The following is a 72089-nucleotide window of genomic DNA, read 5'->3' as shown; positions in this document are numbered from 1 at the left end:
TACAGCAGGGGTGTAAGGGAGGAACTTTGAAACATCTCAAAAGTATGCTTTGAGCTTATTTTTCATCTCACAGTTGATACACAACAAAAATTTAAAATATAATAGAACTCATCAGAGTTTTCTCACGATTTTTGTAATTGCTTATGCCAATCATGCTTAAACATCTTATCGCCATTTTGAGAATTTTTAATAGTGCAAAGTCATTAAGTTTTGTCCCATGGCCTAGACACAAATGCATTACTGTTATGACCCTAGGGTTTGGCTAGGGTTTAGATGGAAAATTGAGAAGAATTCGGGAGACAACAAGAATAGAAGTGGAATAGAGAGGAAGGGAGAGAAGAGCACAAAGATGCGAGAGAGAAATCTTAGAGAGAACTGAAGAGAGAGAAGCATTCAATCAATTATTACTTAATATCCTCCAAAAGAGCCTCTCGGGTAGCTTATATAGCTACTCTCATTGTTAGTGCTTTCAGTTATCATTTGTAACTGAAAGTATTATAACTTCTCATCTAAAACAGAAATGTAACTAAATGAATACAAGAAAAAATACAAATCAGTAATTGCCGCATGCTTAATGACCGTTGTATCCTAGGGTCATGACAATTACAAACTTCAAAGTCCTTGGAGCAATGCTTTTAATACCATAGCACTCTACTATCAGCAGGCAGATCACCAATTATCTCCCTCAAAATTCTATAAACAGTAGTTTCCAGAGGAAAAGTTGATTCTTATCCAATTATATTATACTAGGAAGTTTAATGTTAGATCAAGTATTTTTACTTTTCAGCTATTCTTTTTTTTTTTTTTTTTTTTGGGGGGGGGGGGGGGTTCAGGGAAGAACCTAGTCAGTGTGATCATCTCCCATTTTCTTCCCTTAACAATAAATCTTATAAGCAATAAAAGGCAGATCATAGTCAAATCTCTCTTTTCCTTTTTCTTTTTAATCTTGTTTCTGTTACAATGTGAAGGAGCATGTTGCAAGTTCTCATTCATATTGAACATTGCATTGATTTTCAAGTTCTCATTCATATTGAAAATTAATCCTGAGATAATATTCATGTTGAACATTGCATTGATTTTCTTTGCAGAATTACAAAATTTAGTTCAGTAGAGTGCACCAGATCAACAAAGGCACTTTTGCCAGCTATACTTTTCAAACTAAATTCCATTTCCATTCTTACTATGACCTAGCTTCTCACAATGCCCTATATTAAACTTTTTTCCTCCTCAATTCTTCATTTTATCTTTGGTGAGTCTCTATGTGCAGTTAGGAAAAAGAAAAAGATCGAAAGCAAGGTATTGTATTGCTCTTGTGCCAAAAGGCAACTGCTTGCAATCTATAATTAGTAATCTTTCAATAAAGGCGCCAAACCATATGGTAGTTGAGAAAGGAACATAGGAAAAGACTCTAGCAAGTATTTCTCTGTAAGAAACCGTTCTAAACATGAAGAACCACACCTGACTTGAATTCTTGGTTGGCATTTTGGGGGCTTAAAATACTAAGCTTGTAAGCACTATGCAAACTGGGGCCATCTTCTTCTTTCTTTTGTTCTTCTTGGTGGGTGTGGAGGGGGTTGTTAACGTGCAAGCGATCCAGTAATGAATTATTATTACTTTTCACAGCATTTGTCAACTGTGTGTGTATTTAATGCAAGGAAATCCTAAAGATCAAATGGGTCAGGATTCACAAGGAACCAGAATCTTCACCCAAGCAGGAAGTAAAAATTGCAACCAAGACTAAATTAAAACTACCCACCTCCAAAAGCCTCCCCGATACACTGGAGTCCCATGCACACACCAAACAAAGGTGTGGTAGGTCCAAGTTCCAATACAGTTTGCAACGATATTCCAGAATCTTGGGGTGCACCTATAACAAAGAACAACCATGTTCATTATGAATTGATTGTCATCAAAGATTAAACACACTGGTTGTCTTTACCTGGTCCAGGGGATATAAGCACTCCTCTTGGGTTTTTTCTATAAAAATGATAAAGAGAACACAGATTATGCACATAATCAATAATGTACACTGTACAGAATAACCAACAAGGGAAATGTGATAGCAGCACATGCAAAAATCAGTAAACAAGCATTTCAAACATGAGTCTTACTTCTTCAGCTCATCGACAGTAAGCTCGTCATTTCGGTAAACCTCAAAGTTACAACCAAGCTCTCCCATATACTTCAAAACCACAAAAATAATGTGTTAGTATAATGTTATATGCATCAATAATCAACATCCACACCCCCACCCCCAAAGAAGGGAAAAAAACAAAAAAGTAATTGATAACAAACAATTTCCTGGAAAATCTTCTTTGTGCTACCATATTTCTTTGCAAACCTTGCTCCCTTAATCAAAAAGATTCAAAGAGAAGGGAAATGCAACCCAACCTGTTGGCACATCCCAATTCAGTTCTTATGATTTGAGAAAAATCAAGCTAGAAGGCTAGATCATGATAGATTGATATTGCTGGATTGGATAACCAAATCCACATTTCATACTTATGACCATTGTTAATAAAACCGAACCAATCATTTGACTGGCTAGGGAACTGGTTTACTCGTTGAATCACTAGTTCAAAAATTGAAATATAACATCCAATAACGTCATTGCTCAGGTTATATAAATGAATAATTGACAACTATTAACATTTAAAAAATTACAATAACATAAATTAATTAATCACCAATTAAATGTTCAAATTTTGTAATAACAAACTAATTAAAACACAAGGGTAACTAAGTTTTTTGAATCTCATCATCACAATACATACAAATAAAATTTGATATAAACTACTGGTGACAAGGGCAGGCATTTAGCAAGAAAGACACTCAGGATTTGAAGCAAATATTTGGCACTTACATTGAGGATTTTAAGGAAGGAGTTGGGCAGTTTCAATGTTCAATTTTTGCTTCCTCCCCCTGTGGGGATTCTTTTCACAAAAAGTAATTTGCCCCTCTATTAAAGAAAAGCAATCTTTAAAAAATTGTGGTTTATTTTGTAATTTTTGGATGAAAATTAACTCCGGTTGGTATATTTGCTTTTACCAATTAACAAAAAACCAGCCATTTTTTAATGATTTTGACTTGTTTATACACAGAACAGAAGCATCTTGATGACCTGTTCAAGGTGCAACCAGCCAATCGAGTCTGATTTTAGTAACTATGCGTATGACCCAATTTTTAAGCTTTTTTTGGGGGGGTTAGTTCTGATCAAACAGGGTAAATAAATATTGTGACAGTAGATGTGTAGACGTTGACTTTGTTGATCAATGGGCAGTAAAATCATAATTTTTTTTTACCTCAAGCTAATAAATGTAATCAATAGATGTTTAAGCAGTATCTTAAATTATTAAAAATTGGAATAACTAATTAAATGTTCAAACTTTTTAGCTCAAGGTAATATTTTTATTGATCAATGGGCATTTAAATTATTAAATAGTTTGGCTCCAGCCAACTAGATGGGATCTCTTACACCCTGTTCTCTTTCTTGTTTTCAAGCCGTTTTCAGTTTTTCAAAACAGTGAAAACGTATTTACTTTCATATTTTCAAACATTTTTGAAAATAAGGAAAAAATTTGTAAAGAAAACTCAAAAATACAAAATGACGTTTTGACTTATTTCATCACAAACACGCTCAAAATTTCCAAAATGCTGAAACTCTATAGATAAAAAGAACGTGTTTTCAGCAATCTCAAAATAGACACTCAAAACAAAAAACTGAAAATAAATTTAAAACTCGAAACTGAACACAAAAATACAAAAATAACAGCCCCTTAGTCTTTCTTGGGTGGCATGACAAAATTCAAAAATTAATTAACCATATTAGACAAGTGCTTACTAATTGCTTATTCGGATGGGGGTACTGAGGGGGAGGGAAAGGGAGGCTCTTTCCTTGTTTGGGAGAGAGTTTCATAATGAAACCAAAGGGAAGGGAACAATGGCAACCTTACAGTTGCTACCAATGTTTTACGGGCTAAATGGTAAAATCAATAAAATATTTGTTAATACTTTCCCTTCTCAAATATAAGTCTAACCCCTTGAAGGGTAAAAATAATAAAAATGAAGTAAGGGGATGGCAAGGGACCCTACCCACCCCTCCCATTAAGAACTCCACCCCAAACAGATTTTTTTTTTTAAATACTAAAAATTTAAAAGCTTGTTTAAAAAATATTACGGCTTTCAAACTATTACAATAATGCTATTCTTTCAAGTCAGCATCCGCGTTGGATCAATGCCAGTGTGGGCATTTTAGCCACATGATACTCACTCTAGGGAGGAACAAATTCCAAAGTAAGTCGCTCCACCCAAAAGCAAGTAACTCCTGGCCATTTTAGCCACATGAAACTCACTCCTAGGAGTAGCGAGTAGCTAAGCTTAGCAACTCGCCCCTCTTAGAGCAAGTAACTCAGGATACACTACAACCATACAATGAGGGGGTTGACTTGGAAGAATTTGCAGCATTTTTATAAATAATTTGAAGGCTGTAGTAATTTTTTAAATAAGTTACTATATTTTAGTATTTAAAAAATTTAAAGGAAAGAGTTTTCCATCCCCATCCAAGAAATGGGTTAGGATTTGTATAACTTTAGAATTTAGATTTTAGATTTTATGTATGATACGCCTTATCTAGATTTTATCTTTTATTTACAGATCTGTTTACAGGTTTGAGTTATCTTTTAGTTTTAGCCTATAAATAGACTTAGGATGTAGTCAGAAAAACTTCTTCTCTAATTCTTCCCTAAATAGCCTATAAGTAGTTTTAGCCTATAACGTCTTCTCCTTTTCTTTTATTTTCTTCCCTAATTCTTCTATTCTCCTTCAAGCTTCTGAAATTTTATTGGCAGTCCCGACAATATATGCCCTTCTTATAAAGCCAAATGAAGTAGTTTACCCAAGCAAGCAAAATAAATCTTCTTGACACTTGAAGTATACTAACACGTGCAAAATAACATGTTAATTCAAGGAAACGCAATATCCACTAGTAATTACTGTGCTTTCCTTCCGTAATACCATATGCTCTCCTTCTCAAAATTATTATCACGCAAGAATTTATCTTTGGTTCAGTTCTTTCCGGAACAAGGGGAGAAATATTTTAGTAATCGGGGCAAACAAAGTTTGCTAAACTTAAAATATGCATAGAACACGTACGACTTCCCTCGATAATAATTTAAATAAAAACAGACCAAAAACAAGTACAAAAGACAATGAGTTTGGCGGAGCATAAACTAAGCCCTTAATTATAATTCTGAGACCAATTCTATATCCAATATACTCTGAAGCAGAAATCGAATCCATAAAATCATTTGGTTGTTCTCCAAGTCGACGCGTAAAATTATGTTTTGAGTAAAGATTTGTTAAGAAAATGAAGGCAAAACGAATTTAAGTATACCTATATTATAGAAAATCGAACCAAAACATGACCTATTATCCATTCATTCAGCTCAATCTTAGTCCCGTCTCTTTTACTTCCACAATCTAAACTTCCGTATCTTTTCAAGCACTCTCTCAGAAACAACCAAATAGGCAAACTGAAGTGAAAACGAGGCAAACCTGGCACAGATTGTAGGTGAAGCTATCGTAATTGTCGATAACCACAATCGGACTCGTCACCTTCTCCTCGGTCACGGCGGCAGAGGACGCCGCGGTGTTGTCAGACACGGCCAGGGGCATTCTCCTAACTCCAGCACTCAGCAAACACGAGACATGGCTGCAAGATGGCTTGTGTGAGGGAAAATAGACTCTGGAGAGGACATGATTCACCGAGAGATTTGCTAGGGTTTTAATCCCCGGCGGCGAGAGTTTCCGCTGCAAGAGCGCCGACTGGGATACGCTTCCGGCGTTCATGATTCCGGCTTGCCGAATCGATTTGGAGATCGGGGGGGGAGGTTGGGGTATTTATACGAGTGGAATTGCGGGAAGCATGGAGAGTTCCGTGCGCCGCTCTGCACCAAATCGATTTCTGATTCATGCACATGAAGTCCGGCCCCTTGTAAGGATTCCCCTTTTTTTTTCACGTTTGATTTTGGTTGGGTGGGGACCTTTTTTTTCCTATTTTGGCAAGGATAAAAGCAAAATCACGTGTTTTTGTCAAGAATTTAAATTTTTAATTTGTATTAAAATACCGTAAATAATTTTGATCAGCTTAATTTATACAATAATTTATCTAATATAACATATCATTAATTTACTAACACATAAAGAAAGTCCAGCACAACATGAGAGTGCAAAACTTGTGAATCAAAGGCCGACCATGACAATATTCATAGCCATTCAGTAATTAAATATTTTTATTAAGTTGTTAATGTTAGTATAGTCAAATTATTTATTTAATTTTATTTACAAATAATTAGTTCCAAACACAATAATTATAATTAAATTTTAATTTTTTCTCTGTTCATGACTTGGCTTAATTTGAGTTTACATAAATTTAAAATTTAATTAAATTATAACCATGTAAATAGTTTATAGTTTAGAGTTATCAATCGTTAAATAAATAACATGAAACGAATCAAATTTATGAAATTGTTATATTATACGCATCGATCAATATAATGTTTGTCCGATGTGGGGTCTTCTCCTCCCCCAACTCTCTGCATACTTGCATTAATAAAACTCGATACAAGTACGAAAATATTTTTTATCAAATTTAATTAAAATATAATAATATCAAGTTTCATTCCAATTTTAAATCTTAGACAATTATATATATAAGATGAATACAAACTCAAAACTTGTAATGCACCAAAGTAATAAAATTTATAAAGTTAGTTTTTGGGATAAACTATAAAATATTTACATACTAAATTCAAGCGAAAATGTTAGAAAGCCTGACGAATGTACCGAAATGGAGCAAAAAGTCGATTTTACCCCATGCCCTGCTTTCTCCCTCCCTCCTATGGATTCCCCCCCTCACTCTGGTGCGTCTGCCCTACCATGGCCGTCACCTCTCTACCATGGTTGTCTTGCCTCGCCCTTGCTGACAGTCGCTGCATCGACTGTCAGCGAGGCAAGACGGCCATGGCAGAGAGACGAGGCAAGGCGATAGCAGCGAGGCGCGATGACGAAGCGAGACAGTGGCCATGGAAAGGGAGACGCACCAAAAAAGGGGGGCAGTGGCCCATTTTGCAAGTTTGTAAAATGGGCAGAGGCAAAATCGTCTTTTTTACCCTTTTTTGTGAGCCGCTTGGTAGGCTCGGCCCTATAGAACGACTCAAATTCAAGAAGCATAATCTAGCAATAGTAGTTTAGACTAAAGATTGGGTTCCACAATAAAGAGTGGGTCCAACTTAAATTTAATTAAAGAGTGGGTCCAACTTAAATTTAATTGGGTTTTAACTTTTAAAGCCGAATGCAGATTAAATTAAATTAGTTTTATTATCTTAATTCGGATCAATTCCCAAGACTAAGAATCTGATTATAAATTCAAAATTATTTTCAAAAAATTACAGTTTCATCTATTTTTCTAAAAATAAAAAAAATTAATAAACTACAAAAACATTTGTATTGAAAGATGGAAAGAGAGAACACAACGAACAACTTGATCCATTGTTTATTCCATGTTGCACATGTAGCTTCACGTTTCATAATAGACTTTCTTGCCCTCACTTGCACTTCTTTCCTTATCACACGTATCACGTGAGGTGGACGTAATTTAGGTTGAAATTATATAACGTTTTGCTGAATAACAAGAGAATATTAAATATTTATATACTTTAAAATATAATAATGATCACATTATTTAAAAATAAACTTTTTAATCTAATAATACTTCAATTGAATTTGTGTCTATGGAAGCTGAAAATGAGCTTATTTATTTATTAAGTAATGTTAGGAAATGTTAAGAATTATGATTGGTGACAATCATGTGTCGTATTTTTATTAAAATAGATGTTAAGTAGAGTAGACAATAATAGATGATTTTTTTATTTTTATTTAATAAAAAATATCATATAATATTATAATTAATTAATATTATTTTTATTTATTTATTATTAAAGCACGTCACGTTGATCATGCTGCCACGTTGCCCTGCCGCATTGGGCTCCCATTATTTATTGGGCCTCCCTCTTTTTTCGAGTTTTAGTTTTTTGCTTATGTAATAATAATAATTATTATTATATTTAAGTTCTGTTTATCAACAAATTTTAATTTGCTATAAATTAACAATTTAGTGGCTCACTTTGAAATTTATCCCAAATAGCAAGGGACCCACCCATATTCTTATCCTCCTTTTAACTTTATAATATTGAATTCTATAATAATCATATCGTCGGGCCCAATCTCGATCTTTTCTTTAGGCCTAATCTCAACCCTTTTTTTAAACTCAATCTCGACTATCTTCTTAGACCCAATCTTAGTCCTCCCTCTGGATCCAGCCTTGGCTCAGTGCCAGCCTGCCATGGCATCATTGCGACTCTCACTAAGTATTTATGCGGCCGCCTCAAATTATGTCTTCATTAATGGTGGATCACATCCACATTAATGAGAATCATGTCACCACCATGCTACTACTTGAGAATCTCCATCAGTGCCGAATAGTCAGTCCCATCACCTGCAAACGCACGACGTATGCATGCAGGAGTACATCTCATATTCCTATATCAACCAGCTCTCTTCAAAGTCAAGGTATATTATGACCTCTGACCTACTGATACACTGTTTTTCCTTACACTCTTACTCACTCGAGCGCCAGAGTGATTACAGGTGCCAGTTACCCCTCAGACGGACCCGTTGCGGAGCCCGCACCCTACCGTTGCAATCACGCATCCGATCATCATCTTTTGGTCAGGAAGGAACATTTGGCGCCCATTGTGGGGCTCAGTAAAACTTACCTACCCCATAATTTCACTAGAACCTTTCAAACCGACCTCCCATTGCCATACCATGGTGCGAACTAGAAGCACTCCCACAAGAGCTGAATAACGCTAATCATTCCCCGCAAAACTCAGATGTCATAGAAGTTCTTATTCAGACGATCCAGCAGCTCCAGAATCAAGTCACTGAATTAACACGAAACTAGCAGCACGACCAACCCAACGAGCAGGTCGAATGTAATGCAGAAGGAAGTCATCACCAATACCACCAAGCTACCCACACCCTTATTCCCTCACCTTCCGCACCCTTATACTCCCGCATTCACCCATTTTTCAAGTTTATCATGGTCGTCCCTTTACCCGACGACTTCTGCCTCCTTTACACCTCGGAACCTTACGACGGCACCACCGACCCGCAGGATCATCTCACCACATTTGACGCCACCATGCTGATAAGTGGAGGCTCGGATCTGATCATGTACCGATCCTTTCCTAGCATCTTGAGAAAGTAGGCCATGTTGTGGTTCTTATTCTTGGAGCCGAACTCTATCCATAACTTCTCCGAGCTAGCCACTCACTTTTTCACTCATTTCTCCATTAGCTGAGCCCATCACCGAACCTCGGCCAATCTTATAAACCTGAAACAGGTCGAGCATGAACCACTGCGGGCATTCATGAATAGGTTCTTTCAAGAAGCCCTCCAAATCAAGGATCTCAACCCCATGCTATCTTTACACGCCATTATGGCTGGATTAAGAGCAAGTCCCTTCGCCAATTAACTGGTCCGAAAGCCTCCTGCCACCCTATCCGATCTCAGAAAGCACGCGGCATGGTACATCAACATGGAAGAAGCCTCGGCTACCTGGCATAAAGAAGCTGAGCTACAAGTACAGCCTCACCCAACCCCCTAAATGGGACCCCCTAATAGGCATCAACAAAGCCACATGAGGGACCCCTACCGAAACTAAGAAAATTTGGATCACAACAAAGGCCAGAAGGAACCACCCCGGGCCCTCGAGCCACCCCGGTTGCACTACAACGCATACACCCCCCTCACAACAATGCTAGGATCATTCTCCTTCCAGATATCAGCAAGCAACGGTCCCCTCATGGCAACACCGACACTAGTAAGCAGTGTGATTACTACCGTATGTTTGGATATACGATCGAAGAATGCGCCGCCCTAAAGGACCAAATAGAGTGGTTGGATAGAAAGGGTTATCTCTATTAATACGTTTACAGGCCAAACTGAAGGCGATCCCCGCAGGGAAACCCAGAAAGGCAAAGGAGCTGCAACCCTCAGAGGTGGCACCAAGCAGGCAACAAGTAAAACACCAGACCGTCCTCGGGAAACCCAGTAGCCGAGGTCATTGACACCATTTTCGGAGGCTTCGTAGGCGCAGGAAAATCAAGCTCGGCGAGGAAATGACACCTCTGGGCAGTAATGTCAACAGACAACATCGGTTGGAAATTAAAAAGAATTCCCCACCATTCCGTAATCTCTTTTACTGAGAAGGATTTCAAAGGTATCAACAAAAACCTTGATGATCCATGGTAATCTCGGTTGTCATTGCGAATTTCTTGGTAAAGAAGGTTCTCGTGGACCAGGGCAACTCAGTTGACCTATTATGATTGCCAACCCTAAAGAAGATGGGAATCCCCAAAAGGGAGATAAGACCATTTGACGGAAACCTGATTAGTTTTTCAGGAGAATAGGTAAGCATCAGGGGCTATGTCGACTTACTAACTTCATTCGGGACAACTCATCTCGTCAAACACAATCAGCATCCGATATCTAGTCGTTGACTGTTGAACACCATGCAACATGTTGCTCGGCCGCCCCTCTCTAAACAAATTAGGCGCAGTAGTATCTACTCCCTATCTAGCCATGAAGTTCCCAGTGACAAACACTAAGGTTGGATCCATTCATGCCAATCAGAGAAGGCTCAACAATGCTACCACGACAATCTTATGATTTGAAACCCTGAGCTTGGCAAGGATAATAAGGGAAGCAACGCTCCCGGGAACAACAATCAAGTTGCAAGAACAAGTAGCCAAGCCCCACCCCCAGGGGACACATAGAGTTAGAGAAACAAAACTAACCAGCAAATGACCAATGTCAACCCGAAATAGAACCCTACATTGAAGGATCGAACCCTCGCCTAGAGAAAACCGTCTATGGCAAAAATATTGCACTGGATCAGTATTAGCGGCAGAACACATCGCTTAAATGAATCCGAGAGGAAGCCTTTTACCAGGCCAAGAGACGTGGGGAAGCAAAGACGCACCGCAACTAAGCAGCCATCCTTCTAGGGAGTCACTGTTACGATATTCCTTACTAAATAAAGACGGTTGCTTCCACTTATTACTTATCATAGCTTCACAAATAGCAGAACACGAACTTTCCTTAGGCACTCCTCAATAAACCTCGGCATAATCCCATTTTTGCCCGTCACCCTGAGACCACCTCAGCTCAGATAACCCCAGCCATGCCTGACTAATTAAATACAAGAACAAGTCATCTGCAACCTCGACCCACCTAGTGCATACACCAAACAAAAACAAATGTTCGAACGAGCCACTGCCGAAGTGAACCGAAATAACAAGGTATGCCAAAACTCCACATTTTACTAAGCAAATTCAAATACAGGTACAACACAGGCATGCAGGACCTCGAGCCAGACTAGGTCTTCCTTTAAACAGTGCTCGGGGACCCAGACTGGCATGGTCAGTCCGCCTTGCGCGGACCTTAGGCACAATCACGTCATTACTCTAGGCACCTCGAGCCTGTCTCAGCCTTATCAAGCCACGCCTTATATCAGATAAGTGCACAGGACCTCGAGCCAGACTCGATCCTCCTTTAAACTGTGCTCGGGACCCAGACCGACATGGTCAGTCCACTCCGCGCAGACCTTGAGCACAACCCTGTCCCAAAGTTGTGCCTTGTAACACACAGGCACGCTAGACCTTGAGCTTGCCTCGGTCTGACCCCAAAGTCATGCCTTGTAACAAACAGGCTCATCGAACCTCAAGCCTGCACCAGTCCGATCCCATAATACTTTACATTAGGACACAAAATAAGGTACCTAGAAGACACTTACATTTCATTACAAAAAATCTACCTTTAATTACAGGTTTCACATCTATAATATTTTTTACATTACGCTCGCCTATCACGCTACAACCACTATACAGCACGAACGCCTGAGAACACAACTTGAGTAAAGTATGACCAAGCAACAGTCGTTGTAAGGCGCGCTCCTCCTATGATCATCGGTAGCTGTTTCCCCCATGAGTCGCCAGAGAAGAATGGAACCCTTTTGTATCGCCTGATAATGCCGACATTAATGACCCAAGAACTCGGATGCCAAAACACGATACTTCCACCAGAGGTGAACTATGAGAAAGCCATATCACCCATTCTAGACACGACATGTCTCACCCATCCTAGTATTGCTCTCGTCCCAACACATTCAACCACAAACCTCTCGGCCCCTACAGTACCACTTAGGAAGTTGCCACCCACATGGTCACCAACAGAAGCACCCCTACCAGATGAAAAACCCTCACCACGAAACACTGACCACATTTCCTTAATCTCCCAGAGATAGGACGCAAACGAGCAAGGATAGCATGGAAAGAAACTGAGAACTTTCCTTTCCCCCATTTTTATAAGTGCAATCACCCAACGGTTAGAAGATCCTCATCGTCCCCTAAAAAATTAAATACGGCCAGGCTCCGAAAAATCAAGCCATCAACACAGTCATATCCCTGCCTAGAGAAAACGAAAGGCCACCCCACCATGACCAATCAACGCCTTCCACGTGCTAGTAGAAACACCCGAGGGACGAGACGTTTCGCCAAAGTAACACGTTTGGTGCAGCCGTACCTATAACCTCGAATCTTGTTCTACGCGCCCTACCAAACTCTAGAGCTTACGCTATGAAAAACTTTTTTCCAAATTCCAAGATCGGACACCAATCGTAGCATTTAACTCAGAAGCCACTATGTCAACACCTAAGGACTCCGGCTTGGCTAGGAGAATGCATGACACACTAGAAAGGAAACAAAAGAAATGTCTTATGAAAGGAACATTAATAATTGAACATTTCATTACGAGTAGTAAGCCAAAAAATGGCAAAATAGCAGACCATGATGTCACAAGCCTTGATAAAACCAGACTACCAAGGGAGCACTAAGAAACCTATGCTACTACAAAAGAAGAAAGCAGCAAATTAACCCAAATCGGCCTGAGCCTTAACATCAGTGGTAACATTCTCCTTGGCTCGGCCCACCCCGGTTCCAGGGGTTCCCTTCGAAGTCTCGACACGTGTCTCTTCGGTCAGGTTAACAAGTCGATCGCCTTCAACCCGCATATATGGCTTGCAAAGCTACAGGTCTAATCCTGGGAACATAGTCCAAACATGGAATAAGGCTTCCTCATAGCCCTCCAAATACTCGTATGCGGCCTCCAACATTTGAGCCTTGCTAGCCTTCGTCATCGATCGGATGGTCTCAAGCGCCGCTTGTAGATGTGCAATCTCCGCCTTCGAATCACAAAGCACCGTTCTGGCGTCCTCACTTTGGCTGCCGAGACAACCTATAATCTCATAACAGCGGATCAGCAACGCCTCCGACCCCTGCAGTCGCTGACTCAAGTCAGTCGTTACCCTGGTCACTCTTTCCCTTACCTTGCTCTTCGTTGCCTCTTGGACGCACCTTACCTCATCTCGATGCAACTGCTTGAGAACAGCCACCTCTAATTGGAATACGAGCTACAGTGCCTAGCATTCCATCAAAACCTCCAAAGTCCAATCCTTCACCAGACAGTACGTGTCCAATGGTCCTTTGAAGCAGAAAGATTGGACACGCCCACGGAAGGCACCCCAATGGACAACTCAGCTCCTCTATCATCCCTCAGGCGTTTCCCAACCGACGATCGCCTTTCGCTAGTAGCAAGCCTCATCAATGACAGATGAGCATCAGGAGCAATCGGGAGAGCTAACGCAACAATAGAGGACATTGGGTCGACATTTAGGAAGGGTATGCCTTATTCGTTGTCGTCGCTAGCGTTCCCTCATTGACCGTCAGGGATAACCTTCGACATTTTCCTACTAAAGCAGAAAACTGCCTCTACGTGTGAGGAATGAGCAAGAAGAAAGGCTTGGAAAATAGTGCACCTTTGACAGGGGAAAAAGAAACGATGGAAAACCCATAAATGAGGGGATGCACATTTTATACTGTCCCGCACGTCTCGTCCAAAAGAAAGCAAAATGCCATCAGGTGCTTAGCAGAGCACTAGAGACATACCACCTATCATACGCTTGTCACACATTCAAGTCTCTCAAGGGAAATTAGAAGCCGTCGTGCACACCTACGATAGTGCGCCTTTTTGGTATAACGCTCCATATCCCAAAGTCCCGCACGATGTAAACACCAGGAGGTTTTCTTCGCTACCGGAGTCAATCCCTACCTTGCAAAGAGTGGGAGACCAACTATAGCCAGAGTTCCAAAAGCATATTCAAAACTTCATCGGGGGAAGCATGACCTTTCCTTCTCAAGCTTAGATAGCATTTGTGAATAAGGACTTGACCATAACCCGAACATGTCCCAACAACAGTATGAGACTCCGCTGACGCACACTCACGGTAACTAGAGGCCCTTCGCACTCGGACGTCGCCCAGATAACGCCTTCTTCTCCTAAGTCGAGCATCCTCGAATCCCGAAGTGCGCTACGGGTTAGCGCATTGAAGAATACTACTTTGCTTTCAAGGTTAGGCCGACCTCAAAATGACTCTAGGACCGTCATTCAAGCAAACCTGAAATCAGCTTGACCGACTGCCTCGATCACACTTAATTTGACCTTCCAAAACTGGCACACGTAGCAAAAACTGCCCAGGCCTCCATTTTCTAGCTCGAACTCTCGTTACTCGAGCATCCGACCTGGGGGGTTGTGGACTGTTCGGGCCCAATCCCAGCCCTCTTCTTAGGCCAATCTCGACCCTCTCCTTAGATCTAATATCGACCATCTCCTTAGGCCCAATCTTGGTCCTTCATCTGGACCTAGCCTTGGCCTAGCGCCAGCCTGCCACGACGTCATTGCGACTCCCACTGGGTATCCGCGTGGTCACCTCAGATCATGTCCTTATTAATGCTTATTAATGGCGGATCCCATTCACATTAATAAGGGTCCCGTTACCACTATGCTACCACCTGAGAATCTTTATTGGCGTAGGATAGTTAATTCCATCACCTGCAAACGCACGATGAATGCATGCAGGAGGACATCTCCTCTTCCTATATCAACCAGCTCTCTTTAGAACCAAGTATGTTTTGACCTACTGATACACTATCTCTCCTTACTCTCTTACTCACTCGACTATCAAAGTGTTTGCAGGTGCCAGCTGCCTTTCGGACGGACCTGTCGCCGGAGCCTACGACCCGTCGTTACGATCTCGCTTCCGATCATCCTCTTTTGGTTAAGAAAGAACAACTATTAACCAATCTAACAGGATAATATCAATCTTTATAATTTATATTTATATTTATAGAATTTTTTTAAAGGTAATATTATTAATGTGATAATTCAAATATAACGACGTGGATCTATATTATCAAACTGTTATGTTGAAAAAAATTAAATGAGTGAGCCTCACATAAGCATTATATTTAAATTATCACATCAAGGACTAATAAATATTAGTTAGAAGATTAAAATTTTATATTTATATTATTACATAAGTAAACATTATATATTAAATTTATAAATTTTTATTAATAAAATATTTCTTTATATATCTAACTTAAAAACAAAAAATTAATTATGTCCATAAGATTTAAATTTATAATGTTTAAGTAATATTTAATCTACAAGTAAACATTATCACTATACTAAAGTTTTTGAATTAGTGATTTGAATTAATCTTCGAACTTTCTATGATATTTCTATGTTAATTATCACTAACCACGATAACTAAGGAAAAGATTGTTTTATTTCAATTTAGATGACATTTTTTGATTTTTGGGCATCAAAATCTAAAGAAAAATAATTTTTAAGAGTAATATTATTTATCTAAATTAAATATGAATTTTTAGTTTAGATAGCATCTTTTTATTGAGTAATAAAAAAATATATAAAAAATATGAATACTTATATTTTTTTATTATTTAATAAAAATATATCATTCAGATTAGAGATTTAACTTTAGATAAATAATATTATTTAAATTTTAATTATTTATAGATAATTAGTAAGAAAAAAGAAAAACCGGTGAAGTTGCCTCGTGGGAACCAAACTCCTACTTTCGAAGCTCTCTCTCTCCGTCTTAGAACTGTAGAGACGTAGAATTTCTCCCAACCGATTGTGGAATTACGGAATGCCCCTTATTTTCAGCATATTCTCCGCTGGTCCAATCCACGCCCACAGCTTCAAGCCTTCCTTCAATTCCACAAAGCGAGAGTTCTTCTTGTAGTGAGAGAGAGAGGGAGAGAGAGACACCATTGGAGACCATATATGCGTGCTCAATAAGCCATTTTTGTATCCCCACAAACCTAGATCTTCTTCACATTCCGTGAAATTCCAAATCTTTACGTCACTGCTACAGATTCTTTCGCCAACGACCTCACATTCACGCCCCCAGATCTGAACCATTCGCCCCTTGAATGTTGCTCTAAAACTCTCCCCTCTCCTCCGCCCCTTTCACTCGCAGACCGCACATGTTTATCGAATTTCAATCTTATTTTCTGTAGATTAGATTTTTCTCGCAGATTTGTATAGTTGAGGTTGCAATTCCTTGTGTTTACAACCTGTCTCGACTGATCTACCGCGATAGTTCACTGTACTTGTTCAATTGTGGTTGTTAACTCGAGATTCATGGTAGGGTTTTGGGGATTTGATCTGCGTTCGTTAGATCTGTGAACGAGTTGCGTATTTATGTTGTAGGGTGATAGATAAAGGATTTTGGATATTTCTCATGGCAATGCCATCGGGAAATGTGGTTGTTTCCGATAAAATGCAGTTTCCGAGCGGCGGCGGTGGGGCCGTCGGTGGGGGCGGCGAGATCCTCCGCCAGTCCCACCCCCGCCAGTGGTTCCCCGATGAGCGGGACGGGTTCATCTCGTGGCTGCGCGGAGAATTTGCGGCCGCCAATGCTATAATTGATTCGCTGTGTCACCATTTGAGGTTGGTTGGGGAACCCGGGGAGTATGATGGGGTTATTGGGTGTATACAGCAGAGGAGGTGCAATTGGAACACGGTTCTTCATATGCAGCAGTACTTCCCTGTTGCCGACGTGATATACGCCTTGCAGCAGGTGAGTTGGAGGCGGCAACAGCGGTATTTCGATCCGGTAAAGGTGCCTGGAAAGGAGTTTAAGAGATCTGGAATTGGGTCTAGGCACGGACAGAGAGTTGAAACTGCCAAGGAAGGTCATAATTTTAATGTGGAAAACCTGAGTTCTGATGCCAATGCTTCTGGCAAATTGGCGGGTTTAGAGAAGGGAGAGAAAGTAGCCGAAAAGGGGTTAGAAGCTAAAATTGGTGCCCAAGTTGTGACTTCTGATGATAAGAATGTGGCAGTTGCAGAGGACAAAAAAGGTAAAATCATCTTACTACTCTGTACGGTTGATGCCAAGTGAACCTAGTCATTAGTATATAAGTGTTTCTTTGCTGTTTGACTTGTGAACCCACATATACCGCTTCTCTATTATATGGTTCTTGCATGGAAGCATAATTGCTTCTCGTATACATGCAAAATTTCCCGTCTTTATGAGTTTGAAGGGCTATTCAACAAAGTCCCTTATGGACAAGCCAGGAGCTCATGATGCAAACCCCCAATAAAGAGATTTGGCAACTGATTTCCATACTTATCAAAGAAATGGGAAGTGATATATTACATGCCTTACCTGTAACTTTTTCACAATGCAATTTACAGGAAAAAAAAAAAATTCACAATGCAGCTGACCACTAAAGTCACAATGCCAGCTGATCACTAAAGTTTTGATGGCATGTGACCCTTGTAACAATGCTCTATATTTCTGGAAGTTTGTTGCTACTATTGGATATTTGGTTGATGACCAACTGTACAAAAGTTTGGAAAACTTTACCACATATCAGCAATTAATTTTAGTAATTTTTTCTTTTTCGATCATTAGTTTTTCTTTCCAAAAAATTCTGCTTTTGATTTGTATGGTGTATTTGTTCTCACTTGATATGTAACTGTGGAAACATGAGAACACATAACATCAACTACTCAATTTATTAAGTACTTCTATCTTGGCCTTAAAAAGCCTTCCAACATCATTTAACACAAGAGATATGGAATGTATGTTATTTTAGCAGCAGGATTTGATTTATTTTAAGATCACAGAACTTTTGGGATTCTAGCTCCTGATATTTATTCAAACTGGTTAACATGATTTGTACCTTAGGAAAATTGTAGTGCACTTTTGACTTCTACTGTTTGGTGTTGCAACAGATGTGGTTTCTAAACCTGAAGCAGATAACTCTGTTGAGAGTCATGGCAATTCAGAGGGAACTGTAGCCTGTGATTCAGAAGTTGCGGTGAAGGGGCATGACGATGGAGCTGCCTCAGGCTCTAAAGGTTTTTCCTTGTCTTTTAGGGTCTCCCTATCTATTTGGGAGGTGGGGACTGGTCCAGTTCTTAATAATTATGATCTTTATATAGTGTTTGTACTGACTAGGTTTAATAGCCAAGACTGTTTCTAGAATCTTGCTGCCATGTATGTTCGTGGTTGGATACTTTCGTTTTGCAAAAGATCTCATAATGTTCATTTTATCTGAAATTTTTAGTTATTTAGCACCTCCCTGTTCTGTCATCATTTAAATTCTCTCTCTCTCAGGGACTAGCAATGGACCTGTGGAGAATGATTCCCATTCTACTCAGATTCCACAAGAGAACCGGAATTCCATGATCATTCCGAAAACTTTTGTTGGTACAGAGATATTAGAGGGGAAGGCGGTAATAGTCCTTTATCCTTTTAGATTTATCCAAAGAGGAGAAGCCTATACTTTTAAGCTGTGCTTTGGGTTTTCTTGAAATGGTAGCATTCTTTTATTTGTTTTCTCTACTTCTAAGGTTTTATGTTTTTATCCATAGGTTAATGTGGTTGATGGAATGAAATTGTATGAAGAGCTGTTAGATGTCTCTGAGGTTACAAAACTTGTTTCATTGGTGAATGATCTGAGAGCAGCAGGAAGAAGAGGGCAGTTGCAAGGCAAGTTCACCAATGCATTCCTTTTACTTGGTCACCGTTTTGAAGATCACTATATATGCACATACAACCATCAAAATGTTTGTTCCTTTTATAGAGTTTCTATGATCTGATAATACAACAACAAGCCTTTATGTGCAACAACCATAATTCCACGTGTCGTCTTTAGAAGTTGTTTAAAAGAAGATTTTTGTGTGGGTGGGTGGGTGTATTTATATGATTGATTTGTTCCTTGTTAGTTTAATAACCTGTTGTGTAATGTAAGCATTCATTTTTTTGAGATAATAATGTAAGTGATTCATGTGGCATGGGCCTTCTACAAGAAACAAAGAATCTATGTGTATAATACATGTGCTTGTGCTGGATAAGAATGCTACTTATTTTCTTATGTTTTGCCTAGGCGATTGTCAAATTATTACCAAACTCCCAAAAAATTACTCATTAGTTTTATTGTTATCTTGATCTTTTGAAGCAGTTCCAAACTTCTGATTGGATTTAACCACCGTTTATGAATTATGATAATTGAACTTGCAAACTGGATTTGATGAAGCCGTGTGGTTCAACTTTTTTGTCTCACGTCAAAAGTATGACTGGATGATGATCAGACTATTTAGAGCATGGCTGATGTGAAGTGTGAACCTCCTGCTCATACAAGGATGATTATTCTCACTTTTCTATGGCCACCTTGAAAATTTTGACTGATTTCCATTACCCAGTAATTTGTGATACTTGAACCACTATACAAACTGAATTGGAATGTGGTTGTAGTGTCATATTCTTGAAATGCAACACCATGCCTTGGACCACTTTCTGAAATATCATTTACAGAATCATCTTGGCTCACCTCTTTCTGTGCCCTACTGCTCATAACACAAAATGTGATGTCTATATTGTTCTGTCATGTACCTAACCTAGGGGTTTTGATAGGAATTTGGAGGAAATCGAGGAGGAATTAGACTGAAAGAGAGGGAAATACAGCAAGAATTGGGGGAGGATTACAGACAGAACAGCAAGGAGGGGGAGATTAGAGAGAAATCAGAGGGATCGGGAGAGAGATAAGGGGGAAATTGAGAGAGAATTGATGAGAGGGAAATGATTGAATTCAATTATCATTCAAAAAACATCATTCTCTAACTACCTTAGTGTATTTATAGGCTGCAAACTTAAGGTACAACACTACAGCAGCCTATAGTACAACCAAAAGAGAAATACACTAAATACACTACAGCACCCTATTACTAATCTATCCTTGGGGATCCTTGGGGTCATGGCATCTTCTTTCTGTCCCATTTTACTTTCCCTGGCCTCCTTGTTAGGGGCAATAATAAGCCAAATACCATAAGATGTGCAAAACTTTTTCCTATTAGTATTAATAACCACAAGGTGATGCAGTGGATTGGTTTATTGATGATATAATGCTTGTGTCAGCATATGTAATGCTAACTGCTTTTTAATAAAGACAAAGTCTTAACATGGTGATGTATCCGACATAAATTACCGTGTGTATTTCTATAAATAACTGCATAATGCCTAGTGGCTTTCTTGTTTTGCATGAGCTGTTGCGAAATATGATAAAGTCAAAAGGATTTCTAAAAGAAACCTAGAGTAAGGAGTTGCATAGATCAATACTATCAGAGCAAACGTGCAATATTAAAATCCAGAAACATAACTTAATGGGAGTATAGGACTGACATCTGTTACTGGTACTCTTTTGATTCAAGCTGGCACTTACATAAAGTGAGTTTTTCAAAATTTAAAACTGTCCCCAAAAAATTTTTACAAAATAGAACTCAGACAAAATTTATTCCAACACATAAATTGTTTCATGCAGCAACCTTTGTGGAAAAAACAAGTTCAACCCAGCATGTTTTTTCAAAAAAATTGTGTAACTTCTAAATGGTTTATCCTTGGAAAGCATAAACCGTTACTATCCTTTGCAGTTTAAGCTTTTTGGGCATGGTGACCTTTATTAACATGCAGTTTATGCTTTCCAAGCATAAACCACAAATGTATAAAGGCGGTTTATGCTTGCAATGCATAAACCGCATTGCCATTATGCCTTTTTTTTTTTCCTCTTTTGAAAAAATGTGCTGCTTTTTTGACAAGCATTGTCGTGTAGAACAAGTGGTGTGCGCGAGAGTTTTAGTGAGGCAATAAGTTTTTTCTTGAGTTTTATTTTGTAATTTTAAATTTAAATGAAAACCTCAGAAAGTCATCTTAAGCTTGATTTAAATGCTTTTTCATCCTCTCCCTTGTTTATTAATTTATTATTAATATTATTATTTGACGTAGTATATTTGGTGCCTTTTAATAAAAGCTATAGATTTGGGTTGCTTTGTAAAAGTACACAATTCAATAACGGTGGATTGGGGTTGGCTTAACTGCCTGTGAAACTTTTAAAAGATTTTTGTTTGTTAAGGAATATATGCTTGTGCATGTCAATGATTAGAGACTTAATTTAGGGCTTTGCAAATTGTAATTGGAGATTATTTTCAGATCTTCCAAAACAAGTATGGAATTGGCTAGTTCACTCCTTGATTGTTTGTGTATTGACATTTAAACATAAATAAGAAAACAACAACAACAACAACATATCCGACACCCAAGCCCGGATAAATGAGGGTTGTGTTAGGTAGCCGACAACCAATGTAAAACCTAGTCGGATCCAAAACATGAACTTTAGACAAACATAAATAAGAAAACATCAATTTAAAATCTCAAAGGAAAAAAAAAGTCAAATAGTCATGAGATGCACTTTAACCAAGGCAATAATTTCTGTAAGACCTGATTTGCTTTAGGAGCCAATAACTTGATTGATGTTAATATCCTTGTTTCTTGTCCTGAAGTTTGACTCTTGAGTTTTCTGTGTATCATGCGAATGATTCCACTGGCTCTCTCTTTAAGCATCAAACATATCTTTGCTGTCTATCCCTTTGGTATTGAGTTTATCTTTCTGGCTATCTCTATTTATCTTAGGAGGTTGTCCCCTTGAATTGCCAAACTGTAATAGCATGCTGTGTTTTATTGCTTAGACTATGTTTGGGCAGTTGGGACACCCTTTGCTTGGCTGCAGAACTTCTTTGCTGCTTATCACAAGGATGCTAGTGGCACCCCTTCGCATGATTGCAAGAGTCTCACCTCAAACATCTTGTGTTTCCTCTTTCAAAATGATCTTCACATGGGAGCTTTCAAAATGATCAACAATTATATGACGTCCCCTTGATCAGTTTCCTGCTTTCAATTTTTGTTTTAAAATTTTATGTTTTCATTTTTCGTTTTTATTTAAAAAAAATGAAAACTTGGTTGTTTGATAACGTTGTGTTCATTTTCAGTTTTGTGTTTTACTTCCTTATTTTTTAAAATTTTTCTCACACATGATGTTGCCAGCAACTGGAGGAAATGCCGGAGGTCACTTATGACTCTGATGACCTTTGATCCAGTCACTGGCAACTCTCATAGCAGTTGCTGGCTACCAGATCGAGAGGAGCCTTCATGCCACTATAACACTAGAACCAGTAAAGCTTCTTGAAAATCATGGAATAACCGAAATAGAATACCAGCAATGTCTTGCTTAGGTTCACGTCATCACAATTTCATAAAAGCAAGACTGGCGAACTAAAGATTCATTATTTGGTTTAAAAATTTTGTAATCATTGTTGATTGAGGACCCAGTGAAGAAGACGCAATAGGGAACTTAAGTTTTTTGCTGCACTGATTCTGCCTCACTGTCGCCCTCAATGCCATAGCCAATGCAGCTGCTGGTCTCAAAAAGTTCCGGGTGTCATGAGTCCCCAGTTGGTGAGATTCCCAAATCTGGGAGTCTTGCCAGCCTTCTCATTCTCTGGCAACTCCCACAGGAGTTGCTGGCGAATGAGGAGACGCCAAAGCATTTTGTGGGCTGCCTTCCAGCAACATCGAACACCAGCAGTGAAGAGTGTGTGTGTGTTGGGGTTTGGGGGGGTAGGAGGAATGAAATTGCGAAAACATGGTTTTCAAAAAAGAACTAAGTAGTTCTTACGAGGAAGTAGTATTTTGTGGCTTCTGAAGCAGAGGTGTTTATATGCTACCACTTTCAAGCTGCAATTCTTCCTTATAGGGGCATGTGGTGCATATTATTGTTGGATGAAATCTTTTTGTAGTCTTATTATTTTCTTTTTCCTTTTCTTCCACTTTAGACATGCTTTGATTTGTTTTGAATGTTTCTATTTGTAGTATAACACAATCTTGAGTTTTTGGTTATTTTCTTAATGCGATTAAATTATTTGTGAACCTTGGTTATTACTGATTTTAATATCCATTCTTGAGGATATCCTTTAATTCCAGAGATGGAATATGCATTTATTTGTACTTGACCAAAAACTTTATACATAGCAACAAATTTTGTTTTCTATTTATTTGTTTGGATCTGATAATCTGATAGCTGCTCATTCTTGTAATAACTTCAAGTAGCATCTCAAAACTTTGATGTTTGACATTTCTATTAGATGAGATCCTTTCAAAACTACATAATATTGGCATTATGTGCACTAGTCCCTTGCCATGACTGGTCGATTGGTTGCAGACCTAATCTGTCTTTTCTATTTCATGAAATTACTTCTCCTAAGCTAGAATTGCAACTTGACATTTTTGAACTCCTTGTATCTCTGTGTATGCCATCTGATTTCAAAATTCTAAGTACAAAATGCTTATTAAGTTGACTATTAATCTCCCAACACATTTTTTTCAGTTTTATGTTAGTTAAGCTCTGTAATCCAACATTTTCTGACTCCTTGTATCTCTGTGTGTGCATTGCCATCTGAGTTTGAATTTGAAATTCTAAATGCACAATGCTTATTAACTTGATTCTTCATCCCTCACCACATTAATTCAGTTGTGTGTTAAACTCTGTCACATGCCATTGTTACGCTAAAGCTCTGTTGTTTCTCCATATAATGGTCACTAATTCCAATACTCTTGCTTCTTAAGAAGCAGGACAAACATTTGTGGTTTCAAAGAGACCCATGAAGGGGCACGGAAGAGAGATGATTCAATTGGGCCTCCCTGTTGCAGATGCACCACCTGAAGATGAAAATGTAGTCGCAACCTCCAAAGGCATGCTCCAACTGTCTATATTTTCTGCAGATCTAGTTCTCTCTCTCTCTCTCTAAAAATTCGTAATGAAAGAACTCTTTCCCAGCTGTCTATATTTTATTGTGATTCTTGTCTTAATGTTACCTGTTTATTTGAGATCAAAATTGCAGATCGAAGAGTGGAATCTATCCCTGGCTTGCTGCAAGATGTTATTGAACGCTTAGTTGGCATGCAAATTATGCCTTTGAAGCCAGATTCTTGCATTATTGATATCTTTAATGAGGTTAGTAGCTATGATTTTAATTTTGAAGTTATTAAAAAAATTGTGCATAATGCTAACTAGGCCATTTTGTGGCTTTTGTTTGTAGGGTGATCATTCCCAGCCACACATGTGGCCTTCATGGTATGGAAGGCCTGTCTGTCTTCTTTTCTTGACAGAATGTGACATGACTTTTGGGAGAGTAATTGGAATAGACCATCCTGGGGACTATAGAGGACCCCTTAGGCTTTCTCTTGCATCTGGGTAATTATCTTGCGATCTCTTTTGATCTTCCATTTCCTTTACTTCTTATGCATCTTGTTAGCTGTTAGTGCTACAAGGCCTTGAAAGAGTAATGCTAAACAGACATATTTATATATCATTTCAAACAAAGGTTAACTTGGATCATTTCTATAGCTCTAGTTGAAGCAGCTAATTGAGCTTTATTATGCCATATCAATTCAAAAAGGCTGTCCATAGAGGGTTTTTGGTGTCTTCTTGGAACATTGTGGCTAACTGAAAAATCACACGAGTTCATGTCAATCTATTCATCGTATTTTCTTTGCTGGTTGAATTAAGGACTTAAAAGTTCTGGGGTTCTCTGCTAGTTGCCTGGCATTATTTTTGTTTGAATTCTGTGGGTTTTAAGTCCTTTATTTTCCTGATGTGATTCTTACTTTGTAATTCAGATCCCTGCTAGTAATGCAAGGAAAGTCCTCAGACTATGCAAAACATGCCATACCTGTCCTCCGCAAACAGCGAATACTTGTTACCTTCACAAAGTCACAGCCAAAGAAAAACGCTAGTGATGGACAGCGTCCTGCTTCTGCTACTGTTGCACCAAGCTCTCACTGGGGGCCACCACCTAGTAGGTCACCGAATCATATTCGTCATTCTCTGCCAAAGCATTATGGCCCCGTCCCAGCGACTGGAGTGTTGCCAGCTCCATCTGTTCGCCCTCAGCTTGTACCTACAAATGGCATCCAGCCACTTTTTGTGCCTGGCCCAGTTGCCCCAGCCATGCCTTTTCCTGCACAAGTTGCTCTCCCACCTGCCTCATCTGGGTGGCCGGCACCGCCTCCGAGGCATCCTCCGCCTCGTCTACCAGTGCCAGGCACTGGAGTTTTCCTTCCTCCCCCTGGTTCTGGTAATTCACCAACTCAACAATTATCATCAACTGCGGCAGCTGATACAAGCCTTTCTGCAGAAACAACACCTGCAGCAGAAAAAGACCATTGTATGGGCAAACCAAATGGGAATACTAATACTTCTCCAAAAATTAAGGTAGATGGGAAGATGGCACAAGAAGAGTGCAACGGAAGCACCGATGAAAATGGTGGGGACGAAGTTGTGGCAAAGGATGAAGTGCAGCAGCAAACTGCTGACACGAAGGTGTCGGCTAACAAACCAGCTGGAACTGTTTAGAGAGAGAAAAGGGGGGGGGGGGGGGGGGCGGTGAAGGAGAGAGAGGACTATTATATCCTTTCGAAGAAAAAAGGTAAGCTGCAAACTGCAGTGAGTTTGAAGCAAATGTAAAGAGCGGCGAGTTGAGAGAGTAGTACCAGTTGGCAAAGGGCGTGAGGAGTAACTCTGTTACAGTCCCTTTTTGCTTTCTGTTCCCGTTTCATTGTCTTGTTATTTGAACTCCCAAATCAGATGAGGAACTGCTCATTTTCAGTTTTAACTTCAGCTCTTTCTTTCTGTGCCCAGAAATTCAGTCACTCTGCCTACAGATTGACTAGTAGGATGTTACTACTGCCCCATCATATCAACCATGCTGCCTGCAGATTGATTTATTCTTCTGAATGCGCCTATTTTTGCTTTTATTGTTCAATTTCCTAGCCAATTGGTTAGAGCCAATCTATCTATCTATCTATCTATGCACTGCACTGCGCTTGGGGATGCATTTAGTTTGTCTTATTGATTGGCGATATGCTTATGATTATGGTATAAGTAGTGTCTTGCCTTAAATTATTATTTTTCTTTCAAATGATGAAAATTCGTAATTATTATTCTTTTCAAGTGTGCATTGAATAAATTGTCGAATATGTATAAATTGTTTGGAGATGAAATCACTGCAAGCATTTTTATCACTAGCACCAAACCCCAAACTCTAGAGGGTCTCTCCGTCCATGTTTTTCTTCATTGCAGTGGTTGGCCTATGAATAGAACTGCTTCTTTGATGGCATCCTCAGTTTTTAATTATATTTGAATAGCTTCTGGATCAAAATTGTGGGCTATCCCCTCAGAGAAGAGAAAATGATTTCTTTTTTTCTTTTTCTTTTTTACTTTTTGTAGTTGTTCTTTCAATCAAAATGTTACCAAATTACTGTGATAATGATATTTCGATTGTGGATATTTTTTAATTGTCAATCACTTATGTTATTATATTTAAAAAATATTATGTTTGTATATGGTTGGTTTTTTTATTTTTCCTGGTTAATAAAATTTGTATATGATTATTACTACCCAGTTTTGTTCTTGTGGTTATAAACTGCTAAGCAATTGTAAATGTAATTGTAGGGTTCTTCTCTGAAATTTGAAGAAACAAAGGGATTAAAAAGAAAAATAACAATTAGGGGTTTTTTACTTTTTACTCGCTTAGCTTCATAAAATTGTTGATATATTCAAGACAAGAGTCTAACTATTATTATTATTATTATTATCTTTTTTTTTTAATTCCAAAAACCAACAGAAATAAAACTAAAAAGAAGAAGAAAAAAAAAAAGAGGAAACAACTAAATGAGCACGTTGCCCACCGTTTTCCTCTTTCTTTCTTCATCTTCCAAACAGAGGCAATTGCAGGGCGAGCTGCGAAGTCCTCTAATGGCGACTCCAGACCATCCCCGTCTCGTCATCCACAATTTTCTCTCTCCGGACCTTTGCAAGGTAAATATTCCTAATATGCATCTATGAATATACACAAACATATATATATATATGTGTGTGTGTGTGTGCGCGCGCGCGTGCCTGTATAATTGATTGATGCTATCGATATATGTGTTGAAGGAGCTCGAGTTCATACACAAGAGCTGTGGAACAGTTGGGTACAGGCCAAACGTGTTCTCGACCACTCTTTCTCATCTCATAGCTACTAATTGCGGTCACCTGATCATGCCTTTCGTGCCCATCCGAGGTACCAAATTTCTGCAATCCGTATGCCTACCTGTTTGTTTGCTGAGAAAGTGAAGGGAAAACTGGGGCATTTGGAAAAATTTCATGTTTTTGTTTGTGGGTATTGTAGAGAGGCTGAGAGAGAAGGCGGAGGAGTTTTTTGGTTGTGAATTCGAGCTATTTGTCGAGTTCACTGGCTTGATAAGGTGATTTGTTCTTTCATTTCACTTAATTGTGCCTACTCTGATCTATAAGGGAAAAAGAAAAAAGAAAAAAACAAAGATACCCAAAACCGTACTGCCTAGTACACTAAAACTTTGCAGCCATCCTGAATTGTAGTCGATCAATATAGACAAGTAATACATGCCCCACCAATTTGTCTTGTGCGTTAACGTGATGAATGGTGTTAAAGGTATATATATCTTAAAGCTTTTCCAACCTAAACCCTCCGGAACAGAGAAGGGGTTTGAATACTGTTTTTTTTCTTTTTCTTTTCTCATGATCCTTTTGAGGGGAGGAGGTAGTGAGACCTATCCTTAACGTGTTCAATGAAATCTGTAGGTTGAGATGATTTGCTGACTCCCTTGCATGGTCTTTGGACCCAAGCCACAAAATTTATGCATTTCTGATGGCTTGGGAAGGGCGGGGCTCGGTAGCGACAGTAAGGTTACTCCTTTGTGACTGGAACTTCACGGGTTTAAGTTGTGAAAATAGCCTTTTTGCAAAGTAAATCTGTAAATGTAAGATTGGTTACAAAAATGATTCTTCCTTGATCCTCCTCAAAGCAGGGAGCCTCATGTACTTTGGACTCCTTACAAGTTACATGCATGGGCCTAATCCTTTGTGCTACCAAAGTCTGTGATTGGCCTGTACAAATTAAATTTTCGAGTGGAATGTGAGGAAAAATGGTTCTCTTAACCAATTACATTCGATGAAATCTAAAAAGCTTGGATGGAAAGGTGTTTTCAGAAAAAAAAAGGACACAAGTATGGCGGCAATATGGCATAATTATATGCATATATATATATTTGCTAGATCTATTAATATAATATCCACAACCACTCAAAATATTAAAGAAATGAAACTAGTTGAACATGAAAGTTGCATACAATCTGTAGCTTTGTTCATGATTTGACATAAAAGTAACTGTATTTCATTGACAATAGTACAATACTATTGTTATACATAAATTTGAAAAGATTTGAGTTTAATGATTGAGACTTTGATGTAAGAAATAGATAATATCCCAAGTTAAAGAAAATCATTATCCAAAATATCAGTTCAATATTTAAAACATCAGCGTCAACAAGGAAGAGTAAACATTCTTTGTTTTCTAACTGTTATGTCGATCCAAATGTTATCTATACTCATCATTATATTGGAACATACATGTTAGAGACATATTTTTATTTGTCTTACAAGTATATTGAACATGTGCAAGAAAAGTACATAGCAGCCATTTTGGAGTTTTGTACTACATTTACTTTTCCGTATTTTGTTGCCATTAATTTGACTGATTTTACCTTATATGGACCAGCTGGATTAGAGGAGCAAGCATTGGCTGGCATAGCGACGACAACAGACCATACTTGAAGCAAAGGGATTTTGCAGTATGTTTGCTAACTGTTCAACATATCTTATGTGACTAATAGTCATTGAAGTTTTGTCTAGTATTTTTTCTTTTTTCAGTTTTATCTCATCTATATGATAGAGGGCAAGTGATGCAGAACCCAAAAGAGAACATGTTCCCCCTCCCAAATTTTCATATTGTGGCTCGTTACCCAAAATTTTCAGCACTTTCAATTTTACCAACTTCACAAAACAAAGTTTAAGGGTGTACATGTTGGCTTGTGTTGGTGGAAGATACACAGAGGTTGTTGTTCTCTCTATAGATATTGAGGCCTTATCACTTGTACTACTTGTGAGCAGAGTATGATTGCTTAATACATCATGGATTTTTATGTACGGTTTTAGTTATAGGTTGGCCGTTCTGTCAAAATTTGCTACATCTGGAAGATAAAGATCTTATTCCTTTAGTTGGAGTGCATGTACTAGATAGATAGGGTCCACCCTCTGAAGTGTATGAATCAGAAATATCTGTTGGTTGAACTGTTGAGCACAAAATTTTCTGGTGTAACAAGAAGATATTATTTTTTCTAGAGCTCCAGAAAATTAAGCTGTTGATGGACAGTTTAGGCTCGGTGCATTCCAAGCTTGTCGTCTAGGTAAATGGGCAAGTGTGTCCTTCAATTTAATGTTATATAATTAACAAGCTGAGTTCAACAAGATGAACCTTGGTTTTGACAAGTGCCCAAAGTTTCCCACGCATATGCTTACAAATCTCACACCGTACAAATTTTATTTGGTTAACATAACCACAGTTATGTGGAAGAGGTAATATGGAAAATATTGATCTGGTCACATGGTGGGCACTTCTGAGCATCCTCCATCAGTTCTCATGAGAAACTAAAGATAAATGGAGGCAGAATGCCTCTACTGCCTGAGCTGTACCTCTCAAGGCAGAAGTATGTTCTTTCTTAAGTGGAAGGATGTGGCTTTCCCAAGTATATTCATTCTGTTTTGCTAATTTGTAAAGATGGTACCTTGGAAGTGGAATAACTTTCTTTTTCATTGCCTAGTGAATGTATGCCTATCTCATTTTTGATTTCCGTCCAATTGTTTGCTTGCATTCTTTGCATGAAGTAATTATGGCAATCTTTTCACGTTCATATGAAAAATATTTATCTGACTTTGTTTGGGTTACCTTGGACTGCACCTTGTGTGACTATGGAATCACTTGTGGATTATTTACCTTGATCTACCATCATTAGCTCGCACATTTCTGTTTTTGTACTTGGGGGTATTGGGCAGTTGGCTTGAAATGTGCATAGATAAATTGCTAGTTAAACTGAGGATCAGACCTAAGACCTATTTACTTGGGTCTTTTTGCTGTATTTCTAGTGTTCCTTTATCCATTCAACAGATACCATATGCACAGTTAAATTTGCAATTCTTTGATGGATGTAGATGGATTACTCTATGTTTTTTTCCAAATTTATTTCATCTAGTGGAATTGAGGCTTGGCATTATTTTTGATGATGTACTTTTCTATATCTAGTCATTTTGGAAGCTCTTATTTAGAGAGCACTTTTACAGTTGTTGCCTGTTCCATTCTTACTCTGCTCTACCATCTGGAAGCTGGTTGTGTAGCAAAAAATATCTTTGGATTGCCCAGCCAAACATTTTTGCACCATGTATTAGTTCATCTATAAGTACTTTGGAGTAAAGCAGGCTTAAGGGTATAAATGAAAATATTGCAATGAAGTCCATAACACTGGATATTGAAATATAATTGAAGTGCACATTTGATTTTGTTGATTCTCTCTTTTCATTATTATCTGTATGCATATTAATTATTGCTCCTGCCATTTTTCTCTGGTTTCAATGGGCCAAAGGCAGTGTGTTATCTGAATAGTTATGGTGGGGATTTTGAAGGTGGACTTTTTCACTTCCAGGAGTGGGAACCTGCAACTATTGAGCCCATGGCCGGTGTAAGTGATTTAGCCTAATGGTTTCTTGAGTTATCTCTTCTAGTAGTACTGTTGAATGAAATGCTCTCCAATCTGAATGCATTATCTTTTATATTTCTGGCTTTTCTATTTTCTTCAATTCTTTTTCTGTTCCACATCACTAGGCTTCTCATGAGCCCAAGCAAGCTAGACACCTTAAAGCTTGGTTCAGATTGCATACGCAGTTATATGGATAGAACTTAAGTGCTACTCTTATTTGAATGTAAAATATAATACTAAACTATTTGTTGCATTAGATCAGTTGATAATGCCTAAAAAATTAATATTTTTAAGGTAAGTGAATGATTGGATTTTAGTTTGTTATGGTTTTAGGTATTACTTCATTATTACTTGTTCATTTGACTTCTTGCAGGATGTTGTGATGTATACAGCTGACAGCAGAAATATCCATTCTGTTGATGAGGTAACTCTGAAGCGCCCTCTTCATCTCTCTTATTGAATCTTAATTTGTATTTGTGTTGTTTGGGATTGTGGTAATTAGGTAGGAGTCTTTCTACATACGTCCTCTGGCCATATGTTCTTCAAAAAAAAGGGAAAGGAGAATGCAGATGTGATATTCCTTTATTCATTTTCTTGATGTGCAATGTTTGCCTGTATATAGGCTTTTCCTTTTGATTTACACTGTTAGGCCCCGTATGGCAGTATCTTTTTGTTATATACTTAATTGAAAAATAATGTTTGTTGTTATTGTTGCTGTTGGTTTGTATATCTTTTTCTTTCAGGATCGAACTCAATCAACAGCCCAGATCAAGTTATAATACAAAAATTTACAACTTGAGGGGTTATTGGGAATTGTGACTTAGTCGGGTAATTTAAGTACTGGAGCACATTTTGCAACATGGCATACTTAGTTTCAAATAGTTGTATTTAAGGTGTGAAGAAAAATTCCTAGTTCTTAGATTGGTGACATTAAGAAAAGTTTAATTACACAACGTCTCAATAATGAAATATAACTTACTGATTGACAGGATAAGAGTTTCACTTAAGTTACACTTAGACAACTAATTACATATGCACTTGTTGCATGCATTTGCCTTGTAAAGGAACAAGATGTATATATATTTGCAAAGCAAAGGCCAATACTCCTTTGCAAGGAACATATTTGCAAAGCAAAAGTCAATACTCTTTTGACGTCATAACAGGAAGTCAACACTCAGCAGCACATGATTCATTGGAAGACCCGGAGCCAAGTGTATCTTGGAGGACACTACCAATAAAATGTTCTAGTGACTTAGTTCTTAGTTACAAATACTCCGTTCTGGGCCTACTATTCAACAGTTTAATAAAATCATGCATTAATCAATTAATCCCTATGGCATATGACCTGGAGTCACTTATAGAGTAGTAAACTCTTAGGTGAAGAGCTTCCGCTTAATGGGGGAAGGGGGAGCTTGAGACCTTCCACTTATATCAGTTTGGTTTTAAGTTGTTTTCTTGAACCCAACAGTAGCATTTCCACAATATTTCTATTAGAACTAAGATTTGTACATGGGTAATATGTACGGGGGAATGTTCAAACAACATTCCTTGACTAGTATTTCTTGTGTGCAAAAGAGAAACTAGTAGTTCCACTGATATTGTTACTTTTTTTCTTTATGGAAAACAGTTTTTCTGGTTATCTTTGTTCTATAAAACTTGGACAGTTGGGTCTACCTCTAAATCACTGTTGTACTGGACATGTTATGGTTTATTGTTGGGTTAGCAACGCATGAACTTTAATTTTACATTGAATAATAGCAGTAAATTATCATTATTTTTGATGCGTGCATGTTCATAGTTTTTAGGTGAAAACAGTATTAACAGTTTTTGTTTTATTCCTTTTTGGAACAGATTACTGATGGAGAGCGACTGACTCTAACCCTATGGTTTACACGTGATGGATCCCATGACGAGGATTCTAAACTTATCTCTTTCCTCTCCCAGAGCCAACTAAATAGTTCAGTTCACGAGTCTCGTATCTTTCTACCTCTGCCAGCTTCTAGTAAAATGTACTGGTTTCCTCCCAATCAAGCTTCAACTTGCGAGCCAGGATTTGACATACGCCTTGCAAGAATACACGTTCTTGGGTATGGTCTTTGTCCTCCTCAATGCAAGAGCTGCTTTACAGCAGTAGATTCATGCGATGACTTCTCGGAGACACTGATGGAACAACCATTGAAACTAACAAGGGAAAACGAATTATTGGATGTGGAATTTGGCAACATCTTACACGTTCTTCAGGTAACATTATTTTCCATGTAACTTTTGAGTAACTTTTGTTGATTTGAAATGCCAAACAATGCATAAATCATAACCAGAATCCCCTCTCAGCTCAAAACCATGAAATGAATGCAGATTACCTGAATCTTTTCAGCTCGAAACCATGAACCGAATGGGGAATGGGGATTCATTTTCTTGTGCTAAAACAGGTGGTTCAATTTTACCATTGGAAGACTTCCAGGTTGCAAACTTCTGAACATGAGAAGAAAATGAAAGTTGTGCCGGTATCTGGATCGCAGAGAGAGGAAATCGATAGGCTGAGACAAGCATTTCTGACGGGCGAGCGACTGGCAGAGACTTTTTTCGGCAGCTTGTCTTATGACGCGAGCAAGCAGCAGCAGCATCCCTTCAACTGGACAGGTTTTTCTGCTGCTCTTACTGCATGGCAAACTTATTGTGATGAGCTACATAAAGAATTGCTTCTGAGCTTACCACACTGGAGAACCCACCGATCTATATTTGCTGCCTCATCACTGGAGAAAGAAACTGAAACTACCTAGCAGATGAATTCTAGCATGTTATAATATGAATTTTACGTTTGCATGCAATGTCTCCATGCCTCCTTGAACTTGATTCCCAATTGTTTGCTCCCATCGAGTACTTTTACTTTGGTTAGGCTATATTTAGTGCAATGTTCATCTTTTATAAGATTATAAATAGATAAAAATGACTGACAGAGTTAGAATTTAACTAGTTTACCTCAATAATTTCGGTCTCTCGATGGAAGGGAAACAGACTTTTGCATTGGGTGTTTTACTCATTAGATTGTCGAACGTATTACTCTTTAGTTTAAAATGCATCATAAAATTATCTGGGCATCGAAATTAAATTTTTTATATTTTAGTGAAATAATACTATTCAAAGAAAAAAAAAATTGGGAACCTCGTGTTGGCATATTTAGAGATGCATGTTAAAAAGCTTATACGACAAGCAATCTCATCAAATCCAATATCGTTGAAGAAATGATGTGTTGTTACAGAAGCAAGTATAATTGATAGGACAGAATTCCTCTGATTTTTTTTTCTTTTTAAATTTTATGATATGTTCTTTATATATATATATAATTATAATATGAAAAGGGTTGAATCTACGACCTGACAGCACTAATTATATTACATAAAGAAGATTCCGCCATGGAATCTGATTTTTTCCACAAATTATCGCTTCCCCTCGCATCAGAAACCGATTCGCATAGAAACATAGGGAAGAGAAATATGCCCTTCAATCTCTTCACTGTTACCACAATGCCAGTGAATATTCGCATATGCCATTTATCATACTGAACTTAGAGAGAGAGAGAGAGAGAGAGAGAGGTACAAGATAAGTTTTGGAATTAGGTTGGTTTGAAATGTTGTTGCGTGTCGCTCTCAATTGACTCTCTTTGTTTATTTCCCTATATGGTTGACTAATTAAGATAGAGTTGTACAAAGAGGTTGCCTTTCCAACCTCAAGCTCCATCAGCATCATTTCATGGCAACGGCTTTGAAGATACCGCAGCTGCTCCTTTTTCTTTCATTGACAGCCGGTTTGTGGTGGTACGGCGTCTTCTCCGCGGCGGAGCTTCCGAGGTTTCATCACCCGTCGAAGGCCGGCGGCTCGCTAAGCTTCTTGGTCGTCGGAGATTGGGGGCGTAAAGGGCTCTACAATCAATCTCGAGTTGCTTTCCAGGTCCTATACACACACACATTAAAAGGCATTAAGAAATCACTGTCTATGTCCTCTCTCTGTTTTGTTTTCTGCTAATTACTGTCAAGAAGATCTCTAATCAATGGTAGATTTCTGCTGATTAAATTCATGCACTTTGCAGTCATTGTTTACTTACTAAAAGTAACTGGTGTTTGCATGACACTTTTATCTATTTTTTAGCTCGGAAAAATTAAGGAAAAATCCCAAGAGTAGGAACTGCAGTGAAATCTGAGAAAATAAATGCATCAATTGCTTAGGGAGCGAGTGTGTCTATATTTCTGTCGATACAAGAGTTAAAATGTCCCACTAAACCTTTGTTATTAGTATGATATGGACTCTTTACTTTATTAAATTTCGACTGGAACACTCACAAACCATACAACACAGTGAAAAACTAGTTTACAAAACTTTAAACATAAATTTTGATGGGTAAACTAACCAACTTTGCCATTTAAAACTTAGACACAATTGGAGAAAAAAGGAAATATTTCATGTGATAAACCCTCTTATGGAATATTTGTAAGCTTAAAAGTCGACAACCACCATCCACCAGAGGGGTATTATTCTTAGCATATTCTTGTAGACTATTGAAGCTAAGCATACGTATGGCCGTATGCTCTTTCGTTTTCTATCGATTTTCAATGTTATTACAGCTCTCACCCAACTGCCAACCATTTTTAAGAGGTGGGCCCCACCATGGCTCCGACTTTATTTTAATTGTTTAGGTGGGTCTGATTTTAATTTTGTTGGAAATATGCATGCGATTTGATATTTGATTTTATCTTCTAAAAATTTTTAAATAAAATTATAAAACTAATTTTTGATAAATCTATTTACGTTAATTCTTATTTAATATTTATAACTATTCATGAAAATTCATAGTTTAAAAAGTTATTAAAGAGACAAAGATTAAAAAGAAAAGAAATTGAAACAAATACAAACACAACGCGTGTATCATTGCGGTGACAAGATGATGTGTAATGAGCTGAATTGAAAACATTGAAAGTCTTGAAAGTGGTGCAGATGGGAAGAATTGGAGAAGAGCAAGATATAGATTTTGTGATCTCAACTGGGGATAATTTCTATGAAGATGGTTTGAGCGGAATTGACGATCCTGCGTTTGAGCAATCTTTTTCTGATATCTACACCGCACCAAGCTTGCAGAAGAAGTGGTTTAACGGTAAACCCTTATGCTCCCATTTCCATTCCAATTCATTGCTTGTTGGCAGGTTGTTTTTTGGTGGTTTTCTATTCCGGGAAAAAGATGGAAGCATGAGAGCAAATTTGGTTTGGTTTGGTTTGCTTTGGGTGTGGCAGTGTTGGGCAACCATGACTACAGAGGCGATGTTGAGGCACAATTAAGCCCAGTTCTAAGGGAGAAGGACAAGAGATGGTTTTGCTGGAGATCGTTCATTGTGGATGCAGGTATTGTATATTTCACCAAGTTTTCTTTTTTAATCTGACTCTTCCGTGCCATTGCCAAATGAATCGTACGTGTTGTTGTCTTATGTAGGGATGGTGGAGTTTTTCTTTGTTGATACAACTCCTTTTGTAGATGGATACTTCACAGATGCAGGAGACCACACCTATGATTGGAGGGGAGTTCTTCCTAGGAAGCATTACCTTTCAAACCTTCTAAAGGTAATAAACTAAATTATCCTGCTTTTTTCTCGTGATAAATTTTATATATATATATATATATATATATAAGAATCCAATATAAGTCTAATTTCATCTTTGTTCGTTTGGGGAATTACGTACTTGTGACAGAATTTGGATTTTGAATTAAGGAATTCACCTGCCAAATGGAAGATAGTCGTGGGTCATCACACGATTAAAAGTGCAGGCCACCATGGTGTCACTCAAGAGCTTGTAGTTCATCTTCTTCCAATCCTAGAGGTAATCTCAACAACTACTTTACCATGGAATAAAAGAAGCTAATTACTTTCCTTTTCTTAGTTTAGTTGGGTTGAGATAGAAATAAATGACCACTTGGCACTTAAATAGTTACTATGATTGGATTTGTGATGGTTAAATGTAATCTTTTGTAGGCAAATAATGTTGACATGTACATGAACGGACATGATCATTGCTTGCAACGTATTACCAGTTCTGATGGGTAAAAATTTTTGGTCTGGCTAAACACTTCATATGTATTTATTTTATCAAACATCATCGAATTTTGACTTGTGTATTTTTTTTGTCAGTAAAATTGAGTTTTTGACAAGTGGAGGCGGCTCCAAGGCATGGAGGGGAGATGTAAAATGGTGGAACCCAGAAGAAATGAAGTTCTATTACGATGGACAAGGTTTTATGTCAGTTCAACTGTATGAAGATGAGGCCAACTTTGTTTATTATGATGTTTTTGGCAGCGTTAAGCATGAATTCAAGGTTTTGAAACAGCTTCATTCACCTATGTAAGATAATGCCTTCATTTGTATAATTGATCAAAGTGAAAGATTTCCACGAATTCTATACACACTCTTGGGTTTAGAAAGTTGGGCATATCCAAAGGCACAGTGAGGCCCATCATCTAGGCGGAAGTGCGAAAGAAGTTGGGGCTTTGCTTGGCCTCTGTCTCTCAATCTCTAAGTCGACTAGAGGCTAGAGGCGGCGGATTCAGCTGATTCTTCTGGGTTCAATCAATGGAGTAACTAAATAAATGGAAGTTTTGATGCTTCCAGATCCAGTTGCTTTTTCTACTACTAATTAACATAGCGACTACTACTAGAATCAAATCATTGTTGTCTTAAGCATGCATGGCATGGCGCCATGGCCCATGGAAACAACACAACACAACAGTTAATCACAATATATAGGATCTTTAGCTACAATTTGATAAATTAATTGTTCAATTAAAGAGCAGAGTAGTAGGGTTGTTGCTTGGTTGCACTCCATTTGTGCAAAACAGTGCCAAAGACATCATGGAACACAACTTGAGCGTCAGTGGGAGTAATGTGCAGGCTCATGAAACCTTGCCCATCATAGTAAAACTTCATTTCCTTAGGGTTCTGCCAGCTAAATACGCCCCTCCATGCCTTCGATCCTCCACCACTTGTGAAAAATTGCAGTGCACTGACAAGAGTTTCATAAAACACAAACCCGGATCCATGAAGTATTTTCCCCAACATTAGTTAAGTATCTTAATATGGTAATTTGGTGAATATATTAAATAAAAATACCTATCGGGACTACTAATGTGCTCCAAGCAATGGTCGTGTCCATTCACATAAAAATCCACGTTGTTAGCCTGAAAGGGAAAAATATCATCAAATTGATTAGTTGAGCAGGTACAATCTTTGAATAAATAGGCCGGTCTAAATTGCCCCTGCATTTATTTATTTTCTAATTTAAGCTACCTGAAGTATTGGGAGAAGCTTGGAAACAAGCTCTTGGGTGTCACCATGGACGCTAGCACTTCTAATTGTATGATGCCCAACCACAATTTTCCATTTTGCATTTGACTGCCCCAAGGCTGAATCCAAATCCTGTACGCAGAAGAAAAGATGGTTCAATATATTCATTATATATACATTTGTTTAAACCAAAGCGTAATTTGGTTACATATATATGGACTTAACCTTTAAGAGATTAGAGAGGTAAGGTTGACGTGGGAGCACGCCTCGCCAATCGTAGACATGATCCTCTGGATCGGTGAAGTACTTATCTTGGAAGGGAGTGGTGTCTACGAAGAAAAATTCTACGAATTCTGCAAATTAATTAATACCCATTAATCGCCAAAACAACACAAATTTTAAATTAGAACAAATTAAGAATAAAGTCCCAATATTGTAATTTCATCCCCCCCCCCCCCCCACACACACACACCTACCCACCTGCATTAACAATAAAAGATCTCATGCAGAGCCATCTGCTGTCTCTTTTTGTTAGGACATGACTCAACTGTGCCACAGCATCTCCTCTATAGTCATGGTTGCCCAAAACTGCAGCAAATTAAGCACAAGCAAATGTATATGATTTTTTTTTATTTTTTATTAATGCATGTGTTTGGGAAGGAACGTATGGGATTGAAAAGTCACCAACTCATCAATTCTTTCTACTTAAATGGAATGGAATTTCGTACCCGAATACCACTGTTTTTGTAAGCTGAGGGCAGTGTAAACATTGGTGAAGGACTCCTCAAATGCTGGATCGTTTACGCCCTTTAATCCATTGCTGTAAAAGTTGTCCCCAGTGGAGATGACAAAATCTATATCCATCTTCTCTCCTATTTTACCCATCTGCAAAATGCACACTAAAAGAGTGAACCATGCATGCATGGAAAAAACTCAATATAAGTGTTAATATATTTTATTACATAAATTTAACATTTAACACGTTTATTATTAACCCAATCAAAACTTGACACCTCATTTAAGTTTTAAAAATCCACCAAACTTCCAATCGCAATCTATGATGCCAATAATTGCAAAGGTGCCAATGAATCACAAAGAAGCCGCACCATACATATATAATGGGATGGGAATATTGATGGCACCTCTCATGTATATATCTCAGCAATGCCCTTCTCCCATCAACATTGATAATGACCAGATATGAATAAGCAAATTAAAAGCCTAAATAAAATAATAGAAAATCATCACCACACAGAGACATTCATGACAAAATTAAATAATATATTAAATTAAATAATGGTCAATGAACCAACTGTTGTAGATGTGATGTGATGACGTGGACTCCAAGAAACAACTAAAAGTTGTGGCCCCATAGGCATATCCCTTGCCCCACGGCCCACACCCCTTGAAGCTTTCACTAAACTTGTCTCCTACTACTGTCGATACGGCAATTATCAGAATCTGCATCGAATAATGCTCCTAATATTCTATCGTATATGTGGCCAACCCCAATATCTCTCCACCTACCGATTATATACGTTTTTGTCATAAATTAATGTTATTTACAACAATATTATTTGATTCTAAGGTATCTGCCATAGTCTTGTTTTAAACTAGCGAACAGTATATTGTAGTGTGACACAAATCAATAGTGACAAACTAAACCTTATAATAACATTAATGATTAGACTAAGTATATTGGACTCATCACCTCGATCGATTCTTATTTTTATGTTTGATGAGAAGCAACATGAGTTGAAGGCCACTTAGCATTAATTGGTACTGATGACAGTTAATTTAGCAATATTATAATATATAATCAAGCAAACATGTTCCAAGACCTTGGAGAACTTCATAAATTAATATTTAACCACATGATGATGATACATATCTAGGCAGTAACTACTGGACCGGAAGGAAGCCCATCGCATCAATTCAAATGCGTCATTGAGATAATATATGCAAATTAATTAAGAACCCATTATCGTTATATATATATATGTAAACTAATCAATTCAACCTATCAATTCATGTTCCAATAAACCACTATGATATGATACATACATATATATATATATCCAGTAATATGATTAGATTAAGTACATGAAATTAAATATTATTTCTTTCATAAAAAAACATTAGTTCAATGTCAAGGGTAAGAGAAATCAGTTTTAAAAGCGTAATAGGTCAATGATCTCTTGCATTGGCTTGAATAAATCATTAAGATTGTTTAAGGGATTGAATTCATCTCGTTAGACTTTTGTGATTTGTCATTATTCAATTATCTAGATGGGATATTGACGAAATATTTAAGATTTAAACTTGAAATCTTAAACTCATCATCAATACTTATTATCTAACATCAACCTAGCACCCAATGGCAATACAAAAAAAAATATGATTTTAGATCAGTGAAGTATTGCTCTTAACAGAGTTGCATATATATATATATATGTATGTATGTATGCGTGTGTAGAAGAGATCATAACTCTCTGGTTTTTACTATATATTTAATGCTATTTGTATGTTTCTTGAACTGCAATTAAAAGCAATATGATCGATCAAGATATGTATATATATGAATGTATATGTATTATATATATATATATATTGTATCTGACCTGATAAGCAACCCGGGACTGGTTGTAGGTTCCTCTTCTCCCCCAGTCACCAACCACCAGAAGGCTGAGCGACCCATCAGCCTTGGCCGGGTGGTCCAACCGCCGGAGCTCGGCGCCTGCGCCGGCGAGAGCCAAGAAGACGGCAAGAAGAAAAACAGAGAGTCTGGAAGAAGAGAAGAGCTTCATCATGATGATAGTGCTTGGCTTTTGGATGGCCGATGGAAGAAGAAACAGAGGGAAACAAAGAGAGGAAGAGTTTGAAAAAGGAAGTTTCGTTGGGTTTGGAGAATAAAATCGCTTCTTTTATAGGTTAAGTGGGTGTGGGGGCCCAAAGCCAATGCAACACCCAAAACAGCTAAAACTAATTCATTAGGTGGGGCGACGGGCTGGTGGGGGGTGCCGATAATGGAATCAGCATATATATGAGCATAAGATAGCATCAATTTTTTCATTTTTAATTTTTCTTGAAAGAAAGCATCAACTTTTGTTGGGTCCCAGTTGTCTATCTCATGGGATAAATTATTGGTCTGTTAGGATTAGTATTTCAATGTCGTGACGGAAACGACACTCTCAAATATGACCGATCTCACGGATCATTTTGATTAATTTAGTGTCAAAACCAATTAGTAGAGTGGTGCTTCATATGTAAAAATTAAAAAATAAATAAATGAAATTTACATTATATAGTTATAATTATTTTTAATTTTTTAGAAACACTTTATACACTAAAATATAATATAGTTATATAATTTTAAATATATTATAATGGTGAAGTTTTGATAAACTTAAAAATAAAGATAAATTTAATAATATATTCACTTTTTTTAATGTAACAAAGCATAATTAACTTGTGATTTTATGGAATTTAATAATATATTATAATGTTATTTTATGGAAAATTTTCAAAATGCAAGCCAATTAAACCTCCAAGAACAAGATAAAAAAAAGAAGAAACAGTTTTTACGAAATTATTTATTTAAAAATAATTCCTAATATAACGATAAATGAATTGATAACGATAGCTTTACACTTTGATGCCTTTTCACTTAAATTATTATTTTGGCTCTTTTTGATGCATGCAGTCCACAGAGTTGGAGCAGAAACAAATCAAGCCATGGATTCCAATTTCACTTTGAGCACAATAATGTTGGGTGGGATTTGCATGAAGAGCATTAACCAGTGAAAGATGAGTTTGAATGCAAGGCAATGGAAGAACAGGAAGTATAATAATATTGAAATGGCGGTGGGCATTAACGGGGAGCTCTCTCTGATTGGAAAGAGTTGGGGGAGATGAGCTGTTTGAGATTGCCTGCAGTCTGCAGATGATGAGAGTTGTGAGGTTCATTATGGACTCAAGCCTCACTCCTTATCCAAACGCTCCCATTCTTTAATATACTTTATCCACAACAATCATGGAGAGCTTGATTGCTCCTCTCCTCATCAGTACTGCTTGTTCATGTGGCTGTCTGTGTCTATATATATATAGCAAATAATTCTTGGAACTTTTGAAAATATCTTGTTGATTATTTCTCAAAACGGTGGTGTTGTGAGGCAAATTTTTAAAGACATTTTGAGAACAAGTTTATGGAACTGTTTCCTTGAGTTTTTATTAATTACCTAGTTTTGAGAATTAAAATAGTTTGTTGAGTGAGTTGGCTTTTTCTTACCTAACTTTCAACTCCATGTAGACTCTTTTGATCCGACTTAATTAAATTATATTTATTTTAGTGATTGTTTGTAATAGCATTTGAGTAACTCCCTTGTGAGGATATATTAGAAAATGTAGATGGTCGTTTTGTTCACAGTTTTATTCGTGTGTTTTGGCAAAGAAACTGTTATGTCATGAAAAAAGTAAGATTCGAGCTTCTACTGAAGCTTATAGTATGCAATCGAATGAGATCAGATCAAGAACAAGAAGAAAAAGGGGATTTGTTCCCCCGCTGAGTCATTTTTAACCCATAAGAAGTAGAAGCTTATTAAGAAAGAGTATACACAACGTAGCAACCAGAGTCACACAGGCATCATCATCTACCAACCTGAAAAACACAACCAGAAACAAACACACTCTAACATAAGATCAAATATTATGTCACACACACTACAGCAACCCTTTAGCAGAGACACTCCAAACACTGTTTGCAAATTCATCCGGACTGGCCAGGGCCTAAGAGAGCAAGAAGAAAGGTCCGGTAATCGCCTGATGTATCCGAATGAACAGCATCATTCAATGATTTCCCAAACTTCTTCCCGTACTCTGCCTTTATATTCCCCATATCAACTTCAGCCCTTGTCACAATTATCCTAGTAAGTGTTGTTGTATCGGTTCCCAGGCCCTTCATTGCCGCGTTCAAAGCCTGCAAAGTTTCAAAAATTCTTTCTTCAGTCTCTGCAAATTCGCTTCTCAATTCAGCGTTGCAAAGGTATAATAGCATACATTAGGGAAATGAAAAATTTTTGAAAGCAGAAATATGATACTTGTTGCTGTACCTTTGCAAAGTACTTGCCAGGATTCTCAGCACATTGTAAGATTGTCAAAAGAGAAAACCTGAATTTCCCAGATGTTTCATTCTTTACTGCCTGCAGTGAGTTAAACCCTGTTTAAGCAACATTTTTGAAGAATAACAAACAAACAGTACTCGTTTAGATAGTTATAGAAAACATTTTCCAATTTTCTACTTCATCTTCAGTTTTCTTTTTCCACAGAAAATTTATAAAATCCGCTTTTTCAACAGATTATTCCAATTGGAGATCCACCTTTTTCAATGAATTCCCATACATCCTGAAGTAAGCAGAGTTAACAGCAGCTAAATGAGCCCAGCTTCTTTCGCTGAAAATGCGTATGAAGGTGTCCTCATCAGTTCCTATTTTCTTTTCCCCAGCTTGATAGAGAATTCTGGCATCCACTTCTACCAGCGTCTCATCAACATCTTTGCTTTCGGAGCGAGTCTTGGTTAGATATGCAAGTAGCAACTATGAAAAAAGGAAAACAAAAATAAAAAAAAATCCCGAATCAATAGTCATTTTAACATGTTCATAAATCGTCTTATTGCCAAATCTCAAAAGCTGTGGCCATATGGGTTTCAACTGTTACAAGAGTTTGACCTTGTTAGGGAAAGATATAAAAGGATTGGAGACCCTGAACCAGCAAAAATGTTGCTATATGAAGTGGACTCAGAAACAATCAATTAAAAGAGGCTACAAACAATGTATTTTAATTTCCATGTAGACTGATGAACAAAACCTTAACGAATCCGATCCTGTATATATATGCGAGGAAACGATAAGTTCTTTGAGAAATTAACTGGGGTGCCAGAGAGCAAGCAAAATCAGTGGAGTCGTTTTACAGGGCCAGACAGCCCTATCAAGCGTCTCACCGAATGGGGGCAAAATGGCTAATTTGCCCCTACCTCTGCTCTCTCCTCTCCTCTCCCATGGCCACCACCTCGCCGCTGCCGTCGCCTCACCACTGTGCCTCACTACGGTTGCCTCTTTGCCATCGTCGTCTCGCCTCACCGACAGTCAATGTAGCCACTGTCGGCATCGACTGTCGGCAAGGCGAGGCTGCGAGGCAACGGGGGCGAGGTGACGGCAGCAAGGCGTGGCTGCAAGGCGACGGCAGCGGCCAGGTACCGGCCATGGGAGGGGAGAGGAGAGAGCAGGGGCGGGACAATTCATGGGAGGGGAAAGGAGAGAGCAGGGCGTGGGGGCAAATTCGTCTTTTTGCTCCCATTCGATATGCCCGTCGGTCATCTTCTCGAGCTCTCAAGACTTTCTAAAATCAGTGAAATATGCAGTCTCATTGCTAAATTGGCATGCAGCACAAATTATGACAAGAGGGGAACAAAACCTTCCGATTATCACGCGATGCTTTCTGGTCAATATCATGCTCAAGGTGAACATCAAACATGGCATGATAGGCTTGTTTGAATTGCTGCATCTGGGATGGAGTACGAGAACATATGACTTCAGAAGCACCTTTGAGATCCGGAACGCCGCTCAGAGCCTGACTCAATGCAGTGGCATCGCGTCCTGCTGGATCATGCATCCACAGCAACACTGCTTTCTGAAATCACAGTTCTAGCTTCAACTAACAGTGGACATAGAAATAAACTATCTTCACATATATGCACAAGTAGTTCCTGCTAGTTCAGATTTCAAATATTTGAAGCTTGTGATCGTCTTGCTTTGTCTGGTTCGAAATCAAATTAAATTGTGGACAAAAGATTCAGAAGAAAGAAAAGTGAAGAAATTTATAGTCCTTGTCTTGTACCTTGAGATCACCACTAAGCTCAGAAGACATGCGCTCCTTGAGGTCTTCAGAGTACATGTTTCTGTACTCTTTAGCGATGAGAGCAAGCTCCGATGCATTTCTCCGGGCAAGGATGTTTAGGATTGTTCCAGAATCACAGCTATAGCCTAAATAAACAAGCATCAGAACCAGTCGAATTCTATGAAGATCACACTATGAAGTCAAGTAACAAGCAGAAGTAAAGCCCAATTGATGTTAGTAATATTGTTCAAATCTACTGTCTCTCTGAGATGCCTTGCCACGTGACAATTTAAGTCAAAATGACAAGAAAAAAACTTATTCATGAAGAACCCAAGCCAGTGTCTGGGTCGAGGATTTGTGGAAGGAAAAGAAAAGGACCCAAAAAAAAAAAAAAACGAAAACCAAGAAACCATATTCAGAGCCATTGCCGGGAAGTGGTTCTCTCAGATCATGAAACACTTCCATCTTTACATCCACAGAAAGAGATCTATTTTAATCTTCGTCATTTCCTTCTACAAACTCTAGTTTTAAACATAGTGGAAGTATATAGTTTAGGATAAATTCTACTACCACTCATGACTTTGGTTACGTTTTCTTTTGATATTTCGAGTTTTTATAGTTTATGTTTTTTTTTTTTTCAAACAATCTCTTTTATATGTTAAGAGGCCAGACAAATTGTTTTTGACTCCATATACTAAAATATAATCACAAAAAGATCCAATGGAGGCTATTGAACTAATTGAGGGGCTATTAAAATAGAAATAAATAATGAGGACCTAAAATATTAAAAATTACCAGAAGTGTCTGTAAAATGAACTAAATCGCATATGGAATTTACCCTATAACTTAAAGCCAGTAAAAGAGTAAAATATAAGTTAAAAAAATTAGAGAGAGAGAGAGAGAGAGAGAGAGAGAGAGAGAGAGAACTAAGACAAGGAAAGCATCATATGGAAGCCAAGGAAAGCATGAGAAGGAGCAAACTAGAAGCTCAGAAGAGAGAGTTAAACCATAAGTTGTTGTTACCCTTAAAAGCAAGGTTCAATTTAGTGGCATCTCCCTCAGCAGAAGAAGATACTGCAAAAACACTCTCTGTGGCCATGGCAGAGCTTGAAAATGGAGGAACACTCTCCATGGCCATATCAGAGCTAGAAAATGGAGGAAGGCTCCCTGTCTCTGCTGCCATCTCTCTCTCTCTCTGAGTATGCATGAGAGAGGCCACCTTCTCATGGGTTTATATATACAGGAAACTGATGGATTACAGAATATTCAAATTCGAATTTCATATTGAAATATTTTAATAACTTTTTTCTTTATAGGTTCACTGTTTATTCCAATGTACAGTAAATATTATTGAGAAATAAATTTTAGTTCGAATACATACGTCAAAATAATATGTTACCTATTACTTTATTGCTTGATAAAATATTATTCAGTAGAATAGTAAAGCTTTAATTTTGGCCTCAAAATAAAAATAATTTATAAAATATTTTTAATTGTACATCAGTTTATAATATTTATTATATATTAATAAATCCATTTATTCTCAATTAAAAAACAGCTCAGCGGTTAAGGTTGACCCCGTTAGTTTTTTGGTCATCTCATTCTACGTGGGTTCGATCTCTGGTCGCTTGAGACATATTAAGGGGCCAAATAGCGATGGCCACTGGAAAATAAAATATTCTGAAATCCTGAAAAGAAGATTTCACTTTGTGTCCCATTTGGCAGTAGTCCTTTATATGGCTCCTCCTTTAATTAATTTTAATCCAATCCAGGGAGTACATTGACCTTGACGAAGACTTTCACTTTTGCCAGCTTAGTCAATTGGCCATATCATTGAACCAAAATCATACATCCCGATAATTTTTTTTTACTCAGCATATCATGTCACATAACAAAATGAAATTTTCGTCATCGATTAAATTTGATTATAACCTACAAAAATTGATTACCCAAAAAGGAAACTTAATAAAATGGATTATAATTAAAAAAATATTTCACTATTTGATGGATTATATTATACACAAAATAATTTTACTAAATCACCCATAGCTCTACGATCGATACAAACTAAATACTCATCTTAAGCACTTAAAATTATGAGTTCTAGTTGTACTGATGATGATACGGAAGCTAATCACTTTCTTTTGCCTCTTTTCTCTCTTCTATGCATGTGACATGCTGGAAGATTTTTCAGCCTCTTCTTGTCTATCTTTTTGCCCTCGTGCTCGAGGGTCTGCCTTACACGGGCAAGATCATTTCTCTAGTAGGGGACTCCTGTCTTTCTTTTACTTGAAAATAATAGGTCTGCTGGTGCTAGTGGTCCAGGAAGCCAATGAGCAACTTCGTTAGACATTGGACCTGATTCTCTAAAAGAATAATCCGATCGAGGGGGAAGGAGGATTGTCTAGGCTATGTTCTCTCCCCTGTTGGCTCATCGAGGGATTATTCTAACTCGTCTCTAGGGCAAGGTTACCATTGGCAACCCGAGATTGGTGCATTATAATTAATTGCCATTAAGATAGAGAGAGAATTTGAACGTCGAGGTAAAGTGTATTGGAGAGATAGAAAGAAAAATGTCTAGGCCCCACAATGGGGGCTAAATGATGATGCGGAAATCGATCACCTTCTCTTGCCTTAGTCCTAGTACCTGCGAAAGATGAAGTCGAGGACTTGCTCCCCGTGATCCCTTCAACGATCAAGTCAGTTCACCAATTGGTCACGAGTTTTTTTGGTAAGCAGTAGAGAATTTTGGAAAAAGAGAGGAATCTCCTTACTCGTCTCTGTTGCCTTCTTTTTATCCTCTTGTTAAGATAAGATTTCTCTTTTCGAATCGCCGGGATCCTGATCCCTTCCCTTGCGGAGCCATGATCTTGAAGATATGGATATGGTAATCGTCTCCGAGGGGTTTGGGATAGTGTAATACCCTAAGAGCCTAGAAGAGGGTAGTATATATCGAGGGTAAGTAAAGAATGAAACAACACCAGCTGTATACTTTTTGGGATAAATGTAGGCAAAAAACTCTGAGATTAAGCGTATTTGAGCTGGGGAAGCTCAAGGATGGGTGATCCATTGGGAAGTTTATACAGGCCCATCAGGATAAGTTATTCCAGTCCTTCCTATTGCTCGATGCGGGACGTTATAGATAATCCCTATCTCCATGATCCCCGAAGTGATAATTGATATCGAGGAATTCGAAGAATCTTTGTTGAAGAATAGGTTTAGCCGGTCGGTTGAGATGTCCTTGCCATGTGTCCCTCCCAAACTCGGGCCAGGTGACGACCTTAGATTGGTCCCCCGTTGAACATGTCCTTGCCATTATTAGGAGTAATTAAGAACCCAAATAGTTCTCCCTATCAATTAAACTCTATTATTATTGTTGAAAAGGTTTTATTCTATTTGGTTGATTTATAAATTTAATAAGTGAATGACACTTGATTAGTTATACTATAGGAAATGAAAATTGTCTTTTAATAAATGATTGAAAATAACAGTCACAGACCCATCAAAAGCCAAGTGAGCACAAAAAAAATGATCCTTGAGAATGTACCCTTAAAAGTAAAGGAAGGAACACCGCTAGCTATGGCATCATATTTAGGTAATATTTTATCTGTACAAATTCTTCTAAGATGTCACAAATGTTGTTCTGCTAATTTTTTAAACAAAATGATAATTAAAAAAAAAATGGGGCTATGATAGTAGTAGTCTATGGCTAATAATTTATTTCAAAAATAAATTAAATCTAGAATTGTCACAGTATTTAATTTAATGTAAAATTTTGAAGGCATGAAAGACATGAAATTAAATATTCCATGTAATTCTAACAAGACATTATGTAATTATAATAGTCTAATAACAATTTTTTTATATTTCTTATACTAAATGTAACTAAAAAACAGGGCTAATCATGAAAATAATTTAATTTTTTAATAAATTTATAATTTCATTCAATTCTTTTAATTAAAGTAATTAGATCTAAAATTAACTCAATTAAATATAATTTTATCTAACATATAAAATCAATCTAAAGGAAATATATTCATGTTAACATGGCATGTCAAGTGTCATATAATAATAATATTTGTGGGACAAATATATATATATAAATAAAATATATATATATATATAGAATTTATAAAAAGAATAAGAATAAAAATATATATACAAAAAATTATATATAATTTTATAAATATTATTATTATGTAATAATTATAATATTGAATACAATAGAGTCAACTTGGGATTATCACGTTGTTCTGCTTGTGCTCTCAATTTTGATGAAAAAGATAAATTATAGGTAAAAATTTTATTCTATTACATAAAATAAGAAATTAAATTCACTATTTACTCAATCACTTAATTTGGCATGTTGCTCGTACTATGTTGTTCGCGTACTATATTGTTCACTTGCGGGTAACATAGCATTTGTCCGTTAGTAAAAGAGATGCGCCCATGCACGTGGGTGGGGACTACGCGTCCTACCTAATCACTTAATTTGTGTTGTATCGGTATGCACTTTAGTCAACTTGAGTCAACCTAATGGTAAAAAATTCACAAAATGCATGCTCCGTCCAATCCAATCACAGTACTATATCACTACCATATTCAATGCGAGTCACATCACCTTGAGACACCTAAACAACCTTTTCTCACTTTTAACCAAAGAAAATCATTTAAGAAAAGACTCAGAAGTCCAGCTTGGAATTAACTAAGTATTTGTAGTAGTAGATTCCAAGTGTTTGGTTGTTAGAAGCTACCCACAAGAAACTGTTTGTGTTTATTTTTTCAAAAAGTATTTATTTTTTATTTTTATTTTGTATTAAAAATATTTCTTATTTTTATTTTCGTATAATCTAAATTAGAAGTGTTTAATTTATTTTTTAAGAATTAAAAGGAGTTTCAGTCCACAATAGAAGGTGTTTGCATAGATAATAGAAGGGATAGTATAATTTTAAGAAAGAAATCGCTCTATTATAACTAGATAATAATATTTTGGTATCATCGATCATTTGCCCCACAACATTTGTATAAAGATGTAATCTTCTTCCACTAGAATCTTAACGATGAGTATTATTAGTTTTTAAATAAAAAAGAGAAGATATTTCATATCAGAATGGGACCTTAAAACCAGCCTTTCTCAGTTAAAAAAAATAATTTTTGAAAGAGACCAAACAGGTGTTTGGTTGATGGTAGTTTTTTTCTTTCTTTTTCTTTTCACCCAAAACAGCCTGTAAAGGTGTGGAGCCCCGGTGGAAAGTGGCTTTTGAAGCAATAATTAGGGTCTGGTCACATTTTCCATGCAAATTTTGACCCAAATTTTAGGTATTTTTAGGTAAATTATTTTTTCACTTTTATTCACGTGATGTTATTTTCTCACTTTTACTGAAAAATATTTTCTCATAAGGGTAGATCAAAATTTCAAGGAAATTTAAAGGCAGCCAACGTTGCAACTATTTTTGCCTTTGACGGAGCCGCGACCGAACTGTTTCTGCTTTGCAGCGGCAGTCATTCGCCTCCAACAGAGCCGTCACCGGCTTCATCCGTCCATCAACGAGTGAGAGAGAGACAGAGATGGGGGAGGCAGGGACAAGAATGAGATGGGTTTGGAATGGGAGAGAGAGAGAGAGAGAGAGAGAGATACGGGAGAGACAGGGAGAAGGAGGTGGGTTTTTATATTTGAGTGTTGATATCTACGTTGTACGGAAATAAGAGTGAGAGACGTTTTCTATAGGACATGAAAATAATATTTTTCTAAAAAGGTAAAAAAAAAATTGTGGAGTAAACTGTAAATTTAAAAAATATAATTTTTTTTATAAATATATTTTTTAATATAAAAAATTATAAAAAATATAAAATTCATACTATGAGATCAAATTCTATCAAATCAAATATACGTAATAATTCACAAATTTATAAATATAATATTACTCTAAAAAAGTTTTGACATATATTAGTGTTTAGTGTTTACAGCCCTTGAATTTTTCATAAAATAACAATAAATGATTAAAATAGTAAACTAATAATATACTTAAGAAACTAACAATCAGTTAAGTAATCAAAATGGTAAATTAACAATAGAAACTAATAATAGCAATCTTAATATATACAAAAGAATGATAGTCTTAAGGGAAAAATCAACAATTTTTTTGTCCAAAAACGTCATCCACATATACACATTAGGCATTTATTGCAGTAATTTAATTCTACAACTCTAGCTAATGAGAAGTCAAAATTTTAATATATAAAAATATAATAAAAATGGGTAATGAGTAATCAGAATTTTAATAAAAATTAATATATCTCGTGGATGTGTTTTTCCGTGTTTATTTTTTCTATGATTCTTAGTAAAAAGAATAATCTTAACCTTAACATTAATCCTATCATATCTTATAATATAATATTTTAAAGTATGATAGTCAACTTGTTGTTGTCAAAATACAATAATTAAAATTTTTAAAAATGGGATGCACGTGGATGCCGTTGGTCTTGGAACTTGATCGAAGATTTGGCTACAAAATAAATGGGAGCTTCTGAAGGGATTTTTCCAAAAGACGCTTTCGAAGGGTTCCTTCTAAAGGGTAGTGATTAGTGGTTAATTTTATAAAAAATTTGTTATAATTATACCCTTCTTTTGATCTTAAAAATGGTTTAAATTAGATATTAATATATATTTTATGGTTATATGCAAGTTTAAATTGAAAGATGAATGAAATGAAATTCTAAAGTAAATAATAATAATATATAAAATTATATATAATACATATATATCATTATATGCATGCATGTAATATATATATATAATATAATCTAATATATATATGTGCCATGTGTAATACATATATATAATATATAATTTATTAATAATATTAAATTATTTTTATTTTTTTTTAGGCATGAAGAATTCAAGTCCATGAAGACTTAAAGTCCATGAAGAATTCAAATCCATGAAGAAATCAAGTCCATGAAGAATTCAAATCCATGAAGAAATCAAACCTATGAAGAAATCAAACCCATGAAAAATTAAAGTCCATGAAGAATTCAAGCCCATGAAGAATTAAGGCCCAATTTGAGCAACCCATGGAAGATATTATTTGGAGAAGACCCAAGGATTATTTTTAATCCTAATAAAGATTAAAAACCAATTTATAGAAATCTATTTTTATTTTTTATGTGAGAGCTTTATTAAGTGTGTTTTTTAGCTAAAATCCATTTAACTATTAGGTGGATATTATACCTAAAATCCATTTAACTTTATGAATGCTTTATTAGGTATGTATTTTAGCTAAAATCTATTTAATATTAGGTGTGTATTATAGCTAAAATCCATTTAACTTTAAGTGTGTGAGTGCCCATTAGATATAATTATGTCTAGTTGAATAATTGAAATTGTGTGGTTTGTATTGCATCTTGTGGCCTATAAATAGATCACTTGATTGCATTTGTAAGTGTGATTATTATTCTTGAATAAAAGTTTAGTTGTTTCCTTATAATTCTCTTTCTGAGAATTGTTCTTGTTCTTTCTCATTTTCTTTAGTACTTTCTTTTATAATCTTACTTTTTTTTTCTTTCTTCTTTTAAATTCTTATATCATTTATTATTATTTTATTATTCACCGCCTAAATGGCAGGTTAATTTGTGCCTTTAAATTTTTGTAATTTTAATTCTTGTCATTTAATTATTCACCGCCTAAATGGCTGGTTAGTTTATGCCTTTAAATTTCTGCAATTTTAATTCTTGTCATTTAATTATCCACCGCCTAAATGGCCGGTTAGTTTATGCCTTTAAATTTCTTGTCATTTAAATTCTGTTATTTAAATTATTTAAATTTATGTCAATTAACTTTCAAATAAAAATGAGTAGTTAAATCTAATCTTGAGTTAAGGCAAGGACAGTGTCCAACGCCAATGATTCCCAAAGAAAGCTGCGCTTTAAATAAGTAACATTAATTTAAATTTCAGTATGAGTGTGTATTAATTATTAAAAAATCACTAGGTTTGGATTGGAGCGTAAGCCTAACTTAGAGCTTTCATGCCATGTATAAGAGTTACTAGAACTGGAAACGCTATCATACCTAAACCCAGATGATTAATTTAGTTGTTTTGTGTATTAATTGCAATTGGATTTATGGTGGTTGCTTAAATTAGAATCTCGCATATCATGTATGGGGATTGCTTAACCTAGAACTATCATCATCTCTAATTGCATTTAATAACAAACCCTCATATCTGAAATTAAATTAATGTTGCTAATTTTTTATGCTAAAATTTGGGAATCAACGGGTTGGTACTGAAATTGTCTTAACTCAAGCACTATCCAAATTCATATTTTTACGTTTAATGTTTATTTCAATTTTTGCCTTACTTTATTTTCTAGTATCTGTTGTCTAAAAAAAAACTCATAAAAAAAACCTTGTTGCCAATTTGTCCAAATGCGTGTGCGTGTATGTGACATTCTTTTTCTTTTTCCATAAATAAATCTCTCAGTGGACGACCTGGATTCATCCAGAAAATATAAATTTAAATTTGGACTACAACTGCACTCGTACACTGGCGAGTATAAACCTCACTAAAATAAAAAAAATATAAAAATTTTATTATGATTTGTTCTTATTTTGTTTTAATTGCAGGGTGAGAGTGCAGTCAGGTAGCTCACAATAGGCTTCCGAAGGGTGGCTCGCAATAGGTTCTGATCAAGTTGGCGATGCTCTTGAGGGGTCTTCCGAAGAGTTTTTGGTCCTTCCAAAAGGAGCTTCCGAAGGGTCATTCCCCAGCAGCTTCCAAAGACTTTATTCCGAATAAGGCTTCTGAAGGAACATGAGTGATGCTTCCAAAAGATCTGGAGTGATACTTCCGAAGGGATCCTTAATGCTACTTCCGTAGACTCCCTTTAGAATGAGGCTTTCGAAGGAACTGTAGTGGACAAACAATGATTAGAAGACTCGCAGGATTTTCCTCCCGTGAAGACCCTCCGATGCTCAAGTCAGTAACAAAAGAAAATAATCGCGATGAATGAAAAAGAAGACTAAATTTCAGAAGGAAAGTGGGAGAGAAATATCGATGTTTGGATCCCTTTCTGAGAGTTGGATTTGACTTTTAATAGAGATCGAGTAAGGAGTACACGTGGCCTTTCCAAAGGGTTCATTCCGAATTAGGCTTCCGAAGGAAATTTCCCCAACAGTTTTCGAATGGTCCTTCCCCAGTAGTTTCCGAAAGAGCTTTCGAAGGAAACTTCCTCAACAGCTTCCGAAGGGTCATTCCGCAGTAGCTTTCGAAGGAAACTTCCCTGCAATGCTTAGACTTATTCCTTTCAATTATCAGGGCACAACACAACTAAAGTATTTTGTCAAGTAGCAATCATTGGTGAATTTTTTTCCCTCCAAAACTTGTATCAAATCAAATGTAGTGATTAATTAATTATTAATTTTACTTTAATAATTATATTATAATTTTGAAAATGTAATATCTTAATAAATTCATAAAAAAATATTTAAGATTATCAAATACTTGGGTTTTTTAATACTAATTAATATTTAAGGTATCACATTTTCAAGATTATTGAATAAATCAAAATCCATAATTTCATAGTTTTGTTATTATTTAAAAACTTAGATTGCGTTCTTTTTACTTTTCAATTTTCAGTTTTCAGTTTTGAATTTATTTTTAATTTTTTGTTTTGGTAGTCTGTTTTTAGAAAATTGAAAATGCGTTTTCTTTGTTATTTTGAAAAATTATTTCTCAAAACAGAAAATTAAAAAACGCGTTCTCTTTGAAATTTTGAAAATAATTTTTTAATAAAATTTTATTCAATAAATTTGATTATTTAGTAAATTAAAAATATTTAATATTTATAAATTATTAAAAAATTATTTACATTTTGAAGTTAATGAATTTTATAATATTTTTCTATTATAATAATAAAATATAAATAAATAAATAAATAAATATGTTTTGAGTTTTGAGTTTATTTTTAATGAAAACACTCAAAACAACTTTTTGTTGTTTTGATTTTTCTTTACAATTTTTTTCTTATTTTCAAAAATACATTTTTAAAAACAGTAAAAAGAACGCGTTTTTATTATTTTAGAAAATTAAAAACTAAAGATGACTTGAAAACAATAAAGAGAACGCAACCTTATGCTTCATCACATTTAAGAGTTTTAATTTATATTTATAAATTTTATAAATAAATATAATATAATAATAAAAAATAATGAATGTCTTATAATGGATATATTATAAATTTTATAATATTTATTTATAGATAAATATAATATAATAAATATAATTTTTTATAAGTACTTTGTCAATTGACCATCAATGGTAAATTATTTTTGCTCCAAAACTTGTATCAAATCAAAAATAGTGATTAATTAATTATTAATTTTACTTTAATAATTATAAAAAAATTATTTATTATATTATTATAGTCTTCAAAATGTGATATCTTAACATATTCATAAAAAAATGTTTAAAGTAGTTAAATGCATGGGTTTTTCAATACTAATTAATTTTCAAGATAACACATTTTCAAGACTATAAAAAAATTAAAATTCATATTTTCAATATTTTGTTATTGTCGTAGAAATTAAATTTCAAAAGTATAAGTTAAAAATCCTATATAATTATAATATATTAAAGTGTGATGGTCTGTTAAAGTATTTTATCAAATGACAATCAATGACGATCTATTTTTCCTCCAAAACTTGCATTAAATTAAATATAGTAATTAATTAATTATTAAAGAAAAATTATTTATTATATTGTATTTAATTATAAGCATATTAGTATTGAAAAACTCATGAATTAGTTTTGAAAATGTAATATATCTTAATTAGCATTAACGAACATACTAGAAACTCATGCATTATATGGTAGTAATTCCATGGGGAAACTTGCATAGTTAAATGAATCAGTAAATATGCATTAATTTTCTTCTACAATTTTGAAAATATTAATTATTTTCCCTCCATTTTTAATACTAATGTATTAGTTTTTCAATGCATATTAAGATTTAAGATATCATATTTTCAAGACTAATGCATGAATTTTTCAATACTAATTAAGATTTGAAATATTACATTTTCAAGATTATGAAAAAAATTAATGCATAGTAAAAGAAAAATAAGGCAAAATCCATATTTTCAAATTTTTGTTATCATTATATAAATTAAATTTCATGATTAGAAATAAAAAAAATTAATAAAATTTTTAGTTAGCACTAGAAAATCCATACTTACCCACGTTTAGGAGTTTTAATTTATATTTATAAATCAAAATCCATATTTTTAAAGTTTTGTTATAAATTAAATTTCAATATCAAAAATTAAAAATTTTAAGAGAATTTTTAATTAGTATTAGAAAACTTATTTATTGAAAAAGCCCATACTTCTTTACATTTAAGAGTTTTAGTTTGCATTTATAATTTATAAATAAATATATAATATAATAAATAATTTTATTTTAATAATTAATTAATCACTAACTTGAATGTAATGTAAATATTTAATGATTTTTTGTTCCAATGTAATAGTTTTTTTTGTGTATAAATAGGAAGTTCATGTCAAGATTTTTCATTTTATATAATGTTGTGCAACTTAATAAAAGCCTCTTTAAAATAATTTTTCAGAATATGGATGAAGAAGTTAATTTTGTCAATTAAATTAACACTAGCAAAACGCAATGGATGTTGAAGGATCGAGTCATGAGACTTTGAGAGATTTCATATTTTGAAAATAAGTCATAAATTTATTGTCATTGAGATGAATTTCATAGATGAACAAGTTTTTTTCCCCTATAAATTTATTATTGATTATTTATATAGATTTTGCCATCAAATTTATAGGGTAGAAGGATTCATGCAACAATAAAACGTTAGTTGAGATTCAGTCTTTTAAAATATTGATTTGTGAAGAATAATTGTATTTTATGCCCAATTTTATACATAAATACAACAATATGAAATACAAGACTACGAGTCACATGTATAAGCTAAACTTAATTTCAAATACTACTATTATAGATGTTATGAATGGAAATTTTTTAATACAAAATTTTAGTTTTTGATCATTTGCTAATATTTTGAGTATAGTTGAATTTGACGAAAATGAATTGTTTGATAAATATAAATTTGATTATGTAATTATTTATGCATTTATAACTGTTAATTTTTTTTTCAATTTTATTAAAAATATAATTGGAGAGGTTATTAGCAAAGACTATGTTAAGTGCTAAAAATCTTATGGAATGCCAAACGAGACAACTTACATATTGTGTTAATTATTCTTTAGGACATTAAATGACAATATAATAAATTAAAGGTGTTTTCTATTAGCACATTTAATGGTGAATAATTAATTAAATTTAAATTTTGATAAAAGGCTAAATATAAAAAAAAGAAGCTATAATTATAGTCATTTAAAATAATAAATTTATTTTTTTATATTTAAATTTATAAATCTATTTTGACCACACATCCCGTGCAATGCACGGGTTTAACACTAGTATAAACTAACAATAGATAATCAAAATGATAATAATAAATTACTTATATGTACTACCTATCCCCCCCATAGAATTCAACACTAAACGATAGTAGAAAATTAGGAGGTTTAATTAGGACATACTTGATATCGTACTAATGACAAATTAGTACCTTGTTCGATGCAATTTCTAAAGTTTATAACGATATAATTTCTTTATCTATTTCTTTGACTAGTTCATGTTATAAATTAACATTTGCTTCCCATTTTTATCAATTAAGTTTAAAGGTAGTTGAGTTTGGGTGAAAGATACAGAAAGAGAGCAGGTGATCGAGTCTAATTATATATATATATATATATCGATCACCCATTAGTTTAACTTCGCATAAAGAAGAAGAGCAAGAAACACACACACACACACACATATATATATATTGACATAGAGAGAAATGGGGGGTTACTTACAGAAGAAAATGGACGATCGGCGGCCACGAAACCCGATTTAAAAATGATGGATATCACCAGTGAATGAAACAACATCGAAAGCGAGAGGGCCAAGAAGGAACAACCAGCGCCGAGAAAAAAAGAACTCGAATAGAGGGATCACCAAAGCAGATGACGTCGAGAGCGATCGAATTGGAAGAAATCGTTAGAAGAAGAAGAAGAAGAAGAAGAAGAAGAAGAAAATAGGGAAAAAGTAAAGAGACAAAGTTTTTGTAGGGATTTGTGCCGTTGTTGGGTAGCATTCACCAGAAACGCGTTTTCGGCCAAGTTTTTTAAATTTCGAAATAGCTCGCAATTTTTTAAAAATTACACAAATGGCCTAAAAACATTTTGGGCCATTTTTCAAGTTTTCGAAATAAGAAAAAGGTTCAAAAATGTCGAAACAATGTCTTCGAGCTGTTTTCACGTTTCACAGGTTGCTATTGTGGCAGAGACGAGGAACATGGTGGTGGAGACGAGGACACATGAGTCGTAGAGCCATTTGAAAGGGGACGTGCGTAAGAAAGAGCAACTGCGTCGTTGTATGCCAGATGAAGGACTTTCCTGACGGCCATTGTCGAGGCTTCTGCAGTCGCTAATTCTGCTCCAAACGCTGTTGATGAAGAAAGATGTGGGTTTGGGGAAGGAGACAGAAATGGAGATGAGGGGAGGCATGGAAGAAAAAGAGGTGGGTTAGGGGGTGGGGGAGGAGGCTGAAGAAGGAAGTGGGTTTGAGGGTAATTCTATGAAAAATAGTGGTAATTAAACAAAAAAAAATTAAAAAGTATAATAATTTTTAAGTTAAAAATTAAGTTAATCAAATACTCTTAATTGATAACAAGTGGTAAACTCGTGTGATACACGGGAGAATTTAATTTAAAAATAAAAAATTAAACTCTTTATTTAAAATAATTCTAACAGAATTGATAATTAATTTTTTTTTAATACTCAGTCTCTTATCAAAATTTAAGTTTAATTAATTATTCACTATTCAATATGTTAATGAAAAATACTCTTAATCCAATATACTGCCATTCAATATATTAAAGAATAATTAACATATTAAATAGGTCACTTAGCAAAATACTTATAAATTTATTTATTTATTATATAATATTTATTTAAAATTTATAATATATCCACTTCGTTATTTTCTATTTATTATATTATAAATATAAATTAAAACTCTTAAATATGAGTAAAAATAAGTTTTTCAATAATAACAAAACTTTAAAAATATGAATTTTAATTTCTTCCATAGTCTTAAAAATGTGATACCTTAAATATTAATTAGCATTAAAAAATCCAAACATTTGACAACCTTAAATAATTTTTTATGAATTTGTTAAGATATCACATTTTCAAGATTATAATATAATTATTAAATAAAATTAATAATTAATTAATCACTACATTTGATTTAATGCAAGTTTTTGAGGGAAAAAATTCACTGTTAATTGACACTTGAGAAAATACTTTGCCTGGCTATCTTATTTTAATATTATATATATATAGAATAAATATATAAAGATAAAATTTTAAATAAATAAATAATTTTCTATTACTTAATTAATAGTTCAAGTTATATGTTAATATCTCTTAGAAAACTCATGTAAATTTAATACAAATTTTTGAGAAAAAAATAGTTTGGTAGATTTTTGGAGGAAAAAAAAATTGCAAACTATTCTACTGTAATATAATATATTATATATTATTATATTATATAAATATAAGATTTTATTTAATGAGCAATTTTGTGATTTAATTAATACTTTAAGTGTCTATTCATATTCCTCATAAATAGTATTTATTTTTGATTGATTGATGGATTAATTAAATATTTAATATTCACATAATAACGTATTAGAAAATCTATGATTAGCATTAAAAAACTCGTGTATTTAAAATTCATTATTAATTTTACAGTAATTAGTACTTATTATTTTAAAATAATTGAAAATTTTAAATTATTAATATAAATTATTAAAGTAATAAGTACTAAATGCAAATTATTAATGCAAGTTTTGGGGGCAAATTTTTTTTTCAAACTATCCTACTTTTATATATATAAAGATTTCTATACAAATAATTTTTAAATAATTTAATTATCTATAATTTGTTTTCTTTCCGTATAAGTTCTATGCTTGCAACAAAAGGCACGTTGTCTATTAAAGACCTTCTTCTTCTTCTTCTATGTTGAAATGGATTGGGTCAAGCCCAACCTAACTTAATTGACCTCATCCAATTGGGCCTAATAGTCCCTTGGGCGTCATAAGGAGTTGATAAGCTTCAACTGGGCTTTGAAACTTGGATGGTTTAGCTGGGCTTCTTATTTCAATTTGGGCTTCCCCCGAAGGTCTGAGCATCAATAAGCCCGTTTTTTGCCAAGTACACAATGCAAGACACGAAGGCACAAGTGCTATGAGCGGAAGGTGAATGGTTAAAAATATATATTTTTTTTGGTCTATGGTAGTATTATTTTTACCATGGTCGATACAAATATATATATATATATTATTACCTTAAAGTAGTAATGTCAATGAGAGTATTATAAAATTTAACTTTTTATGTGCATATAAATTTGATTAAGATTTATAGAACTAGATTCTATTCACTTTTAAGTTAATTTGATCCCTACTTAGTGCATAAACATCCTTACGAAGAGAGTACGTAAAACTAATTAATTAAGCTTGGATTAGACCTCCACCCACACTATTCATTCAAGAAAGCCCTTGAGATCTTAATTAAGATAAGGAGTCATCGACAAGCAACAAGGGATTGGAAATAATTTAAAAAAAAGAAAGAACTACGTACAAGAAAGAAACAAATTCTCAAGGGTTTGGCTAATAGAGATTAGACAAACTTCAACCATTATATATTTGGCATAATTAAACAAATTCTCATGGTAGTATTGTTTTTATCATGGTCGATACAAATATATATATTGTTACTTTAAAGTAGTAATTATATGTCGGTGAGAGTCTTATAAAATTCAACTTTTTATGTGGATATAAATTTGATTAAGATTAATAGAATGTAACATCTCACGTCGAGTGATAGGAAGGATCGAAACAACTTACCCTGATGGGACTATGTAAACTTTTCAGAGAGTTACCCATTCTTGAATTTGCTTAGGTCAAACACGCTTAACCCTGAAATTTTTTGCCTATATTCAGTCCAAAAGGTATCTAGCAAGTATTGTTTTCTTTCTTACTTATTCTCGATATATATTATCATTCTCTGGGCTCTTGGGGTATTACATTCTCCTCTTCTTGAGCACATGACGTTCTCGTCATACGACCTTACAATTGGTTCCAGACTTTCTCCCATTTGGAGGCTGCCATCCTAGAAGCCTGTCAGGAGCCGCTCATTGATTAGGTTTCGTGCCCCGGCACCACTCATTGTCTTTATTGGACCGCTTTCTCCAAGAGTCGGCTCTGATACCACCTGTAATATCCCGCATCGAGCGATAGGAAGGACCAAAACAACTTACCCTGATGGGCTTACGCGAACTTCTCAGAGAGGTCACCCATCTTTGAATTTCCCTAAATCAAGCACGCTTAACCCTAGAGTTCTTTACCTGCATTCAGCCCAAAAGGTATTCAACTGGTATTGTTTCTTTCCTTAATTATTCTCGATATATACTACCATTCTCTGAATTCTTGAGGTATTACATCGAACTAAATCCCATTCACTTTTAAGTTTACTTAATTTGATCCCTACTTAGTGCATAAACATCCTTGTGAAACGTAAAACTAATTAATTAAGCTTGGATTAGACCTCCACCCACACTATTCATTCAAGAAAGCCCTTGAGAGATCTTAATTAAGATAAGGAGTCATCGACAAGCAACAAGGGATTGGAAATAATTTAAAGGAAAGAAAGAAGTACGTACAAGAAAGAAACAAATTCCCAAGGGTTTGGCTAATAGAGATTAGACAAACTTCAACCATTATATATATATATATATATTTGGCATATATAATTAAGCATGGCTCACCAAGGATACAAACTCCTCATTAATTTTTTATTTATTTTTTCTGGGTTTTTTCTCCCCTCTTCCTTCCCTTGCAAGTGAGGCAGCTGATCCAGATTCATAGCACAAGATTTAATTAACTAAGAGCTATTTATATTCAATTTAATTCGCTTAAGTCACTGCATATTTAATGAAGATTAGTTAGTTTATAAAAAAATGCAAATCACATAAATTAAGTATTACCAAGTGGCAAAAAGCGGGTTCTGATTAGTTGTTAGTTTCAATCAAAAGGGGTTTTTATATAAGAATTTAAGAGCCACATTCGAAGGAAATTATTGGTTTGGAGATGGAAGCCGGTCCTTAAACGAAATGATTAGCCGATGAGGAGTAATTTGGATTTGAATAATCTATTTTTAAGCTTAGAATACAGTTTTATGAAAGACAGATATATAGACCAACAACCTCTCTCTCTCTCTCTCTCTCTCTGTCAACTGTTGGGATTCGTTAAATAGAAGAATGCATGAAAGGAGAATTGAGTTGAGTATATATTTTGCATTGAACCACTTTCCCTTCATCAACTACATTTGTCTTCCCTATCTTATATATTCAACTTGCAGCCAAGCCATGCCGTCCATCCAATCCTCTTGCTTTTGAATCTTAAATTTGAGAACAGTACTGTTTTAACTTTTTTTTTTTTAAATAATTATTATGAAGCATATCTTCATTTTTATCATATGCTATTAGTCATAATTAAATAATTTTATTGTTACCATAACAACTCATCATAATTTGTTTAATTTATATTTTGAATATGTGTCTAGACTCCAACAGTTATATATAGATGTGCTGTCCAATTGTCTTGGTAGTGAAAAACGAATCTCTCTCTCTCTCTCTCTCTCTCTAAAATGCAATCTAAGGGTCGAAGAAGCTGACACAGAACCTTTGCTGGTTATTTGGAGTGATCCATTAGAATCTTATTAAACAATACTGTATAAGCTACATGCAAAATTTAAAGGAGGGGAAGATTTAAAAAAGTTCATTAAACAAACCCCCAACAAATATTATGAACTTGTCTATAAATTAATGTTCATGATTGATCATCAACCTTAATTGCCCATTTCATTCTACATTTATGAGGAAATGAGTGTGTGGGTCCTAACTCTCTCATGGGCTCACGCCCTCTCTCAATTTGTTCATATCGAACAAATGTTATGTTGTTGAATGCAAATAACATAATAATGTTATGTCTCTTTAATCTTCTTTTGATTGACTGGGTAAAAGAAGGAGTTATATATAGTTTAGTTAAATTGTATTTTATAAAATTAAAAGAGTTATAATTTCAAGTTACAAAAATAAAATGTCGCAAGAGAGGATGTTCCAAGTTAGAAAAATTAATGAGAGAAAAATGACGGACCAAACGGCCATCACAGCTCTAGAAACGTACGAAATTAAGGAAGCAGAGACAATGGTTAAACAAATTGGGCTTCAAACATCATTGGCCATTAATCTTAACTTGTTAGCAGAAGAAGAAATGGAATTCTTGAATTCCCATTGGGTAATTTCAACCAGTAGCTAGCATGCGTACACTAGACGACCACTGTCTGGAACCTCATCAATATATATATATATATATCATTATCATTCCGTTATTATGTGTATTATAATATAATATAGCAGCACCACACAACGTCAAGGAAATCATCTCAACAGTGACTTGATTTTAACAATCTGGAAATAATATTAACATCCATTTCATCGTGGGATGATATTAAAGATAACTTGTTTTGGAGCTATAGGTCCAGTGATCGAATGAGTAATATGTCGATGTTAATTAGATAGGTTGCGAGTTCGATCCTCTTCCTATACAAGAGCCAAAGGGTCAATCTACTATTTACATTCTTAGTGCAATCGAAGGTATGAACATCGAGAACTGTACAAAGACAATCATCTTAAATTAAAGATAAGTTGTTGTATTTTTATATTATTTTTCTCAATTATTGTGATATATATAAATAAAGAGTTCATGCAAGTAATTATGATTTCATGGGCTGATCAAATTAAGTATACGTTTTTCTGTTAAACTCTGATAGATGCTAACGACAGGGATTACATCACCCCTTCCCAATTAGGCAAACAAACAAATAATTAATTAAACTGTTGATAGGCCGTGAACCAGTGGAAATCTATCTTAATTATGAGAAGTTTTTAAGGGAAAGAAAGCAGCGGAGAGTGAAAGAGAGAGTTTCCTGTATATGTATTTTCATCTCTAACTCTAAGTTGGACGGTCTGTGAACTGTGAACCTCTCTCTATTTATATATTTATTATATTATATACACATCGTTGGTTGGTTGGTTGCCTTGAGATATATTCAAATTAGATCCCAATTTATCTCCTAAATCAATTTCTCCAAAATCACCCCTAAATTAGATTCCAAAAGGTCACAAATTAATGTAATAATGATAATCAATTTCATAGCTAGCTAATTAAACATGGAGCAATTAATACTTGGCTTCGGTAGTCTGTAGATGACTTAGAGACGCAAACAATCCTATTCTTAATTAGTTAACAAATTCATAATCCCGTCCGTCATTCACCAGCCTAAACTAACCGAAATTACATTCTTAATTATATGCAAGCTTGGAGTCTAAACTTAGGCTTTGCTTGTTTTAGGCAGTTGGATATATATACACTATATATCTTCAAGGTTCCAAATTAAAGACTATATATATATATATATATCTGAGAGATTTAGTGAAGAAGACTTGTTGCAAGCTTTAATTAATTCCCAGGCCTAGTGGGATCAAAAGGGAACAAACTCAGCCACAAAAAGAAGCTAGCTAGTGTTGTTAGATGACAAATATATTTCTTTGAGCTCAACTTGGCATTTTATATGTAATGCAACCATGCTTATTGGTGACAATAATTCACTCCCTTCAGGAGACATTGGTTGTTTAATCCAGGGTAGCGTATCTTGTCAAATAAACAATGTATATATAAACGCAAGAAAACGAAACAATTAGTTAATTGACAAATTCAAAGCAACTATTAATTAATATTAATGTGCATTTAATTGTATTAGTGTTGTGTTGGGGATTTGGTTTCTGTGTGGCTGCCATATCTATGCCTCTGGGTATAAGTACATTTTAAATGTTAATTAATTATATATTAATTAATTTGACTAATGATAGTTAATTTCAAAGTACTATACGAGTTGAAAAATTACAATAAATTCAAATCAAATACAAATATAATAGAAAATTAACAATAATAAAATAGCTAGCTAGAAAAAACCACCCTGTTAATTAGTTATAACAGGAATTAAAGTAGCGAGTAATTAATCAAGAATTTGAGTACCTCAACCCTAAACTTGGAAGTGTAGAAAAAGGAAAACTATATATTATATAGTATATAATTATGGAGGTGTGAGAGCGAAACAGCACAATACTATTGACTAATTATGAAATATAATGGATTCAAAAGTCGTCATTGAGGGGTTCGGTCAGATACTATTCCAAGGTCATATCCAGATCATGTCCATTCCACCACTGAATCACATCCACGATTCTGGATATCCACTTTCTTCATTATTTTTACTTTTATACTTATTAATCCACTTTAGCAGCTCCTTTTTAATTCTTATTTTACTTCGGATAATGCCATGTTGTATTTCTTTAATAATCGCTGTCTCTCTCTCTCTCTCTCTCTATATGCATGCACATGCAGACGATGCAGTAATTATATATATTTAGTGATCTTTGCCATGTATCGGCTCAAAGAGTAAATTGAGTATTATTATTATTATTATAATAAAGTTCTATTAAATTATTAATTATATTATACACGGTATTATCTAGAGAAGTTGTCACTCTTTCACTGAGAAAAAAAAAATCAAAATAAGTTGATGATAAACAGAACTTTCCTAATTAAGCTTAAACAGTAGTAACAGATGAGATTAGCCATTCTCGGACGGGAGAACAAAGTTAAAGTCATGAGAAGGGTTGAAAAGAGAAAAGAAAAAGCTGCAAATCCCCATCGAGATAACATCGCTGAATTAACAATTGATTCATTAATTATTCACTGTACCAAGTCAAGGTTGATGAGGTCTACGCAACCACATTAATTAGGTTAGGTGTGGTGGTTGGGACGACTATATATATGAAGTTATATATATATATATATATCCATTAATCCGGATTTTTTGCCGGCATAATAGACATCATGTTATAAATCTTTTTTCGATTTTATATTTTACAATAAATTAATTATTTTATTTTAATTTTTATTATATCTTAGTTTTTGTTAAAAGTAATTTTTTCTGTTAATAAAAACTGAAGTAGTATGCATTAATATAAACTCAATAATTACATAATGGTACTTAAATAATTTTATCAGTAAGTTAATATTTCAAAATAAAAGTTAAAGCTAATTTTATCACTACACTTAAATTTATCTTAATTTAAATTTTGCATAAAACTTTAAACTAACTTTCAACCGCCAGGTGCATTTTTTTTTTTATTTGCAAATGCATAGTACTGGTGATATATACCTCTAGTGTATATATATCTAGGCTATTATTAAGATCTGACTTAATTACAACCTCTAATTATAAGTAACTTAGGAACATCCTATTTAGCATTATATTATACCTTATTTTGTTTAAATTTTTTCTTAAACAATAAAAGACTATACTATTATTATCAAGCGTATCCAATGAACCTTCACTTATAATCTTTTATATTTAATATGCACGTGTATATATCATAGACCACTCCTATAAATGTAATTATGTATATATATATATGCTGACATAGGTGATCAATTCATTTATGGTCAAGGGTAAATTACACTGGATATTCTTGAAATACTTTCATTGTCAATTTAGTTCTTGCTTCACTTTCACCCCTAATTTTTATCTTCCCTCACACTCTTTTCTTCCTCACCTTTTATCTTCGATAATAATTCCCTCCTCATGGTCACATTTTGCTAGCAAATCATCATCTCTCCCTTATCTTTTGTCGACATCGATCACTCTTCTCTATTACTAGGCAAAGGTTCAATGGTTGAACATTTGACCATCGGTGAACCATGAGATTTTAGAAAAACCTTATTATGATGTGATAGGATTTCTTTAAGAATGACCTATAGTGATTCTAGAAATCCCAATGCAATAGGGTAGAAGGTGATGAAGATAGAGAGAGAAGAAGAGTTGATAAGATGGGGAAGAAGATGAAAAAACCCTTTTTTCTCACTCTCTCTATCATCTATTCGTATTTCTTTCTTGCTCGTTTTTTGCTTCTCTATCTCTATCTCTTTGTCTCACTACTTTGTCTTTCTTTTGCTAGTTAGAATGTCAGACTGAACCTCAACATCACTAGAGTTTGTCGAAGGAAGACGATCAAATTGCCCTCTAACTTTTCATTTATAATGGGTTTCCATTTTGGCCATTGGGTACCAACCAACACAAGTTAATTTTATTTCATTCTTTAATTTCTCTCATATCTTTGTCCTTCTACCTTTCTCTCATCAAAGAACACATGATTGGATTGGCTCTCCCTTTGGGAAGAAATGGTTATTCTTCGACGGGAGGGAGGGGAGAGATAGGTTAGAAGATTAGGAGCAAAGTAATTTGGATCATTTTTCAAATATTAAGGACATTTTTATTATTATTATTATTATTATTATTATTATTATTATTATTATTATTTTCAAAGTTCAACTGTACCAGATGTAATTCATTCTGAAGTCAAAAGCTTTAAAAATTGTCATGAATAAATAAAATAATCATACCCAATAAATTAATTTTCACGTTACAAATTACATAATAAAAATTGAAAATTTGGACATTAATACATATGTATGTATATAAAAATTTATGGTGAAATCACAAATGATTTAGCAGACTGCCTGGTTTAAGTTGTCGGCTTCCTCTGAGGAAGCAAACAAGAAGAATGACAAATTGCATGTGAGTGGTCCATACACCTCCACGTCGTCACTAGATAAGACCCAAAAGCTGGACTCTTTTTAACAAAATTTTTAATCCCCAAGCTAATTAATTCAAAACCTACGTCCCAATATTTGCCTCAAAAGGAAACATCTTGCACAAGGTATCAATGAGATATGCATATATATATATATATTTTATATATGAAGAAGATTATCTCTAGAGCAAAAGGATACAAAGTTTGATCATATCTTATTTTTTAACGGAGGAGTAATTAAGCCTAATCTAAAGAACTCTTAATGATGAGTGCGCCAACCCTAATATTATAAAGGATGAACAATGTCTTTTATTGATGTACGTACACATACACTTATAATTAGGGTGTGTTTAAGAAATTAAATAGATTCTTCATTAAATTTTTAGTATAAAAGTCCAAATAAAACTTAGGGAATTAGTAGTATATATGCTAAATGGATTCAAACATTGAAAATGATGAAGATTTTCTCTGACATTTAGATATATATATATTCTTAATATTAGGAGAATTATATATAGATATTATATAATAGTTTATATCTTCTCTTTTTTTAGTTGTAAAGCTCAGAATATGTCCTGAGTAGAACGTGCCACTTATTAATTTATTTTTAATGAAATTCTTATTTATAAAAAAAAATCATGACAATATTCTTAGCTCATTTTGTCTTTAAATCTAATTAATAATGATAAAAGATCACATATGATGAGTAAGAATACACTGAACTGAGTTGGTTAACTTAAACACTAAATTCAATACTCAAATCACTCGAACTACCACCTCAATAACAAGTTTGGTATATACCTTTTATGAAACAAAATCAAATGCATCATTGCAATAAGCGTGTCAAGGCCTCCTATATATTATGGTGGTTATGGTTTGAAAATAGATTCGTGATTAAATTTAAATTAACGTGATTGAGTTAATTTGGTTTAAGTTAATTTTTTAATAATTAAGGTGGTTAAAGTGTTCTAAATGTACTCTCTTTTCCATTATAAAATATTTTTATTGATCGATTTCGTGTTATAAAATATAATACATTTATTATCAATCAATATAAGTGTTTAACTTAAATTCAAGTTCAACTATAAGTTCATCAACTCGATCAAGATCCAACTTGTATAACCAATATATCAACACTCTTTTATATATTAATAAGGTTTTATAGTACTCCTCTATTTCTTTTCTTTTTTTTCTAGTAATACTCTTTTATTTTATTTGTACTAGGTTTTTATTAAATTTATGTTAAAACATGTTTTATAGATATTAAAACATATTTTTGTTTGTGGGCTTAGAATTGTAAGATTCTTATGATTGTATATAGAAATTGGATCAAAGACCCAATTCAATCAAATCTAAATTTAATTAGATTAAACAGGTTTAGTTTTGATTTATAATTAAATTAGCTTTCTAACTCTAAAATTTCAAACTCAGTTATAATTAATTTGGGTTTGAAATCATATAAATCCCAAATCAACTAACCCCACAAGCACTGTTCCCAGATACTTGCCCAGTGAAACTATTAGCAAATTGGTTGTTTTATATTGATTATTGATCAATACACAATATTCAAACTTAACAATCTTATGCCTATAGGCTATCATGCTAATGCTAGTGCTAATTAGTGTCATTACTATCATGTCTCAAACATCATCCCCCATCTCTAAACATTCTAACCATCAATGTTTTGATCACGAAGAGTCACACCATACTTTGTTAGCCATCTTCATTATAAAAGTATATTTCAATCAACAATTAGATGAAAAATCATGTAGTATGACTCGAATTTAGAATTTTCTAATTTTTGCGGGATCACCTTTATTGTGACTGAACCAAGATTTCATTGACATTTTGTTGGGAACTTTTAAAACAAAATTCATGTGATGGAACCAAGCAATCAAAACAAATGAAAAGTTTAATTGCCTCATCCAAGATGATTTTGACGTGATCAAATTACACAATTTAAGTGGTGGCCAATATCGTAGTGTTATTTTTAGCAACTGACAAGGACCAGCGTATATAGTATATAAAATGAGCAAATATGGCCTAATGTACCAACAAAACTCAAAAACAATCACGGCGATAAGAACAATGGCACAAAAACATACAAATCTATCCTTTTACTCTCTTCCTTGTCTTTTATACTCGTTCTTCCCCTTCTTTTGTGAGATTCTCTTATTCTGCGATGTCTTAATATATAGGGATTGAGCTTCGATCACCAATCAATTGCCTCTTAAAACTTTTGTTGGTCATTGTTATTTTATCGAACGAGTAACGTCATCGTCTAGTCGCCTGAATTTACAAGAAAAAATACAGTTAGACGATACGAGGAGATTTCCACGCAAACACTCCAATACTTAAATCAGACACTGAAAATAATGAAAACTATAGAACAAAATTTTCACTAGTATTAAAGATGTACTTTTTTTAGAATGAGTGAATACTTATTTATATAGGCACATGAAGTAATCTAAAATAGTTTAGGATTATGACTTTTACAAATAAGTTCTATCTTAACTTTTTTTTCTAACCTAATTAAGATTAAGATTTTTATAGATAACATTTATCTTACTCTTTCGAGGATAAAATTTCTTACGAATAATTGTTTATTCTTTTTCAGAAAAAAATTTTGAATGTGAGAATTATATATCTAGTTTATTCATTGTGTGAGACCCCGTATTTGGGAAAATGCTTTGGCGACAGTGTCGCCACCTGGGGGGCGAGGAAACCTCTTGTGGAGCCTGGCTCCGAGACAGCCCTCGTCATTGGGTCGGGGGTCGATCCCCCCGCGGCTGCCTGGCTAAGCCTCAAGGGCTGCCCCCTCATGACCGCTGTGGCTCAGCGGCAGGGGTGGCTTTCGCGGAGATCCTTCGCGGTCTCCTTTGCTAGCCTGTGAGCAATGTCGATCACTTGCGGCAAACCTCTTGCGGTCTTCTATCGTTGAGTCATCCCGATTAAATTGGATTGATTTGTTTACTAATTTATTTTTTAATATTTTTTCTCATGACACACCCACTGTTATTTTATGGACACTAAAATCTTCCATTTTGTAAAGTTTAATTTGTCTAAACACTGGTAGTAGAAATCTCAGTTCAAGCCGGGTTGGTATGACTATTTGATTTTCCAAAAATGTGTGAAAATCTTTCAAAGTATGAGGGCTAACAGTTGCTTTGGTATTAGTGCATGATATTCATGTTGTAGTGAGAATCATTTTCAGTAATATAAGAATCACTTTTAAAAGGAATGAAATTTGGCGTCTAACGACACCGTTTGATAAATGGTCTTACTATTGTTTTATGTGTTGGCTTAGTAATTGAAAAAAGTGATATTAATAATAAAATTACCAAAACATTGTTGAAAAAAGTCTTTTATATATTCAAGAGTTTTCCTTTAGTTTAAAGAAATTACAATTATCTTCTCTAATATTAAAAATTAGAACAAATTAGTCTACCATTAGATAACAACTGTTGGTAAATTTTGAGACTCTCTTTCCTTCCTTCTCCCCTTTTCACTTGCTGCTCTGGCTTTGGCGACTCAACCCACCCCCCTGTTAACCCAAAAGGGACAAGGGTTGGGTTGAATCCAACCATCTCTCCATCCCATCTTCTCTCTCTATCTTGGGGTCCAAAAATTCAAAAGCCTAAAATTATATTTTAGGTTAAAAGATATAAATTTTTTATATGCGAGGGTCTCACGTAAACGTGCAAACTAGATAAATTTAACATCTAATTTTTTTTTCAAAAAGATAATCAATTATCTATAAAAAAATTCTAATTCTAAATAAATTTTTGAATATTAAGATAAACATTATCTATAAGAAATAGACGCATCCATAATAATCTTAATCTCAATTAGGCTAGCATTAATTAAAATAAATATTATTTATAACAGATAAATATCATTTAT

General features: G+C 35.0%; 5 protein-coding genes across 10 annotated transcripts in view; 2 read left to right on the top strand and 3 right to left on the bottom strand.

Annotated features, from left to right (window-relative positions):
• The window catches only part of LOC127809128 (anthranilate synthase beta subunit 1, chloroplastic-like), a 6274-nt gene extending 291 nt beyond the window's left edge, over positions 1–5983 (bottom strand). Inside the window, 4 exon segments of the mRNA XM_052347829.1 lie at positions 1757–1867; positions 1940–1977; positions 2112–2182; positions 5554–5983. Of these exon segments, the coding sequence (XP_052203789.1) occupies positions 1757–1867; positions 1940–1977; positions 2112–2182; positions 5554–5847 (514 nt within the window). The 5' untranslated portion in view covers positions 5848–5983.
• A 10250-nt stretch (positions 5984–16233) lies between these two features.
• Positions 16234–26177, top strand: LOC127810529 (RNA demethylase ALKBH10B). Of its 3 annotated transcripts, none has more exons than XM_052350063.1 (8): positions 16234–17411; positions 18292–18417; positions 18677–18795; positions 18934–19051; positions 24020–24139; positions 24289–24401; positions 24487–24641; positions 25067–26177. In XM_052350063.1, exons 1-8 carry the CDS (start codon positions 16790–16792, stop codon positions 25800–25802), a joined length of 2109 nt encoding a protein of 702 aa, XP_052206023.1. In that variant the 5' UTR covers positions 16234–16789; the 3' UTR covers positions 25803–26177. The 3 variants fall into 3 exon arrangements, with proteins under 3 accessions (XP_052206023.1, XP_052206022.1, XP_052206021.1); XM_052350062.1 differs by having other exon boundaries at positions 24017–24139; XM_052350061.1 differs by having other exon boundaries at positions 24014–24139.
• Positions 26178–27098: 921 nt separating this feature from the next.
• LOC127810528 (uncharacterized) lies at positions 27099–37505 on the top strand. 3 transcript variants are annotated; one of them, XR_008025469.1, is made up of 15 exons: positions 27099–27266; positions 27387–27513; positions 27622–27697; positions 29029–29101; positions 30947–31042; positions 31434–31484; positions 32912–33301; positions 33490–33700; positions 34755–35008; positions 36050–36206; positions 36344–36451; positions 36540–36667; positions 36817–36925; positions 37078–37145; positions 37234–37314. XR_008025469.1 is itself a non-coding variant. In XM_052350060.1 (15 exons), the coding sequence occupies exons 1-15, from the start codon at positions 27120–27122 to the stop codon at positions 37445–37447; spliced, it is 2121 nt and encodes a 706-aa protein (XP_052206020.1). In that variant the 5' UTR covers positions 27099–27119; the 3' UTR covers positions 37448–37505. The 3 variants fall into 3 exon arrangements, 2 of the variants coding, with proteins under 2 accessions (XP_052206020.1, XP_052206019.1); XM_052350060.1 differs by having other exon boundaries at positions 34863–35008; positions 36797–36925; positions 37234–37505; XM_052350059.1 differs by having other exon boundaries at positions 36797–36925; positions 37234–37505.
• A 249-nt stretch (positions 37506–37754) lies between these two features.
• Positions 37755–41347, bottom strand: LOC127810530 (purple acid phosphatase 3-like). The gene is made up of 7 exons (XM_052350064.1): positions 41004–41347; positions 39111–39267; positions 38863–38970; positions 38608–38735; positions 38386–38514; positions 38209–38276; positions 37755–38101 (listed from the first exon to the last, which is right to left on the bottom strand). The coding sequence occupies exons 1-7, from the start codon at positions 41190–41192 to the stop codon at positions 37882–37884; spliced, it is 999 nt and encodes a 332-aa protein (XP_052206024.1). The 5' UTR covers positions 41193–41347; the 3' UTR covers positions 37755–37881.
• Positions 41348–42910: 1563 nt separating this feature from the next.
• LOC127809218 (annexin D5-like) lies at positions 42911–46483 on the bottom strand. Of its 2 annotated transcripts, none has more exons than XM_052347980.1 (6): positions 45684–45875; positions 45274–45419; positions 44851–45066; positions 43758–43973; positions 43491–43580; positions 42911–43357 (listed from the first exon to the last, which is right to left on the bottom strand). In XM_052347980.1, exons 1-6 carry the CDS (start codon positions 45736–45738, stop codon positions 43148–43150), a joined length of 933 nt encoding a protein of 310 aa, XP_052203940.1. In that variant the 5' UTR covers positions 45739–45875; the 3' UTR covers positions 42911–43147. The 2 variants fall into 2 exon arrangements, with proteins under 2 accessions (XP_052203940.1, XP_052203939.1); XM_052347979.1 differs by lacking the exon at positions 45684–45875 and adding an exon at positions 46297–46483 and having other exon boundaries at positions 42912–43357.
• Between the last annotated feature and the right edge of the window lie 25606 nt (positions 46484–72089).

Source organism: Diospyros lotus, chromosome 9 (genome assembly GCF_014633365.1).
Source record: "Diospyros lotus cultivar Yz01 chromosome 9, ASM1463336v1, whole genome shotgun sequence".
Classification (NCBI taxonomy): domain Eukaryota; kingdom Viridiplantae; phylum Streptophyta; class Magnoliopsida; order Ericales; family Ebenaceae; genus Diospyros; species Diospyros lotus.
Note: the sequence above shows the minus strand (reverse complement) of the source record. Positions and strands in the feature narration are given on the sequence as shown.

Bases quoted from the DNA above. Each gene is read 5' to 3' on its own strand.
- LOC127809218 (XM_052347979.1), bottom strand. From the start codon at position 46,480: ATGCATACTCAGAGAGAGAGAGAGATGGCAGCAGAGACAGGGAGCCTT. The intron at 45,420-46,296 runs GTAACAACAACT...TTGTTTATTTAG, and splicing joins ATTGAACCTTGCTTTTAAGG to GCTATAGCTGTGATTCTGGA. The intron at 43,974-44,850 runs GTTTTGTTCCCC...CTTTTTTCATAG, and splicing joins CATCGCGTGATAATCGGAAG to TTGCTACTTGCATATCTAAC.
- LOC127810528 (XM_052350059.1), top strand. From the start codon at position 27,120: ATGAGCACGTTGCCCACCGTTTTCCTCTTTCTTTCTTCATCTTCCAAA. The intron at 27,514-27,621 runs GTACCAAATTTC...TGGGTATTGTAG, and splicing joins GCCTTTCGTGCCCATCCGAG to AGAGGCTGAGAGAGAAGGCG. The intron at 33,302-33,489 runs GTAACATTATTT...GTGCTAAAACAG, and splicing joins ACATCTTACACGTTCTTCAG to GTGGTTCAATTTTACCATTG.
- LOC127810529 (XM_052350061.1), top strand. From the start codon at position 16,790: ATGGCAATGCCATCGGGAAATGTGGTTGTTTCCGATAAAATGCAGTTT. The intron at 24,140-24,288 runs GCATGCTCCAAC...TCAAAATTGCAG, and splicing joins TGTAGTCGCAACCTCCAAAG to ATCGAAGAGTGGAATCTATC. The intron at 24,642-25,066 runs GTAATTATCTTG...TTTGTAATTCAG, and splicing joins AGGCTTTCTCTTGCATCTGG to ATCCCTGCTAGTAATGCAAG.
- LOC127810530 (XM_052350064.1), bottom strand. From the start codon at position 41,192: ATGATGAAGCTCTTCTCTTCTTCCAGACTCTCTGTTTTTCTTCTTGCC. The intron at 38,971-39,110 runs GTACGAAATTCC...AATTTGCTGCAG, and splicing joins ACAAAAACAGTGGTATTCGG to TTTTGGGCAACCATGACTAT. The intron at 38,277-38,385 runs GTAGCTTAAATT...TTTCCCTTTCAG, and splicing joins AGCTTCTCCCAATACTTCAG to GCTAACAACGTGGATTTTTA.